The sequence below is a fragment of the Manis javanica genome, chromosome 1 (genome assembly GCF_040802235.1).
Source record: "Manis javanica isolate MJ-LG chromosome 1, MJ_LKY, whole genome shotgun sequence".
NCBI lineage: Eukaryota > Metazoa > Chordata > Mammalia > Pholidota > Manidae > Manis > Manis javanica.
Genome location: NC_133156.1, coordinates 24,444,766 through 24,516,854, shown reverse-complemented (window position 1 = coordinate 24,516,854; position 72,089 = coordinate 24,444,766). Strand labels below are relative to the sequence as shown.

At 40.1% G+C, this 72,089-nt stretch overlaps 5 pseudogenes; 4 read left to right on the top strand and 1 right to left on the bottom strand.

The window, feature by feature from the left end:
- Positions 1-5,108: 5,108 nt before the first annotated feature.
- LOC108408803 (olfactory receptor 7A10-like) lies at positions 5,109-6,009 on the bottom strand (annotated as a pseudogene).
- Positions 6,010-22,718: 16,709 nt separating this feature from the next.
- Positions 22,719-23,726, top strand: LOC140843204 (olfactory receptor 1571-like; annotated as a pseudogene).
- Positions 23,727-40,500: 16,774 nt separating this feature from the next.
- On the top strand, positions 40,501-41,443 carry LOC108402726 (olfactory receptor 7A10-like; annotated as a pseudogene).
- An 11,208-nt stretch (positions 41,444-52,651) lies between these two features.
- Positions 52,652-53,459, top strand: LOC140843190 (olfactory receptor-like protein OLF4; annotated as a pseudogene).
- Positions 53,460-61,218: 7,759 nt separating this feature from the next.
- On the top strand, positions 61,219-62,002 carry LOC140843179 (olfactory receptor 7A17-like; annotated as a pseudogene).
- Positions 62,003-72,089: the final 10,087 nt, after the last annotated feature.

The window sequence follows — 72,089 nt, the reverse complement described above, 5'->3', positions numbered from 1 at the left end:
GAACTGAACAGACAGTTCTCTAAAAAAGAAATACAGATGGCCAAGAGACACATGAAAAGATGCTCCACATCGCTAATTATCAGAGAAATGCAAATTAAAACTACAGTGAGGTATCACCTCACACCAGTAAGGATAGCTGCCATCCAAAAGACAAACAACAACAAATGTTGGCGAGGCTGTGGAGAAAGGGGAACCCTCCTACACTGCTGGTGGGAATGTAAATTAGTTCAACCATTGTGGAAAGCAGTATGGAGGTTCATCAAAATGCTCAAAACAGACCTACCATTTGACCCAGGAATTCTCCTCCTAGGAATTGACCCTAAGAATGCAGCAATCAAGTTTGAGAAAGACAGATGCACCCCTATGTTTATTGCAGCACTATTTACAATAGCCAAGATTTGGAAGAAACCTAAATGTCCATTGGTAGATGAATGGATAAAGAAGATGTGGTACATATACACAATGGAATACTACTCAGCCATAAGAAGTGGAAAAATCCAAGCATTTGCAGCAACATGGATGGAGCTGGAGAGTATTATGCTCAGTGAAATAAGCCAAGTGGAGAAAGAGAAATACCAAATGATTTCACTCATCTGAGGAGTATAAGAACAAAGGAAAAACTGAAGGGACAAAACAGCAGCGGAATTATAGAACCTAAAAATGGACTAACAGGTACCAAAGGGAAAGGAACTGGGGAGGATGGGTGGGCAGGGAGGGATAAGGGGGGGAAGAAGAAGGGAGGTATTAAGATTAGCATGCATGGGGGGGAGGGAGAAAGGGGAGGGTGGGCTGCACAACACAGAGAGGACAAGTAGGGACTCTACAACATTTTGCTAAGCTGATGGACAGTAACCATAATGTGGTTGTTAGGGGGGACCTGATATAGGGGAGAGTATAGTAAACATAGTATTCTTCATGTAAGTGTAGATTAAAAATTTAAAAAAAAAGAAAAAGAAAGAAAGAAAGAAAGAAAAGGGGGATTACTCCTTGATAGGATAAAACTATTGGTAAATCAAAGATCAACGCATGCTTTAAATATCCTTAATGTTGATCACTTAAAGGTTGTCAGATGATTAGCTATGGAGGTACTCTTTTCTGATAATATTCCTTTCTCTTAAAAAAAAAAAAAGAGAAGCAGTTACTGTGTGCTGACCTCCAATGAGTTCTGCACATTGGTATGGAGGGCATGTCAAAGTGTGGGCAAAGGGTCTGTTTGTTTCTATGCAGAAGATCAAGGCCTAGCTTGGATATCCAGAAAATGAACTAAGATATGATATGAGGAGGAGCTTCTGGCATCAGCACTCTCTGAAGGACTTGTGCCAGGGGATGATCATCAAAAAGCCCCCACAGGGATCTGGACAATGCTGTGGTTGTGACTGCATCCACCCCACCGTCTCCTGGACTTGCCATAGGAATGAGGAGGGAGATGTCTAGGCTGGCATGTGCATACAGTGAGACAACGAATTTGACCGGATCTGTACTGTTGGAACTCAACCAGGAGTTGGGAGGGGTGCAAGTTGTAGCACTCCAAAATCTTATGACTATAGACTATCTACGGTTAATAGAACATGTGGGATGTGAACAGATCCCAGAAATGGGCTGCTTTAATTTGTCTGATTTCTCTCAGACTGTTCAAGTACAGTTGGACAATATCCATCATATCATAGACAAATTTTCACAAAGGCCTAGGGTGCCTAACTGGTTTTCTTGGCTTCACTGGAGATGGATGGTAATTATAGATTTGCTTTGTTTATGTCACCGTATTCCTATTATGTTAATATGTGTGTGCAAATTAGTTAGTAGTTTAAAACCTATACATGCTTAAGGTACTCTACAAGAAGATATGTCAAAGAAATAATCAATCCTCCCATGTTTTCTTCCATATGCTACCTCTATAGCTTTTCTTCTTCCTTCCTAATTACCACCCTTAAATAGAATTCGTGCCTCATATAGAATTTACCAAGTATAATAATTCCTCCAGGTGGTAAAGATACCTCGAGACAAGTGCTGGGCATAGAAGCCACAGGGCATAAATCTGCAAAGAAGTAAAAAGCTAACCTTTTCAAACAATATGGCTTCTCTCTCACTTACCAACTTTACATTTCCCTGTATGGCCCCGGAAGATGACTGGTTAGCCAGAGGCAGGTAAGATTCGTCAAGGGAGGAACAACCTTAGACAAGCACAGTCGCAGGGGGGCCACCAGGTGAGAATTTGTGGATCAACAGAGGTGAGGCTCAGAACCTCACCCCACCCCCTGCTTTGAGAGAAATCTTCTGCATCCGTGGATGTTTTGCTGCCCTTGTCTAGCTTGGATTAATACTTAGTCCATAGGCACACACCTGATCATCTGATCATCTACATTTGCCCTCTTACAGCACTAAACTATGTTTTCTACCTTTATCTTGCATCTACCTACCACTTCAGCATTTTATTAAAAATAAAAATAATAATAAAAATAAAGGGAGAAATGTGGGATCAACATATAAATCAGGTACAAATATCAAACGAATATTCATATTTGACCTGAGTGTTTGTTTATAGGTCATAATGCGTGATCAAAACCGAAAGTTTCTGTAATGAATGCCCTTGTATTGTTCACCATGTAAGAATTTATTCACTATGTTAGAATTCGTTCACCATTGAAGAACTTGTTCATTATGCTTTAGAAGATTGGAGACTGACGAGAATTAGGCTTGAGATGGATTAATGATTGTACATTGAGCATTGACCTTCCTATACTGAATTTTATTGTTGTTAACAACCATTTGATCAATAAATATGAGAGATGCCCTCTCAAAAAAAAAGTTTCAATCAAAATTTCTACACTTTTTTTCATGTTAATTCAAACCTTCCTTCTTTAAATTTCTTTCTTTGCCAACATTCTCTCAAGGTTTCTTTCAAAATAATAACAGAATTAAAAATGAGTCACTGAGTTCATATGTATGTATGACTGTGCTTCTTTGAAAGACAAATGTGCACAAATGCACACACATATACATATGCATACCTGTTACTCGAACATTCTCTTGAGGGGGGAATTCATCAAAGTATTTCCACACATTTCATTTATACTTCGCAACATCCATGTGGGGATAAGTTTATTACCTATATTACCTTTAGATATATCGAAACAGGGTTTCAGAGTGATTGAATTTCTTATAATCCACAACAACGTAGCTAAGACTTATTATGCCCTTACTCAAATTACATAAAAATGAAAAATGCAGTATGTACACTCAGTTTTTTGTGTGGCTCCTTTAATTCATCAAATTGTACATTTAAAAATGTACTGTTTATTCTGTCATTACACTTTCACAAATTAGTTAAAAGGAGAAAACTCTGAACCTATGTGGCTCAAAGGTCTAGATCACAGGCAGCTGAGACATGAATGAGTCTGGGGGATTCTCTTCTAACTGAAAAGAAAGAAATGTTTCAAACATTTCAACAGGACATAGAAGCAGTGGAGTAAGACAAGTCATATTTAAGAAACTCATTTATTTTCTCTAAAATGGATTAACTGACATATATAAGTGGACCATATATTGGTTCTTAACAATATACAACAATAACTGACATATATCAGCTCAGACAGAAATACACCTCATCATAGGATGACTTTAGAAACCCAATGTAGAAACAGACATTTGACTGCAGGCACTTGAGGAGCCCTGTAGAGGTCAGAACAGCTTCCTTTCATATGGTCCATTTCTATAATGAAGGTATTCTGTAAAACAGTTTGATAAGATGACTTGTAATGCAGCAATACCTGACTGACTCAGTAATCTTAGCAAACAGAACTGAAGGAAAGCTTAATAATCTGCTCTCCTTATTTTGGATTTTACCCCCTGATATTTGAACATTCTTAAATACTTTGTACTTCAAGTTTATTTCAGGTAACTATTAAAAATGATTATCTGGATGGTCTTTGCAGGTACCTAGGAAAGGTGGAAGGACAAGTATGTTGTGTAGAAAAATGGTGACCTGAGTCACATGGCTAGACATGTGAACCAAGGCTTTTACATGAGTCATTATTTAACTGTAAATATTAAGGGGATTCCTGAGAAAAATGGAGATTAAAATTCATGATGCTGATATTGTTCATTCAATCACTGTCCCTTTAGTGGTTAAGACAAATTTAGAATGGGTGTGGATTTCACTTAGAAGAAGGAATCATATTTATAGGCATCATCAGAAGTTTTAAGACATAAACAAGAAGATGTCAATGAAAAAGCACACACATGCAAGTGATCCTTCACCCAGGGAGTATATCCTTTTACCACAGACACCACCATTCCATACATGAATGAGTAGATATACAGCTTGGAAAAGAAATATTTTGTGTAGCAATTAAAAGTATATCTTTAAATTTTACTTCAGCATATTTTAAATGTTCTCTTACTTTAAAGCCATAAAATCAACCTTTTCATTGAATTTGTGTATCCATGTAGACTCCAGTAGGCAACAAATATGATAATTTTTGGCAGTGACTATGATAGGTGCTGTGAACAGGCTGAAAAAGAACAGTTTCTACTGAAGAAAATAACCACAATGACCACGGATAAAGCATGTTAGTGTGCTAAAAGTCTAGATTTTCAGGAAAAGGAGTTACAATAGTGATATGGAAAAGAATGTCATGAATATAAGTGAAAACAGTGGTTTCAGATTTTCCTCTATGATAAAATTATATAAACTGCCTTGTTTATCATGTAATTTTTTTCCCATTGTGGCAACACAATGCATGAAAATCCTTTTAGAAAAACAAAAGAAACATTACTTGGTATGATATAAGTCATTTGAGAAAATATTTATTTAAAATATCTTTATTGTCTCATTAGATAAATGGAAATTACCAAATAATTCAGGTCTATAATTGGAAATAAATTTAGGAAAGTAAGAAAACAACAAAGGAAAAATCTGTTGGATAACAGAGAGAGCAGAAAGCTACTATCAGTTATGTAAATTGGATAGAGTAATGAGGGCAAAGAAATGGAAATTCCAGAAAATAAACAGAAAGAACAATGCTATATCCATTTGTCTGGTCAAATAATCACAATTTCAAACTCTGAGTCTGCCTCTGCAATCATGGGCCCTTGTTCAGTCCAGAGGGCTATTGGTCCTTAGTTTCATTCACATAGAATCTTTTCAGAGCACCCTTTATATATTTGTTCCTCAGACTGTAGATGAAGGGGTTCAGCATGGGTGTGACCACGGTGTACATCACTGAGGCTGCTGCACCTGAGCGCAAGCTGGGGGTAACAGCAGAGCTGAGGTACACCCCTCAGCCCATACAATAAAATAAGGAGACAGCAGAGAGGTGAGGTGCACAGGTAGGAAATGCTTTACACTTGCCCTGAGCTGGTGAGATTCCATGTATGGGCAAAACTATCTTAGAATATGAGTAAAGGATCCCAGTGAGGGGACCACCAGCCAGCAGTGTAGCTGCAAAATACATTATCAGGTTATTAAAGAAAGTGTCAGAACAGGCAAGTTGGACCATTTGATTAAGTTCACAGAAAAAGTGGGGGGATTTCATGTTGGAACAGATGGACAGACCCAACACCATTAAGCTGTGTAACAAGGAATTCAGGACACTCATAATCCAGGACACCACGACCAGCAGTCTACAGAGCTGGGGATTCATGATGGCTGTGCAGTGCAGGGGGTAGCAGATGGCCACATACCTGTCATAGGCCATCACAGTGAGGAGGAAATCATCCATCCCTACAAAGAGTAGGATGAAGTACATCTGGCTGATGCACCTTTATAGGTTTTGACTTGGCTCTGTGTCTGGATGCTCAGTAGCATCTTTGGGTTTATGGTGGTGGAGGTGAAGCATATGTCCACAAAGGACAGCGTGGAGAGGAAGAAGTACATGGGTGTGTGCAGGGGTGAATCTGAGCTGACAGCCAGGATGAGGAGCAGGTTCCCAAACCAGTGATCAGGTACATGGAGAGGAAAAGCCCAAATAGAAGAAATCCTGAAATTCTTGTATCATTCCCAGGATCCATGTGTTGAAGGTGACTACCAGAAAGTAGAGAAAAGAAATGACTAATTTTCCCATAAGGGAATATTGGTAACCTAGAATAAGTGCTATCTTTTATTTTATATCAAAGAAATTCATTTCTATATTTGATGCATGTATGGCCTGCTTTGGGCCTCCCTAGCTCCTCTGTTATAGGAATTCCTTTTTCACTGTTCACCTGTTCTTCAAACATAATGTGAGCTACTGTTTTATTGAGAGCATCTTTCATTTATGTGAGGAACAGATAATGAATACAGACCACATTTCAGGAAATGTCCAGAGTAGAGAATGCTGAAAAACAAACTTCCCTGGATCTAGTGCTGGAGGAGGAGTGATCAGGTACAAATAATAGTGCCCCTCTCAGAGGGTGCAGGGGCTATGAAGAAAGGAAAGCATGTATAAAGAATAGTGAAAAGGTGTTTTATTTTTGTATTGGGGGTTTGGGAAAAACCTGCAACAAGGTAACAGGTTAACAGATACCTCAAAGAAGAATGAGCAGGAGACACACATTATCTGGTGATTGTGTTCCTGGCAGAGGGAATGGACAGGGTGCAAGTGCCCTGGGGAAGGTAGTGGTTTTAGGAAATCAGGGCTCAGCATGGGCCAGCATGCCGAGGGGGATGGCAAGGCAGAGGGCTGTGAGAGATGTTGTCAGAGGATGGTGAGGGCAAGGCGGCCTCCTGCCTACTGAGTCTTCAAGGCCGGGGGAATCCTCTGTCACACAAAGTAAATCTGTTGCAAAGTCATCACAGCTTTCAAAAAGATTGCCTTCCTCATACCTTATACTGACTGAGTTCTGGCCCCTGAGTTATGGAAGTCACCTTGAATTTATAATCCCTGGCACCCCTGTTCTGAGGACTGTCCTCCATTACAAGGAACAACCACACATACACACACACACCCCACACTGGACCCCACTATGCACCCAGGTGTCCTACTGTGTTATTTCCACGTCCTCACTCTTGCCCACACCACTTAGTCTATAAGTGCTTATGCTGCTCAAATCAATTACCTGTTTCCTATAACATTGAGACATCAGACCAAGAAATTGTTGTCATAAGCCACCCGTGGAAAATTTAATCGGGGTTCCATGTTTATATGTATATTTCATGCCCTGTATTTAAAGAAACATAAACAATCAGTTCGGTAAGCCTAGAGGGAGAGGAAGGGAAAGGACACGAGGAAGAATGAAGGTCTAACAAGCCCAGGTGGCCCCTGAGAGACTGTGAGGAAGGAAACACCTCCTTGACTCTGGAGGCTTTCCAACCCTGACCACATCCCCTTGATGCCAAGCAAATAAAATATACCAATCACTCAAAAAAGGAAATATACAAAATACAGCAAAGCATCTATTTTAAATATCAAAGAGTACAAGTCTGCTTGTTTGTATTGGTGCTCATTCTATATTTATGTGACCAGTTGGTTTTTATATGGCTGGATAGTAGATGAGGTAAGTCTTTTTCTCCCTTTTGTTTGGCATTTTTTCTTTGTTTTCTTGTACTTTGGGATTTAATCTCAAATGTAATAAACACAGTGGACACACTGCAGTCCTGGTTTTTGTCTTCACCCAACCTGCAAGGACCTCTCCAGACCAAACTTTATACAGCCCTGTATGTCATGTGACTCCATCCTTTTTACCAAAAAAAAACATTCTTCATATAATTTTTCCCAAAGCATATTATGTCATGCAAGTACTTGTTACATTTTTAAAATTATTTTTAAACACAAATTATATTTAACATACAATATTATATTGGTATGAAGTGTACCACATAGTGATTTGACATTACTAAATGGTTATCATGATAAGTGTAGTTAACATCTGTCACTGCACATACTTATGTATTATATTGACTATATTCCTGATGCTCTACTTTTTATGTGAATTGATACAACCACTGTGGAAAGCATTATGGAGGTTTCTCAAAAAGCAAAAATTAGAAATATAGTAAGACCCAGAAATTCCACTTTAGAGGAATTTACATAAAAAGAACAAAAATCACTAATTCAAAAAGATATATGGAGGGAAGCCAAGATGGTGGCATGAGTAGAGCAGTGGAAATCTCCTCCCAAAACCATATATATTTTTGAAAATACAATACAACTATTCCTAAAAGAGAGACCAGAGGAAACAGTACAACAGCCAGGCTACATCTACATCTGCAAGAACTCAGCATCTCATGAATGGGGTGAGATACAAGCCATGGCCCTGTGGGACACGAATGCCCCCCTACCCCAGGTCCCTGGCAGGAGGAGAGGAGTCAGAGTGGGGAGGGAGAGGGAGTCCAGGACTTCTAAATACCCAGCCCTAGTCATCTGCACCAGGAGCTCAGACACACAGTGTGCGGTGTGCTGGATATTAGGGAAACAGAACAGTAAAACCTATGAGCGGGTCCCTGCAGCCTGCACCCCTGGGACAAAAGGAAAGAGAGTAATTTCTGAAAGCCTTAAAGGGACAGGGGCCTCCCAGCTGGATGGATGCATTCCAGCATACTCAACCCAGCAGCTGGGAATCCCAGGGAACTTTGGGCGCCTGAGACCCCTGGGCAGCAGCACAGCTCTGAAGTCCCTAACAGCGATAACAGCCTCCCATCCATTACTCCTCCAGCATGGCCCCACCATAGCAGGGGAGCAGCCTGGGAGTGGCTGCACTCACAGCAAGCACTCAGAGCCGCCTCCACAGCTGCCCAGACCAGACTCAGAGGCCCCACTGGAGTACACAGACAGAGGAAGCAGAGAAGAGGTGCTAAGGTCACCATCTCACAGAAGAGCATATCCAGTGTGCCTGCCACTCCCCACAGGCCTCCGGGCTACCCCAATGGCTGCTCTACCTGTGGCGGCTCAGGAAATAAAAACAGAAGTGCTCCCCTTGGGTGGGTAACTGGCAGAGGCAGTGAGGATGGCAAGGCAACCAGCAAGCACAAAGGACTTTGTTCTCCCAGCTAACACATGTGTCAACAGCCCATGACTACCTCTATCACCATGAAAAGGAAAAAGAATCTGATCCAGTCCAGAATCACAAAGACAATCCCTGAGAGGGAGCCTGGGGTGATAGATTTAACCAATATTCCTGAAAATTAACTCAAAATTAAGGTCATAACCATACTTATGGACCTGCAGAGAAATATGCAAGAGATAATGGAGGGAGAATACAGAAATAAAACAATCTCTGGAAGGACATACAGTAGACTGGATGAGGTGCAAGAGGCTGTTAGTGGAATAGAAATCAGAGAACAGGAACACAGAGAAGCTGAGGCAGAGAGAGTTAAAAGGATCTCCAGGAATGAAACAATATTGAGAACTGTGTGACCAACCAAAATGAAACAATATCTGCATTTCGGGGGCACCAGAAGAAGAAGAAGAAGAGAGAAAAAGGGGGTAGAAAGTGTATTTGGAGTAATAATTGATGTAAACTTCCCTAAACTGGGGGAGGAAATAGTCTCTCAAACCATGGAATCCCACAGAACTCCCAATACAAGGGTCCCAAAGAGGACAACACCAAGACACATAATAATTAAAATGGCAAAGATCAAGGACAAGGACAGCATATTAAAGGCAGCCAGAGAGAGAAAAAAGGTCACCCACAAAGGAAAACCCATCAGGCTATCATCAGACTTCTCAAAAGAAAATCTGATCCAGCCAGAATCACCAAGATGATCCCTGAGAGGGAGCCTGGGAGATATATTTAACCAATATTCCTGAAAATTAATTCAAAATTAAGGTCATTACCATACTGATGGACCTGCAGAGAAATATGCAAGAGCTAAAGGATCGAGTTAGGAAGGAGAATACAGAAGTGCAAGAGGCCTTTAATGGAGCTGCATAGAAGAGAATGGCATGATATATTTAATGCAATGAAACAGAAGGGACTTGAACCAATAATACTGTATCCAGCATGATTATCATTTAAATATGCAGGAGGGATTAAACAATTCCCAGAGAAGCAGAAGTTGAGGGGATTTGCCTCTCACAAATCACCTCTACTGGGTATTTTAAAGGGACTGCTCTAGATGGAAGCACTACTAAGACTAAAAAGATGTCACTAGAGAAAATAAAATCACAGCAAAGAAAGCAGACCAACCAAATACTAACTAAAGGCAAAAAAATGAAATCAACTACTCACAAAAGCAATCAAAAGAAATACAAAAGGGCACAGAATAAAGAAGCTAACATATAAGGAATGGAGGAGGAGGAAGAAGAACACAGAAAAATAAAGAATCATCAGACTCTGTTTATAATAGCATAATAAGTGAGATAAGGTATATGGTTAGATAGTAAAGAAGCTACCTTTGAACATTTGGTAACCAGGAGTCTAAAGCTGCAAACGGCACTAAGTGTATATATTTCAATAATACCCTAAATGTAAATGAACTGAATGCACAATTAAAAGACACAGAGTCACAGAATGGATAAAAAAGGAAGACCCATCTATATGCTGCTTACAAGAGACTCACCTCAAACCCAAAGACATACACAGACTAAAAGTGAAGGCATGGAAAAAAATATTTCATGCCAACAATAGGGAGAAAAAATCAGGTGTTGCAGTACTTGTATCAGATAAAATAGACTTCAAAACAAAGAAAGTAACAAGAGATAATGAAGGTCGTTACATAAAGGTTCAGTCCAACAAGAGGACAGAACCAATAATATATATATATATATGCACCCAACACAGGAGCACCAACATATGTGAAACAAATACTAACAGAATTAAAGGAGGAAATAGAATGCAATGCATTCATTTTGGGAGACTTTAACACACCACTCACTCCAAAGGGCAGATCCACCACACAGAAAATAAGTAAGGACACAGAGACACTGAACAACACACTGGAACAGACTGACCTAATAGACATATACTAGGCCACAAAAAGAGCCTCAGTAAATTCAAAAAGATTGAAATGCTACCAACCAACTTCACAGATCACAAAGGTATAAAACTAGAAATAAATTGAACATAGAAAAGAAAAAGACACACAAACACATGGAGGCTTAACAACATGCTCCTAAATAATCAATGGATAAATGACCAAATTAAAATAGAGATCAAGCAATATGTGCAGACAAATGACACAAATAGTACAGAGCCCCAACTTCTGTGGGACACAGCAAAGGCAGTTCTAAGAGGAAACTATATAGCAAACCAAGCCTATTAAAAGAAGGAAGACAGGAGGCAGAGCCAAAATGGCAGCATGAGTAGAGCAGTGGAAATCTCCTCCCCAAAACACATAGATCTATGAAAATATAACAAAGAAACTCTTCCTAAAATAGAGACCAGAGGACACAGGACAACATCCAGACCACATCCACACCTGCAAGAACCCAGCGCCTTGCGAAGGGGGAAAGATACAAACCCCGGCCTGGCGGGACCCGAGCGCCCCTCCCCCAGGCTCCCGGCGGGTGGAAAGAAACCTGAGTGGTTTTTCTTTTTGGCGAGTGCTTTTTGGAAGCCTTAAAGGGACAGGGACCCCGCTGCTAGGGAGGCAGGGCAGCAGGACCAGTGAGCGGGTGCCTGGGACTAGTGCCTGAGGACAAAGAATATCGCGGGTTTTCCCCTTTTTTTTTAATTTTTTATTTTGTTGAGTGCTTTTTAGAAGCCTTAAAGGGACAGGGACCCAGATGCCAGGGAGGCAGGGTGGCAGCACCACTGGGCGGGTGCCTGAGACTGTTGCCTGAGGACGGAGAAAATCGCGCGTTTCCCCCCCTTTTTTTTTCATTTTGGCGAGTGCTTTTTGGAAGCCTTAAAGGGACAGGGACCCCAATACCAGCAAAACAGGGCAGCAACACTGGTGAGCAGGTGCCTGAGACTGGCGCCTGGGGACAAAGAAAATCGTGCTTTTTTCCCAATACTAGGGAGGCAGGGTGGTGAGACCGGTGGGCGGAGGCATGGGGCCGGCGCCTGAGGACAAAGAAAATCGCACGTTTTTCCCTTTTTTTTTTTTTGGCGAGTGCTTTTTCGAAGCCTTGGAGGGACGGGGACCCCAATACCAGGGAGGAAGGGAAGCAAGACCGGTGGGCAGGTGCCTGGGACCAGCAACTGAGGACAAAGAAAATCGCGTGTTTCTCCCTTTCTTTTTATTTTTGGTGAGTGCTTTTTGGAGGCCTTAGGGGGACAGGGACTCCAGTGCCAGGGAGGCAGGGCGGTAGGGCCGGTGAGCGGGTGCCTGGGACCGGCGCCTGGGACGGAGAGGGTAGTGCGTTTTTCCGTTATATTTTTGGCGAGTGTTTTTTGGAGGCCTTGGAGGGACAGGGACCCCAGTGCTAGGGAGGCAGGGCAGCAGGACCAGTGAGTGGGTGCTGGGACCAGTGCCTGAGAACAAACAATATCGTGCGCTTTTCCCTTTTTTTTTTTTTTTGGCGGGTGCTTTTTGGAAGCCTTGAAGGGACAGGGACCCCGGTGCTAGGGAGGCAGGGCAGTAGGACCGGTGAGTGGGTGCCTGGGACTGGTGCCTGAGGACAACGAAAATCGAGCATTTTTTACTTTTTTTTTTCATTTTCCTCTTTCGTTGTTGCTGTTGTTGTTTTGGTTTGGAGAGTGCATTTTGGAAGTCTTAAAGGGGCAGGACAGGACACTTAGACCAGAGGCAGGGAATCTGGGGATCTCTGGGCACTCTAACCCCCTGGGCAACAGGGAGCACAGAGGCCCCTTACGGAGATAAATAGCCTCCCGGCCACTCCCCCTCCAAAGGGGCTCCACCACTTTGGAGGAGCAGCCCCAGCCAGGCCACGCCCACAGCAACAGCAGAGATAAACTCCATAGCAAACAGGCAGGTAGCAGAAACCCTGTCTGCACACAGCTGACAAGCATAAGCCACTAGAGATCGCTATTCTCCCAGGAGAGGAAGGCCACAAACCAACAAGAAGGGAAGCTCTTCCAGTGGTCACTCGTACCAGTTCTGCAAACTATCTCTATCACCATAAAAAGGCAAAACTACAGGCAGACAAAGATCACAGAGACAACACCTGAGGAGACAGACCAAACCAGTCCTCCTGAAAAAGAATTCAAAATAAAAATCATGAACATGCTGACAGAGATGCAGAGAAAAATGCAAGATCAATGGCATGAGATGCAGAGAAAAATGCAAGAGCAATGGGATGAAGTCCAGAGTGATATCACAGATGTCAGGAAGGAGATCACAGAAGTGAAACAATCCCTGGAAGGATTTATAAGCAGAATGGAAAAGATGCAAGAGGCCATTGAAGGAATAGAAGCCAGAGAACAGGAACGTATAGAAGCTGACATAGAGAGAGATAAAAGGATCTCCAGGAATGAAACAACACTAAGAGAACTATGTGACCAATCCAAAAGGAATAATATTCATATTATAGGGGTACCAGAAGAAGAAAGAGGAAAAGGGATAGAAAGTCTCTTTAAAGAAATAATTGCTGAAAACTTCCCCAAAATGGGGGAGGAAATAATCGAACAGACCACGGAATTACACAGAACTCCCAACAGAAAGGATCCAAGGAGGACAACACCGAGACACATAATAATTAAAATGGCAAGGATCAAGGACAAGGAAAGAGTTTTAAAGGCAGCTAGAGAGGAAAAGGTCACCTATAAAGGAAAACCCATCAGGCTAACATCAGACTTCTCGACAGAAACCCTACAGGCCAGAAGAGAATGGCATGACATATAAAATGCAATGAAACAGAAGGGCCTTGAACCAAGGATACTGTATCCAGCATGACTATCATTTAAATATGATGGCGGGATTAAACAATTCCCAGACATGCAAAAGCTGAGGGAATTTGCTTCCCACAAACCACCTCTACAGGGCATTTTACAGGGACTGGTCTAGATGGGAGCTCTCCGTAAAAGAGCACAGAAAAAAACACACAACACATGAAGTATGGAGGAGGAGGAATAAGAAGGGAGAGAAGAAAAGAATCACCAGACAGTGTATATAACAGCTCAGTAATTGAGCTAAGTTAGGCAGTAAGATACTAAAGAAGCTAACCTTGAACCTTTGGTAACCGCGAATCTAAAGCCTGCAATGGCAATAGGTACATATCTCTCAATAGTCATCCTAAATGTCAATGGACTTAATGCACCAATCAAAAGACACAGAGTAATAGAATGGATAAAAAAGCAAGACCCATCTATATGCTGCTTACAAGAAACACACGTCAAACCCAAAGACATCCACAGACTAATAGTCAAGGGATGGAAAAACATATTTCAGGCAAACAACAGTAAGAAGATAGCAGGGGTTGCAGTACTAATATCAGACAAAATAGACTTCAAAATAAAGAAAGTAACAAGAGATAAAGAATGACACTACATAATGATAAAGGGCTCAGTCCAACAAGAGGATACAACCGTTCCAAACATATATGCACCCAACACAGGAGCACCAGCGTTAGTGAAACAAATACTAACAGAAGTAAAGAGGGAAATAGACTGCAATGCATTCATTTTAGGAGACTGAACACACCACTCACCCCAAAGGATAGATCCACAGGGCAGAAAATAAGTAAGGACACACAGGCACTGAACAACACACTAGAACAGATGGACCTAAAAGACAACTATAGAATTCTACATCCAAAAGCAACAGGATATACATTCTTCTCAAGTGCACATGGAACATTATCCAGAATAGACCACATACTAGCTCACAAAAAGAGCCTCAGTAAATTCCAAAATATTGAAATTCTACCAACCAATATTTCAGACCACTAAGGTATAAAACTAGAAATAAATTCTACAAAGAAAACAAAAAGGCTCACAAACACATGGAGATTTAACAACATGCTTCTAAATAATCAATGGATCAATGAACAAATCAAAATAGAGATCAAGCACTATATAGAAACAAATGACAACAACAACACTAAGCCCCAACTTCTGTGGGATGCAGCAAAAGCAGTCATAAGAGGAAAGTAGATAGCGATCCAGGCACACCCGAAGAAGGAAGAACAATCCCAAATGAACAGTCTAACATCACAACTTTCGAAACTGGAAAAAGAAGAACAAATGAGGCCTAAATTCAGCAGAAGGAGGGACATAATAAAGATCAGAGAAGAAATAAACACAATTGAGAAGAATAAAACAATAGCAAAAATCAAAGAAACCAAGAGCTGGTTCTTTGAGAAAATAAACAAAATAGATAAGCCTCTAGCCCAACTTATTAAGAGAAAAAGAGAATCAACAAAAATCAACATAATCAGAAATGAGAATGGAAAAATCATGACAGACTCCACAGAAATACAAAGAATTATTAAAGACTACTATGAAAACCTATATGCCAACAAGCTGGAAAACCTAGAAGAAATGGACAACTTCCTAGAAAAATACAACCTCCCAAGACTGACCAAGGAAGAAACACAAAAGTTAAACAAACCAATTACGAGCAAAGAAATTGAAACGGTAATCAAAAAACTACCCAAGAACAAAACCCTAGGGCCGGACGGATTTACCTCGGAATTTTATCAGACACACAGAGAAGACATAATACCCATTCTCCTTAAAGTGTTCCACAAAATAGAAGAAGAGGGAATACTCCCAAACTCATTCTATGAAGCCAACATCACCCTAATACCAAAACCAGGCAAAGACCCCACCAAAAAAGAAAATTACAGACCAATATCCCTGATGAATGTAGATGCAAAAATACTCAATAAAATATTAGAAAACAGAATTCAACAGTATATCAAAAGGATCATACACCATGACCAAGTGGGATTCATCCCAGGGATGCAAGGATGGTACAACATTCGAAAATCCATCAACATCATCCACCACATCAACAAAAAGAAAGACAAAAACCACATGATCATCTCCATAGATGCTGAAAAAGCATTTGACAAAATTCAACATCCATTCATGATAAAAACTCTCAGCAAAATGGGAATAGAGGGCAAGTACCTCAACATAATAAAGGCCATATATGATAAACCCACAGCCAGCATTATACTGAACAGCGAGAGGCTGAAAGCATTTCCTCTGAGATCGGGAACCAGACAGGGATGCCCACTCTCCCCACTGTTATTTAACATAGTACTGGAGGTCCTAGCCACGGCAATCAGACAAAACAAAGAAATACAAGGAATCCAGATTGGCAAAGAAGAAGTTAAACTGTCACTATTTGCAGATGATATGATACTGTACATAAAAAACCCTAAAGACTCCACTCCAAAACTACTAGAACTGATATTGGAATACAGCAAAGTTGCAGGATACAAAATTAACACACAGAAATCTGTAGCTTTCCTATACACTAACAATGAATCAATAGAAAGAGAAATCAGGAAAACAATTCCATTCACCATTGCATCAAAAAGAATAAAATACCTAGGAATAAACCTAACCAATGAAGTGAAAGACTTATACTCTGAAAACTACAAGTCACTCTTAAGAGAAATTAAAGGGGACACTAACAAATGGAAACTCATCCCATGCTCATGGCTAGGAAGAATTAATATTGTCAAAATGGCCATCCTGCCCAAAGCAATATACACATTTGATGCAATCCCTCTCAAATTACCAGCAACATTCTTCAATGAATGGGAACAAGTAATTCAAAAATTCATATGGAAACACCAAAGACCCTGAACAGCCAAAGCAATCCTGAAAAATAAGAATAAAGTGGGGTGGGGGAACTCACTCCCCAACTTCAAGCTCTACTACAAAGCCATAGTAATCAAGACAATTTGGTACTGGCACAAGAACAGAGCCACAGACCAGTGGAACAGATTAGAGACTCCAGAAATTAACCCAAACATATATGGTCAATTAATATTTGATAAAGGAGCCATGGACATACAATGGCAAAATGACAGTCTCTTCAACAGATGGTGCTGGCAAAACTGGACAGCTACATGTAGGAGAATGAAACTGCACCATTGTCTAACCCCATATACAAAGATAAACTCAAAATGGATCAAAGACCTGAATGTAAGTCATGAAACCATTAAACTCTTGGAAAAAACAATACGCAAAAACCTCTTAGACATAAACATGAGTGACCTCTTCTTGAACATATCACCCCGGGCAAGGAAAACAACAACAAAAATGAGCAAGTGGACTACATTAAGCTGAAAGGCTTCTGTACAGTGAAAGACACCATCAATAGAACAAAAAGGAACCCTACAGTATGGGAGAATATATTTGAAAATGACAGATCCGATAAAGGCTTGACATCCAGAATATATAAAGAGCTCACACACCTCAACAAACAAAAAACAAATAACCCAATTAAAAAATGGACAGAGGAACTGAACAGACAATTCTCTAAAAAAGAAATACAGATGGCCAAGAGACACATGAAAAGATGCTCCACATCGCTAATTATCAGAGAAATGCAAATTAAAACTACAATGAAGTATCACCTCACACCAGTAAGGATGGCTGCCATCCAAAAGACAAACAACAACAAATGTTGGCGAGGCTGTGGAGAAAGGGGAACCCTCCTATATGTAATTAGGGAATGTAAATTAGTTCAACCATTGTGGAAAGCAGTATGGAGGTTCATCAAAATGCTCAAAACAGACCTACCATTTGACCCAGGAATTCCCCTCCTAAGAATTTACCCTACGAACGCAGCAATCAAGTTTGAGAAAGACAGATGCACCCCTATGTTTATCGCAGCACTATTTACAATACCCAAGAATTGGAAGCAACCTAAATGTCCATTGGTAGATGAATGGATAAAGAAGATGTGGTACATATACACAAGGGAATACTACTCAGCCATAAGCAGTGGAAAAATTCAACCATTTGCAGCAACATAGATGGAGCTGGAGAGTATTATGCTCAGTGAAATAAGCCAAGCGGAGAAAGAGAAATACCAAATGATTTCACTCATCTGAGGAGTATAAGAACAAAAGAAAAACTGAAGGAACAAAACAGCAGCAGAATTACAGAACCCGAAAATGGACTAACAGGTACCAAATGGAAAGGAAGTGGGGAGGATGGGTGGGCAGGGGGGAATAAGGAGCGGAAGAAGAAGGGGGGGTATTAAGATTAGCATGCAAGTGCTGTACAACACAGAGAGGACAAGTAGTGTTTCTACAACATTTTGCTAAGCTGATGGACAGTAACCGTAATGTGGTTTTTAGGGGGGACCTGATATAGGGGAGAGTGTAGTAAACATAGTATTCTTCATGTAAGTGTAGATTAAAGATTAAAAAAAAAGAAAGAAAGAAAGAAATAAAAGGGGGATTACTCCTTGATAGGATAAAACTATTGGTAAATTAAAGATCAACGCATGCTTTAAATATCCTTAATGTTGATCACTTAAAGGGTGTCAGATGATCAGCTATGGAGGTACTCTTTCTGATAATATTCCTTTCTCTGAATAAAAAAAAAAAGCAGTTCCTGTGTGCTCACCTCCAATGAGTTCTACACAGTGGTATAGAGAGCATGTCAAAGTGTGGGCAAAGGGTCTGTTTGTTCTTATGCAGAAGATCGAGGCCTAGCTTGGCTACCCAGAAAATGAACTAAGATACGGTATGAGGAGAAGCTTCTGGCATCAGCACTCTCTGGAGGACTCGTGCCGGAGGACGATCATCAAAAAGCCTCCACAGGGATCCGGGCACTGCTGTGGTTGTGGCTGCATCCATCGCACCAATTCCTGGACTTGTCATTGGAATGAGGAGGGAGATGTCTAGGCTGGCATGTGCATACAGTGAGACAATGAATTTGATCGGATATGTACTGTTGGAACTCAACCAGGAGTTGGGAGGGGTGCAAGTTGTAGCACTCCAAAATCTTACGACTATATACTATCTACGGATAAAAGAACATATGGGATGTGAACAGATCCAAGAAATGGGCTGCTTTAATTTGTCTGATTTCTCTCAGACTGTTCAAGTACAGTTGAACAATATCCATCATATCATAGACAAATTTTCACAAATGCCTAGGGTGCCTAACTGGTTTTCTTGGCTTCACTGGAGATGGATGGTAATTATAGATTTGCTTTGTTTATGTCACCGTATTCCTATTATGTTAATATGTGTGTGCAAGTTAGTTAGTAGTTTAAAACCTATACATGCTTAAGGTACTCTACAAAAGATATGTCAAAGAAATAATCAATCCTCCCATGTTTTCTTCCATATGCTACCTCTATAGCTTTTCTTCTTCCTTCCTAATTGCAACCCTTAAATAGAATTTATGCCTCATATCGAATTTACCGAGTATCATAATTCCTCCAGGTAGTAAAGATACCTCGAGACAAGTGCTAGGCACAGAAGCCACAGGGCATAAATCTGCAAAGAAGTAAAAAGCTAACCTTTTCAAACAGTAAGGCTTCTCTCTCACTTACCAACTTTACATTTTCCTGTGTGGCCCAGGAAGATGACTGGTTAGCCAGAGATGGGTAAGATTCCTCAAAGCAGGAACAACCTAAGACAGGCATAGTCACAGGGGGCCATCAGGTGAGAAATTGGGGACCAACAGAGGTGATCAAAACCGAACGCTTCTGTGATGAATGCCCTTGTACTGTTCACCATGTAGGAACTTATTCACTATGTTAGAATTCGTTCACCATGTAAGAACTTGTTCGTTATGCTTCAGAAGATTGGAGACTGACGAGAATTAGGCTTGAGATGGATTAATGATTGTGCATTGAACATTGACCCCCCTATACACAATTTTAATGTTGTTAACAATCATTTGATCAATAAATATGAGAGATGCCCTCTCAAAATAAAAAAATACAAATAGCATTTGACCCAGGATTTGCACTTCTAGGAATTTACCTTAAGAATGAAGCAGTCCAGGTTGAAAAACATAGATGCACTCCTATGTTTATCACTGTACTATTTAAGAAAGCCAAGATATGGAAGCAACCTTAATGTCCATCAGTAGATGAATGGATAAAGAAGATGTGGTACATATACACAATGGAATATTATTCAGCCATAAGAAAAAAACAAATCCTACCATTCGCAACAACATGGATGGAGCTAGAGGGTATTATGCTCAGTGAAATAAGCCAGGCGGAGAAAGACAAGTACCAAATGATTTCACTCATATGTGGAGTATAAGAACAAAAGAAAACTGAAGGAACAAAACAGCAGCAGAATCACAGAACCCAAGATGGACTCACAGTTACCAAAGGGAATGGGACTGGGGAGGATGGGTGTGAAGGGAGAGATAAGGGCGGGAAAAAAGAAAGGGTGCATTACAATTAATATGTATAGTGGGGAGGGGGAGCACAGGGAGGGCTGTGCAACACAGAGAAGACAAGTAGTGATTTTACAGCATCTTACTATGTTGATGGACAGTGACTGTGAATGGGTACGTGCAGGGGACTTGATGAGGAGGGGAGCCATATGGAACCACAAAAGACCCAGAATAACCAAAGCAATTCTGAGAAGGAAGAATAAAGCTGGGGGATTATGATACCCAACTTCAAGTTCTACTACAAAGCCACAGTAATCAAGACAATTTGGTACTGGCACAAGAACAGACCCATAGATCAATGGAACAGACTAGAGGGCCATGATATAAACCCAACCATATATGGCCGATTAATATATGATAAAGGGTCCATGGACATGGGAAATGACAGCCTCTTCAACAGCTGGTGCTGGCAAAATTAGACAGCTACATGCAAGATAATGAAACAGGATTATTGTTTAACCCCATACACAAAAGTAAACTCAAAATGGATTAAACACTTAAATGTAAGTCATTAAACCATAAAACTTTTAGAAGAAAACATAGGCAAAATCTCCTGAATATAGGTATGAGCAACTTCTTCCTGCACACATCTCCTCGAGCAAGGGAAACAAAAGCAAAAATGAACTCATGGGACTACATCTAACTAAAAAGTTTCTGTATGGCAAAGGACACCATCAACAGAGCAAAAGGTATCCTACAGTATGGGAGAACATATTTGTAAATGACACATCCACCTAAGGGTTAACATCCAAAATATATAAAGTACTTTCACGCCTCAACACCCAAGAATCAAATAACCTGATTAAAAATGGGCAGATGATATGAAGAGGCAGTTCTCCAAAGAAGTAATTCAGATGGCCAACAGACACATGTAAAGATGCTCCACATCACTAATCATCAGGGAAACGCAAATTAAAACCACAATGAGATATCACCTCACACCAGTAAGGATGGCTAGCATCGAAAAGACAACAACAAATGCTGGTGAGGATGCAGAGAAAGGGGAATCCTCCTACACTGCTGGTGGGAATGTAAGCTAGTTCAACCATTGTGGAAAGCAATATGGAGGTTCCTCAAAAAAATAAAAATAGAAATACCATTTGATCCAGGAATCCCACTCCTTGGAATTTACCCAAAGAATACAATTTCTCAGATTCAAAAAGACATATGCAGCCTTATGTTTATGGCAGCACTTTTCACAATAGCCAAGAAATGGAAGCAACCTAGGCGTCCATCAGTAGATGAATCTATAAACAAGATGTGGTACATATACATAATGGAATACTATCCAGCCATAAGAAAGAAACAAATCCTACCATTTGCAACAACATGAATGGAGCTGGAGGACATTATGCTCAGTGAAAGAAGCCAGGCAGAGAAAGACAAATACCAAATAATTTCCCTCATTTGTGGAGTATAACAATGAAGCAAAACTGAAGGAACAAAATAGCAGCACATTCAGAGACTCCAACAAGGGATTACCAAAGGAGAGAGGTGTGGGAGGGCGGGTGGGGAGGGAGGGAGAAGGGAATTGAGTGGTATTATGTTTATTACATATGATGTGGGGGATCACAGGGAGAACAGTGTAGCACAGAGAAGACACATAGTGGATCTGTGGCATCTTGATGCACTGATGGACAGTGACTGCATTGGGGTATGGGTGGGGACTTGATAATATGGGTAAATGTAGTAACCACATTGTTTTTCCATGTAAAACCTTTACAAGAATGTATATCAATAATATCTTAATAAAATTTTTAAAAATAAACATAAATAAATAAATAAATCTCCCTGAAAAGAAAAATGATAGTGCAATAATCAAAATTAAGTGCAAGATGAAGGGTTATTTTCTGTGGGAATGTTTAAAAAACAGATTCATGAGGGATATAAATTGTAACAGTCAGGAAGAGGAGATGGAGCTTTGAAGACTGAGAGGAGATGAAAATTTCCAAATAGACCCATGAGCAAGGCTCCACACAGAGGGAAGGCTCTGAGCCTTGGAGCTGGGGTGTCTGGTGACAGTGCAAGTCAGTTTCCATAACTGGGTGATCAATGCATAGGAGGTGCTAAGGTCAGGTTACACTACATAAAAATTTCTAAGTAAATATCTGAGATTTAGCAAACATTTTATAAAGGGAGATTAAATCCCAACTCAATTTATGATATAAGAAGGAAATTCCTCATTATCTTGACAAAAGTGTTATGAAGCCATGGATTGTGGCCTCCAAGATTTCAGGTCAAATGAACAGAGTTTCCCCAGATGTTGAAGAGGGGAATAGCAATTTTCAGGGATACCATGGGATGTATCCAAATGCCACACAGAATTTCTCATTTAAAGTGTAGAACACAGGACCTTTGGAAGAAAAGGCTGAGGGTGGATAGGAATTAATAATCAGAGATGATGAGGGGGACACCTTGAGGAGAATAATTTGCATACAAAATTATGATTATTGACTTAGTGACTGCAAAATATAGATTGTATAATTTCACTGCATTAGTAATGCCAATTATTGAATATTAATCATGTTGTTTTCCTGTTTCCTGGTAGTCATCTCTACCACATGGACCCAGGAAATACTACACAAGTTTCACTGTGTATCAGAACTGCAGCCCTTCATATTTGGAGTTTTCCTCTCCATGTGCCTGTGTTTGGGAACCTGCTCCTCATCCTGGCTGTCAGCTCAGACTCCCACCTGCACACACCCACATAATTCTTCCTCTCCGACCTGTCCTTTGCGGACATTGGCTTCACCTCCACCACCAGCCCAAAGAGGCTGCTGAACATCCAGGTGCCAAGCCAAGAAATAACCTATGCAGGATGCATCAGCCAAATGTATTTTTCATATTCTTTAGAGTTTTGTCCCCTGTCTCCTGAGTGTGATGGCCTGTGACTGGTATGTGACCATCTGCCACCCTCTGGACTACACGGTCATCATGAACTCTGGGGACTGCTGTAGTTGGTGTCCTGGATCATCAGTGCTCTTAATTCCTTTTTTAGAAAGCTTATTGGTGGTAAGACTGCCATTCTGTACAGATTTGGATATCCCCCATGTTATCTGTGAACTTAATTAAGTGGTCTGATTTGCCTGTTCTTACACTTTTATCTTTGACACAGTGATGGAAGTCACAGCTGTGCTCCTGGCTGGTGGTCCCCTCAATGGGATCCTTTACTCCTACTCTAAGATAGGTCCCTCCATACATGGAATCTCATCAGCTCAGGGCAATATCAAACATTTTCCACATGTGCATCTCACATCTCCATTATCTCCTTGTTTTATTGTAGAAGCCTAGGTGTGTACTCAGCTCTGCTGCTACCCCCAGCTCACACTCAAGTGCAGCAGCCTGTGATGTACACTGTGGCCACACCCTTGCTGAACCCCTCCATGTACAGTCTCAGGAATAAGGACATAAAGAGGGCTCTAAAAAGATTCCTGGGGATGACAGCTATAATGGGACCAATTGTCCTAGGAATGAAGAAGTGCCTGTCATGTCAGGGCTCAAAGCCTCAGAGCCAGAATTTGCTATTTTTTTATCAGATATTGGAAGTAGAACTTGTTCCTTCTATTTAATTCCTGAATTTTCATTTTTTTAGTTCAATTTATCCATTCAGTTTAAGTCACTCACCTTATAAAGCTTACTTCTGTGTCTGACATACAGGCAGTATTCCTTTTATTCACTTCATGGTTTCTCATAGTTTTGCCCAACCTTGATCCAAAATATTTGGAAATTCCCATTTATTTCATATGGTAGCATGGCTTTCTTTTCAAATGATACATATCATCACATTTTTTACTAAAAGTATAGTCGCAAATTCTATTATTTGTAAGGAAAAAACTACTTTTGACAAGCAAACTAAGTATATAGTTTGATAATAATGGAAAATCTGAGTCTACATTTTGTTTTGAGAGGGCATCTCTCATATTTATTGATCAAATGGTGGTTAACAACAATAAAATTCTGTATAGGGAACTCAATGCACAATCATTAATCAACCCCAAGCCTAACTCTCAACAGTCTCCAATCTTCTGAAGCATAATGAACAAGTTCTTACATGGTGAACAAGTTCTTACATGGTGAACAGTGCAAGGGCAGTCATATCACAGAAACTTTTGGTTTTGATCACGCGTCATTAGCTATAAACAATCAAGTCAGATATGATTATTCATTTGATTTTTATACTTTATTTATATGTGAATCCCACATTCCTCCCTTTTTTTAAATAAAATGCTGAAGTGTTAGGTAGATGCAAGATAAAGGTAGAAAACTTAATTTAGTGCTGTAAGAGGGCAAATGTCGATGATCAGATTTGTGCCTATAGACTAAGTATTAATCCAAGCTAGACAAGGGCAACAAAACATCCACGGATGCAGAAGATTTCTCTCAAAACAGGGGGGGTGAGGTTCTAAGCCTCACCTCTGTTGATCCCCAATTTCTCACCTGATGCCCCACCCGTTACTGTGCCTGTCTTAGGTTGTTCCTCCCTTGATGAATCTTACCCGTCTCTGACTAACCATTCGTCTTTCGTGATCATACAGGGAAATGTAAAGTTGGTAAGTGAGAGAGAAACAATATTCTTTGAAAAGGTTAGCTTTTTACTTCTTTGCAGATTTATGCCCTGTGGCTTCTATGCCCAGCATTTGTCCTGAAGTATCTTTGCCACTTAGAATAATTATGATACTCGGTAATTTTCTATATGAGGCACGAATTTTACTAAAGGGCTGTAATTAGGAAGGAAGAAGAAAAGCTATAGAAGTAGCAGACTGAGTCCACATTTTTTAAGTTTTGTGTACATCACTCTTTTACATACAACCACATTAACTGCTCTTCCTGATAATGTGGACTTTAACTGACAGTTTGTTTTATAGGTGGTCTTTGAGTTTTATTGTCATTAGGATCATATTCTCATGTTACATGCAATGCCTGCCAGAGTGATTGTCAAAATGATTAGCAAATGCATGTCTCCAAGTGGAATCTACATGGAAAAATGAACTTGAATAGACCTAATATGGACATTTGAGCAAGAAAGGTTAAGTATGATGAAGAAAAATGTAAATTATACTAAGGAAAATATTTCATTGTCATGCTGTACATCTGATACATTGAAGTATGGATTTTGGTGTCCATGTGCAAGGTTTTTATTTTTCCATTGAGATGAAGGATTGTTTGGCATGTTTATGCTTTTTTATTGAATTATCTTCCTGCTTATGCCAGGCATTAAAATCAGAACCACCTTTACATTTATGCAAGGGCAGCCCACTCTCCCCTTTCTCCAATTTAAAATTTCCAGTAATACATACAAATATGACTGCACTGCTCTACATGAAATATCTCCATTTTCTAGATTTTATCATAAACACAAAATGGCAAAATGGGCAATGATTAAATGACATCAACACCATGTATTTTACACCATATATATACACACACACACACACACACACACACACACAGATATATATATACATATATTCTCATGATCAAAGGATGACTCACTACAGACTTTAAATTCCTGTACATTCATGTAATTAAAGTTATAACTTTTGTGGAGAGGCATGGCACATCCTTCTAAACTCTCATTGCTTATCTGAAAGGAAACCTCAATGGATTCCATATTTTAATGATAGTTTTATTGTGATATATACAATACAATGCACAAATTTTAGTGTACAACTTGATGAATTTAACATATGTATACAGTTATGTCCACACTTTTTAATCACCCAGATCAAGATATCAAACACTCACACTGATTATCTTCCCCTTTCACCTATTTCACCCATCCTCCCACATCTTCTCCCCCATGGCAACCACCAGTCTGTTCTCTATGTCCATGAGTTTGTTTCTATTTTGTTTGTTCATTTGCTTTGTTTTTCATATACAACATATATGTGAAATTATATATTTGTCTTTATCTTAGCATAATACCCTCTAAGTCTGTCTATGTTATTGCAAAATATAAAATTGCATTATTTTTTATGGATGAGTAATATTCCATTTTATACAGTCCACATATTCTTTATCCATTCTTCTACAGATGGGCATGTGAGTTGCTCCCATATTTTAACTATTGTATATAATGCTTCAATAAACAGGCATTCATGTATCTTTTCAAATTAGTCAATTTTGTTTTTCTTAAATAAATTCCCAGAAGTGGAATTACTGGGTTATATAGAAGTCACATTTTAATACAGCTATCTAAAATAACAGAGTAATCACAAATGTCTCCAAATACCCAGAATGAGAAGCTTATTACAATTGCTCTCAGTTCTGCTTGCTCTCATTATTGAATCAGTTAGTGCCATATAACAAGGTATCCTGAAAGCACCTGTTTCAATATAATGCCTTCAAAATTGAATGAGATCACTTGGTGGGGAGTTGTTATGATTGCTTCTGGGTTACTCATGGGACTATCTATGTTCAGTCAAAATTGTCTACATTGTGTTTCTAAATCTCTTCCATGATGCTGTGTACATCTGTATTACACTTCTTTCTTCCACCAATATATCACATTTGTTTACTTCATTTATATATATGTAGGTTAATCTTCCTATATATTACCATATACATACATGACACTTCACTTTTCCCAGTTACAAGACATACTTCTCACCACTGTGTGGAGTGACCGAGCTACATGTACTCCAGATCTGACCTGAGTTATATACCACTAGAATTTTTAATTCTAATTTACTGGAGTATAATTATGTCCAATAAGCTTCACATGTTTAAAATGTACTATTGCCTGAGTTAAAGGAGTCATAGAGAAATTGAGTACATAATATATGGATACATTTGTATATAATAGAGAAGGTGCAGAATAAGTCTAACTACTTTTAATGTAATTGTTAAAGATATAATCTACCTGGGTATCAGTTTCCTAATTTCTGAAGGTAATGTGAGATGATGAACATTGTTTCAGGCGGATGTTGTAAGGAATGAATGAAATGCTAGGCATACTTTGTTGAGTGCAAGGAAAACATTCAATGAAAACATTCAAAGTAAGGAGTGGGTGTGTTTTTTATATATGCATGTATGCCTGTTTGCATAATTTTTCAAATAACCACACACACACACATACACACACACACACACATACATATATATACATATAATGTTAGGCAGGAAAATAGATATTAGCAGGGTGGAAAGAGAATAAGGCCAGGAAAGCCCAGAGTTGATCAGTTAAAGATCAAAATGCCAGAAGCAACTCGGCCTGGAATGTTTGAATATTCCCCAGATAAAGGAGAGTTCTTCAGCATAGCCCAGATCTTTATTGTGTTAATCATGCAGGCTCAGCTTATTTTTTAACTTTACCTATATGCTGTCTTTTTCTCCTTCAGCCCTAATCAAGTAGTTTGCAACCTAGGCAACTAATTTAGCATGTAGGCCCAGCCCTAAACAACATAGTAAAAGGCAGGAAGGATTTCATCTTAAAGATAAGTGCATTTTAACACCCAGGAAGTTAAGAAGTAAGCTTACTCTTTAGCAAGCAAACAATAACTCAGACCATCTTCAGGCTGGGCAGGTAGTCTTGTTAGATGTGCTCCCAGGTCAAGATGCCAGTTATCTCAGGGAGAAATCAGTGCAGTAAATTCCTTGTGTTAAGTTAATTCTAAATATTCAGAGACCAGTTAACAAGTCTGCACCACCAGCCCTTTGTCACATTCCTGAAAAATCCTTAAAAGGGGAAACTCTCAGCCTTTCAGTGTGTTCCTCTCTCTGAGGTTACCTGCACTTTATAAGTGTGTAACCTTTTAATCATAACCTTTTCCCAACCATTTAGCAGTGCCTCTTCTCTGGGGCAGCCCACACTCCCCTTTCTCCAAGTGCGCTCCTTTTTGCCTTAAATAAACTTCTCACTTAAATGCATTGTCTCTGTGCCTTTCCAGTGGTGTTTTGTTACTTCACTTTGTCATTCTAATCCTCTGGATTTCAGCTTAAACCTTCACTCTCTCTATCATCTCAAACAAGTAGGGAGGGGCTTCTGAGAGCTCAGACCTGGCCTTGCAAATTGCCATTGCCTAGGTGACTGGGAACAGCAACTCACAGTCATGATGCTCTTTAGTAACCTGTATGAAAGACTCCCTTCTTTACCCATAGGAAGTTTTCAGAACATGATCTCACTCCATCCAGTGCTCTGCGGCTCCCCCAAAGCCTGGGGTGTTGGGGACTCAGTTCCCATGCCATGCAGATCCAAGGGACACTGGATGCCAGATGACCCTTTCTTGAGGAGTTAGCAGGGGTTGTGCCCCATGCTGAGCAGCTGTTCAACTAACTTTCTTTATTATTCTATTCTGTCATTCATTAACACTCTCCTTTAATGAATTCCTTCCTCACATTGTACTCTGACTTCCAAAATGAACTCTGCATCTGAAATGAACTCTCCCAGATATATACATGTATGCATTACACAAACTCATCTATAGTTCCATCTATTTCATTGAAAGAAACCTTGAGAGAATTTTGGAGAGGATAAAAATAAAAGGAATGAACATCTGAATTAACATAAAATAGAATATAGAAATTTTGACCACAAAGATTTAAGTTGACTGAGTGACCTTAATTTTATAATGATTATTTTCCTATTTTAATGTCTCAGAAGCATTAAAATCAGAACCACCTTTACATTTATGCAATGAGAAATTCTTTGTGTCACCCATGGTACCAAATAGCTCCAAATTAACTGTAAGATTCTATTTAAATGGAATTTCAAACCATAATGTCTTGCCCCAGGTGCTAACTGAATGATTTGAGTGGTTTAAACTCAGTTACAGCAAACAATATTTTATAGAATAAGTGTATAATATTCCTATTACTGCTGAAACAAATTAGCACAGCAATGACTTAGATAACATTCTAGCTTATAAATCGGAAGTTCAGAAGCCTGAAATGGGTCTTAATGGCCTAAAATCAAGATGTATACAGGGCCTCTATCCTTCTGGAAGCCCCAGAGGAGAATGTGTTTGTGGATAAAATAAGAGTTACTGTGGCCAGGATTCTCACCTGGCCCTGGTTGACTAGCTCACTGCACACCTGTGGGCAATACATGGCTGTTGACTCAATAAAAAGAGCTCTGCCCAGTGCTCTGGGTTCAACACGGTGGCAGGGCTGCAAGGCTTCAGGAGAGCAGAGCAGAGGCTGGAGTGGTGGCAGTGCTGAGGAGAGAGGCCCAGAGGACAGCTGTGTGAGATGGCTGTGCACAGAAGCCCAGAGGATGGCTGTGCAGACAGAGGGGCCCAGAAGCAGAGACTGGCTTACTGCATACAGACTCGCTCTGAGTGAATGGAATTCTAGTGACCGACCTGTCACCTGGAAATAAAGTTGGATATAACCCTTTCACCCCAAAGAACATTTTGCTGTCAATTTTGGTCACACTGAATCCATAGCGAACTTGCCCAGGGCTGAAACCCTCTGGCAAGACAGCATTCCATCTCCTGCTCCAGTTTGCAGGAGCCACCAGCAGTCCTTGGCTCATGGACCTTCCTCTACTTTCAATGCCAGCCAGGACAGCATCTTCAATCATCCTCTCTCATGCACATTTAGAGCATCAGTGTAATTACGATAGTCCCACAGTGATAACCCAGACTAATCTCAATTAAGGGACTAGCAACTTTATCCCATCTCCTGTCTTAATTACCCTAGTAAGTTCACATATTCAAAATTTCTTGGGATTAGAACATAGACATCTTTTGGAAGCCCTAATTCTATTCATTGCACAGTGTTTTCCAAATATAAATTACTTGCTGTCACTCAAGTGCCATTGCATTTTAAAATAACTCAACACAGAATTTATCACCAACTATGAAAGAGTGAAAAACTTTCATTTCAAAATTACCTTCATGGAAGATCCTTGCTGAACAATACCTAAATCTACCTGCACCTGGCTGTAATGCAGGACACAACCTTACTCTCAAATTATGACCCACAAACCAGGATCTGCAGCATCTATACCACCTGGAGCTTGTTAGAAATGCAGAGCCCTGGGGTTATATAATGCTATTGATTATGAGTCTAGATATTGTTATTCAGAATAGCCTAGCTTAATATATTATAGCGATTGTCAAATATAATTTTATAGAAGTAAATTATGAGATAGTACCATTATGAGCTACATTCTCCTTTGTCGGAATGGTTCTCAGAGTTGTTTAATGTCCTGCTCAAAGATATAAACCAAAGGATAGAGTCTTGATTGTAATTTGTCAGAATGATCCCAGTTCCCAAACTCTGCCCCTGACGGCCTAAAGAATCAGATCTTGCATTTCAACTATAAACCCTTCTGATTTGTAGGAAGTGGTGGCCTAGAACAGGTTTTCTCATTCAATCACTGTTGATATTTGGAGTGGGATTATCATATGTGTTGGGTGCTGTCCTCTGCACAGTAGCTGCTTACAGGCATCCCTTCAGACATGTACAAATATCCCCAGGGGGAAAAATCCACCCTGGTTGAGGAACCTTGTGGCAGAGTTTGGGAACTGGGATCATTCTGACCAATTACAATCAAGACTCTATCCTTTGGTTTATATCTTTGAGCAGGACGTTAAACAACTCTGAGAACCATTCCCACAAAGGAGAATGTAGCTCATAATGGTACTATCTCATAATTTACTTCTATAAAAATTATATTTGACAATCGCTATAATATATTAAGCTAGGCTATTCTGCATAACAATATCTAGACTCATAATCGATAGCATTATATAATAAGGGACTAAATGACAGCTCTTAACTTCTAAGTATGAAATTCCTTATAATCTTGGAAATGCTATCATGAGGAAAAAAGTATAGTCCCTCTTCTTAAAAGGGGGATAGTAATTTTCAGAGTTATCAGGATCACATCCCCCCACAAATCAAATCATTGAAGACCCAATGGAAATTATCACAACAAATCCTCAATATTAGACTTTTAAGGAAATCTAACTCAGGATTGGTCTGGTGTGCTGGCAGGTTTAAAGCTCTGGAAGCAGGAGAGTTAATGGATAAGGAGTAATTAAAACTGAATTCACCTGGCATGTAATATGCTCTCCTAGGAACAGAGAATCAGCAGGAAAATTTTCCATTCTGTCCAGACCAGTGTCCACAAGGGAACTCATGCATTAGAGGTTACAGTAACAAGAGGGAAGCATGCCTCATGGGCAGGCACAGGAGCTGTAAGTATCTCCTCTGCTGCAGATGCTCAGTGGGCTGTATGGGCCCTGGTTGGCCCTTTCAGAATCTTAACTCTGCTGGGAGACCAATGTGTGACCCCTTCCGATTGTCTTGTTTGGGGAGATAGTTTTGGCTCCCTCATCCACCATCCACGGGGTAATATTCATTTCCACAGGGGAACTTTCCTGTCACAGTTCCCATCCAGGTAGGTCCAAGAGTTCACCAGATGCTGCAGGACAGTACCAGGGAGGATGGCAAAAAGAACTGGTGCCTGAGGTCACCTGAGAACCAGACCCGCATAGCCCAGATGCCAGAGATCATTGTGGGTTTGCTGGCTTTACTAATAAATTAATGTATTCCTTCATGACGCTAAAAAGAAAAGTGGACCTTGACCTCAGAAATGCAAGTGTTCACACTGACAATTAAATGATATTAATGGAATCCCAATTAGAAGAAATGGAGATCTAAAATACTTCCAGTAAAAATGGAGTATAAATGCAAGTATCTTTTTGATTAGTAGGAGTAAAAAGTGCATTAGGTCTGGACAGATATATAGTGAGGTGAGGGCATTTCTTTTTATTTTAAGATGGGGCATATTAGACTATTTTCCATATAGATGGGAAAGATCCAGATCAAGCAACAGTTGCAAATAAATCTTTGCAATAGCAGTGCATGATACATATGTATCACCATATCTTCACTCCCTTTGGTTACTAACATGAGGAGTTGATTGAATAGGTGGAATGGGGAATGCTTTCCTTTGCAATATTTCAATGGCTGAATGCATTTGTGGGTTTGATACCCATTTTTGTTTCTCTTTTCAAAATTGTGCACATCCTTTGCTTTTGGATGGTGGTGTCAGCGTGCTTTCATTACTCTTTTTCATTGGATTCTTTCCAAGACTTGGAATTTTTTATACAACATATATGCTGTTCTGTTCTTCTGATTATGTATAGATGTGATGTGGAGAATGTATAATAGTGTGTACATTCTGTGTGATCAGGTATATCAATCAGTCAAACTATGTCCTCTCCATTAACTTTTTATTTTTATTTTCCTTACTGAAAGAATTCAGCAGTCACTTTCATATTCCTCACACACTAATCCTTGCTATACACAAAAATGGAACTGCAAGTTCTTCATTATTCATGGTAAAAAATTACCCTTTATTTATACATGATTCAACTTTTTTCACATCTCTGATATTCCTTATTTTACCTTTTGACATTTTTTTACTACATCTATCTCTAGAAGTTGCATCACCTTTGGCCATCATTTAAAAGGCATTTTTACCATTTGACTAAAGATCACTTTTGTATTCTATGAGCATATTGGAATCCATTTATCTTACATAAGATGAAATTTTAAGGTAGATACTGCTTCCTCCTTGCACCTTAAAAGCCTTTTTGTTGTATTCTGTTATTTCAAGTCTTTGGCAATTTAATCTTGAATTAATTATCCATGTTGGTATCATTTAATTATTAAGGCTTGTAAGTCTTTGTAGAAGTTTGTTGTAGATTTCCATTTACTTTTGGGATGTACAGTTCTTAAAAGCAGCATCAGTAACCTAATTTCATTCTCATTAATAATCTTTATTCTATAAATTCTTACTTTCCTTTAAAGCTTCTCTTTCTACATGATGCACATATACATACATAGTCCCACACTTTAATACAAGTGTTTTATAATCTATATATGGTCAGATCTAAGAGTTAATCATATGCACAATGTAAATAGTTTATAGTGTAGTTTTTTTCTACTTTCTGTCCTCTTTTTCTTCCTTCTCAGTGAGATCTTATGGGCTTTCCTCCCATGAACTAGTCATGTAATGGTCCTTTATTTCAGTGGCTGCAAAATATCTCCAGAGGGGCTGTGCACTCACACTGGCTTGTCTTGCATATTCATTCTCCAAAAATTGACTTTATATCACTGCTATGAAAATGTTCTGGGATAACTAAGTTAAACCTGTACTTTTAAACCAGAAGTTATTATTTTCCCTTGGGGACATTGGGCAATTACAATTAGATTTTTGCTGTGACTTTTGGACAGGTAAGTGGCAGCAAGAATGTTCTGTACATCCTGCAATGTAGAGGACATATCCCACCACAGAGAAGGATCTGGGCCAGGATGTTAGTAGTGCAGAGACTGAGGGTCCCTGAGGGTTTCTAAATATTTATTGTTAATAGTCACATAATGGCAAAGGAAAAAACAGATACCAGAGAAAACAGAAAGAGGAACATAGTAAATCACTTTTATGTGTGTGTGTGTCTTTACATATCTGTATTTTTATTAAGGTATCATTGACATACACTCTTATGAAGGTTTCACAAGAAAAACAATGTGGTTGTTACATTCTCCTTTATTATCAAGTCCACCCCCCATATCCCATTGCAGTCACTGTCCATCAGCATAGTAAGATGCTACAGAGCCCTATTTGTCTTCTCTGAGCTACACTGTCTTTCCTGTGACCCCACACACCATGTGTACTAATCATAATACCCCTAATTCCCCTTTTCCCTCCCTCCCCACCTGCTCTCCCACACCCCACCCCTTTGGAAACCGCTGGTCCCTTCTTGGAGTCTATGAATTGCTGCTGTTTTGTTCCTTCATTTTTGCTTTGTTGTTTTACTCCACAAATAAGTGAAATCATTTTGCACTTGTCTTTCTCTGCCTGACTTATTTCATGAGCATAATACCCTCTAGCTCAATCCATATTGTTACAAATGGTAGGATTTGTTTCTTTCTTATGGCTGAATAGTATTCCATTGTGTATATGTACCACATCTTCTTTATCAATCCATATACTAATGGACATTTAGGTTGCTCTCATATCTTGCCATTTGTAGATAGTGTTTCAAAGAACATAGGGGTGCATATATCTTTTTGAATCTGAGATGCTATTTTTTTTGGGTAAATTCCAAGGAATAGAATTATTGGGTCCAATGGTATTTCTATTGCTAGTTTTTTGAGGAGCCTCCATATTGCTTTTCACAATGGTTGAACTAGCTTACATTCCCACCAGCAGTGTAGGAGGATTCCCCTTCCTCCATATTCTCGCCAGCATTTGTTGTTCCTAGTCTTTCTTATGTTGGCCATCCTAACTGGGATGAGGTGATATCTCATTGTGGTTTTAATTTGCAATTCCCTGATAATTAGAAATGTGAAGCATCTTTTCATGTGCCTGTTGGACATCCGATTTTCTTTGAAGAACTGTCTCTTCATATACTCTGCCCATTTTTAATCAGGTTATTTGCTTTCTGGCTATTGAAGCATGTGAATTCTTTATACATTTTGGATGATAGCCCCTTGTCAGATATGTCGTTTACAAATATATTCTCCCATACTGTTCTGCTGATGGTGTACTTTGCTGCACAGAAGCTTTTTAGCTTGTTGTAGTCTCATTTGTTCATTTTTTATTTTATTTCCCTTGCCCTAAGAGATGTATTCTGGAAAAGTTGCTCATGTTTATATTCAATATATTTTTGCCTATGTTTTCTTCTAATAGTTTTATGGTTTCATGACTTACATTCAGGTTCTTCATCCATTTTGAGTTTACTTTTGTGTATGTGGTTAGACAATAATCCTGTTTGATTATCTTGCATATAGATGTCTAATTTTGCCAACACCAGTTGTTGAAGAGGCTGTCATTTCCCCATTGTATATCCATGGTTCCTTTATTATATATGAATTGACCATATATTCTTGGGTTTCTGTCTGGGCTTACTAGTCTGTTCCCTTGTTCTATGGATCTATTCTTGCACCAGTACCAAATTGTCTTGATTACTTTGGCTTTGTAGTAGAGCTTGAAGTCAGGGATCATAATCTCCCCTACTTTATTCTCTCTCCTCAGGATTGCTTTGGTTATTTGGTGTCTTTTGTGGTTCGATAGGAATTTTAGAACTATTTGCTTTAGTTCATTGAAGAATGCTGTTGGTATTTTGGTAGGGATTGCTTTGAATCTGTAGATTGTTTTAGGCAGGATGGCCATTTTGACAATGTTAATTCTTCCTATCCATGAGCAATGAATGTGTTTCCATTTATTGGTATCCTCTATAATTTCTCTCATGAGTGTCTTGTAGTTTTCAGAGTATAGGTCTTTCAATTTCTTGGTAGGGTTTACTCCTAGGTATTTTATTCTTTTTGATGCAATTGTGAATGGAATTGTTTTCCTGATTTCTTTTTTTGCTAGTTCATCATTAGTCTATAGGAATGCAACAGATTTCTGTGTATTAATTTTGCATCCCACAACTTTGCTGAATTCCGATATTAGATCTAGTAGTTTGGGAGTGGATTCTTCAGGGGTTTTTTTATGTACAATATGGTCATCTGCAAACAAGGACAGTTAACTTCTTCATTGCCAATATGGATGCCTTCTTTTTCTGTGTTTTCTGATTGCCATGGCTAGGACCTCCAGAATTGTGTTGAATTAAAGTGGGGAGAGTGGGCATCCTTGTCTTGTTCCCAATCTTAAAGGAAAAGCTTTCAGCTTCTCATTGTTAAGTATGATGGTGGTTGTGGGTTTGTCATATATGGCCTTTATTATGTTGACATACTTGCACTCTATACCCATTTTCTTGAGAGTTTTTATGAAGAATGAATGTTGAATTTTGTCAAATGCTTTTTCAGCATCTATGGAGATGATCATGTGTTTTTTGTCCTTTTTTTGTTGATGTACTGGATGATGTTGATGGAATTTTGAATGTTGTACCATCATTGCATCCCTGGAATAAATCTTACTTGATCATGATAGATGATCTTTTAGATGTATTTTTGAATTCAGTTTGCTAATATTTTTTGAGTATTTTTGCATCTATGTTCAACAGGGATACTGGTCTGTAATTGTCTTTTTTGTGGTGTCTTTGTCTGGTTTTCATATTAGAGTGATGCTGGCCTTGTAGAATGAGTTTGGGAGTATTCCCTCCTCTTCTACTTTTTGGAAAAATTTAAAGAGAATGGGTATTAGGTCTTCAATAAATGCTTGATAATTTTTAGCAGTGAAACCATCTGGTCCAAGAGTCTTGTTCTTAGGTTGTTTTGTGATTACCAATTCAGTTTTGTTGCTGATAATTGGTCTTTTCAGATTTTCTGTTTCTTCCTTGGACAGCCTTGCTACATTGTATTTTTCTATAAATTTATCATTTCTTCTAGGTTACACAGTTTGTTAGCATATAACTTTTCATAGTGTCCTCTCATAATTCTTTGTATTTCTTTGGTGTCTGTAGTGATTTTCCTTTCTTATGTCTGATTCTGTTTATCTGTATTGCAATATGCTTTCCTCTTAGTATGGCTGTGCTGCATCCCACAGATTTTGCAGTGTTGCATTATTGTTTTCAGTTGTCTCCATATATTGCTTGTTCTCTGTTTTTATTTGGTCATTTATCCATTGGTTATTTAGGAGCATGTTATTAAGCCTCCATGTGTTTGTGGGCTTTTTTGTTTTCTTTGTGTAATTTATTTCTAGTTTCATACCTTTGTGGTCTGAGAAGCTGGTTGGTACAATTTCAATCTTTTTTAATTTACTGAGGTTCTTTTTATGCCCTAGTAAATGATCTATTCCTGAAAATGTTCCATGTGCACTTGAGAAGCATGTGTATCCTGTTGCTTTTGGATTGAGTGTTCTGTATATGCCCATTAGATCTATCTGTTCTAATATGTTGTTCAGTGCATCTGTCTCCTTACTTATTTTCTGTCTGGCTGATCTGTCCTTTGGAGTGAGTGGTGTGTTGAAGTCTCCGAAAATGAATGCATTGCACTCTATTTTCCCCTTTAATTCTGTTACTATTTGTTTCACACATGTAGGTGATCCTGTGTTGGGTGCATAGATATGTATCTCCTGGTGGACTGTCCCTTTTATCATTATGTAATGTCCTTCTTTGTCTCTTGTTACTTTCTTTGTTTTGAAGTCTATTTTGTCTGATACAAATTCTGCAACTCTTTTTTTCCCCCTATTAGTTGCATGAAATATCTTTTTCCACCCCTTCACTTTCAGTCTGTGTATATATTTGGGTTTGAAGTGAGTCACTTGTAGACAGCATATAGTTGTGTCTTATTATTTTATCTACAAAGTGACTCTATGTCTTTTGATTGGTGCATTCAGACCATTTAAATTTGGGGTGGTTATCGATAGGTATGTACTTATTGCCATTGCAGGCTTTAGATTCATGTATATCAAAGGTTCAAGGGTAATTCCCTTACTATCTAAAAGTCTAATTTAACTCAGTATGCTATTACAAACACAACCAAAAAATTCTTTTCTTCTTCCTTTTTTCTTCCTCCTCCATTTTTATATATTAGGTATCATATTCTGCACTCCTTATCTATCCCTGGATTGACTTTGGGGGTAGTTGATTTGATTTTGCATCTCCTTAGTAATTAATTGTTTTACTTTCCTGTGGTTTTGTTTCACCTAGTGATACCTATTTAGCCTTAGGAATACATCCATCTATAGCAGTCACTCCAAATGCACTGCAGAGGTGGTTCATGGGATGTAAATTCTCTCACCTTTTGCTTATCTGGAAATTGTTTAATCTCTCCTTCAAATTTAAATGATAATTTTGCCAAGTAGAGTATTCTTGGTTTGAGGCCCTTCGGTTTCATTGCATTAATTGTATAATGCCACTCTCTTCTGGCCTGTAAGGTTTCTGTTGAGAAATCTGATGATAGCCTGTTGGGTTTTTCTTGTATGTGATCTTTTTTCTCTCTCTGGCTGCTTTTATGTGTCTGTATTTATCCTTGATCTTTCGTACTTTAATTATTAAATGTCTTGGTGTTGTCTTCCTTGGGTCCCTTGTGTTGGGAGATCTGTGGATCTCCATGGCCTGAGAGACTATCTCCTTCCCCGGATTGTTGAAGTTTTCAGCAATTACCTCTTCAAATACACTTTCTATCCCTTTTTCTCTCTCTTCTTCTGGTACCCCTATAATGTGAATATTGTTCCATTTGGATTGGTCACACAGTTCTCTCAATATTCTTTCATTCTTATAGATCCTTTTTTCTCTCTGTGCCTCAGCTTCTTTGTATTCCTCTTCTCTAATTTCTATTCCATTTTCTGTCTCTTCTACTACATCTAATTTGCTTTTATATCCCTCCATTGTATGTTTAATTTCAGATATTGAATTTCTCAATGATTGAGTCTCTGACCTAAATTCATGCCTGAGTTCTTAAATATTTTTCTGTACTTCCATGAGCATGTTTATGATTTTTATTTTGAACTCTCTTTCAGGAAGATTGGTGAATTCATTTTCATTTGGCTGTTTTTCGGATGTTTGCGATATTTTTATTTGAACCAGGTTCCTTTTACATTTCATATTTCTATGTGGCACCCTCTGGTGAGCAGAAGCTCTAGTCTGTGGAGTCGCTCAACCCCTGGAGTGATTTCAGGGGTCACAGGGGTCAGTGCTGGTGTCTTGGGGGAAGAAAGAGCTGTTTCCTGCTTCCTGGCTGCAGTGCTTGTCTCCACTGTCAGAACCAGTGGGCCGAGCACACAGGTGTAAGTGTCTGTGCTTTGTGTTTCTAGCTGCCATAGGCAGGGCCTCCCTCTGGCTGGCCTGATGCCATAGCAGGGACTGCCAGTTTGCGAGCTGGTGCCAGCAGGCCATGAGGAAGGCAAAAGCAGGCTGCACATCACAGTGGGGATCCTCAGAGCTGAGTAGCCAGGCAGGGGGATAGATCGCCTGAAGCTCCTCAAAGTTCCCAACCTGCTGGGCAGAGTGCACCCAGACAACCTTGTCCACCTATCCCTTCTCCTGAGCAGCAAGCTCCAGGCAAACTCCACTCCTTCAGCAGCCCTCTTGCTGCTAGGAAGCCTCTCAGAATACCTGCCTTTCCTGTGTCACAGAGTGGCCGTGTGTGGATCCCTGTTGTCCACAAATGGCTGGAATCTCAGTCTCTCCAAGTATTCTGCCTGTTTTGGCTTCTCAACCCCACTAATCTCCAGAGCACCATGCAGTGTAGGTTTGTGCTCCCAAAGCAGATCTCCAGGGCTGGGTGTTGAGCAGTACTAGGCTTTCAGCCCCTCCCTGCTCTGTTTCTCTTTCTCCCTGCTGTGAGCTGGGGTGGGGGAAGGGCTTGGATGCCGCTGGACTATGACATAGTAGATTACTTTTTATAACTTCGTAATATTCCACATGTATATATTAATGCACTTCCTACTTGCACTCATCTATTAATGCACACTTTGGATGCATTGATATAATGGCTGTTTTAAATAATGATACAATAAATGTAGGTGTACATGTTTCTTTATGTATTTATGATTTCAATTTCCCTGGGTAAACTCCCAGAAGTGGAACTCCTGGGTCACATGGTATTACTATTTTTAACTTTGGAGGAACCTCCATAGTGGCTGCACCAATACACATTCCTCCTACAGAGCAAAAGGGCCCCCTTTCTCCACATCCTCATTAACACTTGTTAATTCTTGTCTTTTGGAGAGTGGCCATTCTGACTGGGTGAGGGGGCATCACCTTGTGGTTTGGATTTGTAGCTCGCAGGCTGGCCACTTTGTTCCTCAGCGTCCTCTGACACTACAACTTCATACTTTCCCTCTTGCTCGTCCCCCTTCACACACTGGCTGCCTTTTGAGCCTCAGTTTTCTGAAACAAGCACCTTCCTTGGGGCCTTGGCAATGGAAGGACCTCTGCTGGGCAGCCACTTCTCCAGATAACCCCCATATCCTGTCCTATCTTCCTTGAGGTTTCTGTTCATGTCACCTTCTTTGCAGTTATTGCCTGAACACCCAGCAAAAAAATAGCCCACCCACTCTGTCCTTTATACCTGCATTCTTTTTCTTCGTAGCTCTTATAATGAAGGGACATGTTATTTGATTATTTTTATTTGCTTTTTTCTTTCTCTATTATTGGATTATAGGGACTTTTGTGTTCAGCTCTCCATACTCATTGCCAAGACAGACCCTAGAACTTTATCTACATTCAATACGTACTTATCAAATAAATGAAAACTATTCCCAATCAAACAGTAGCATACATTCTGCTTGAGCAACAGGCCAAAAGTAGGAAAAGAAATCCCACTGAGAAATGGCACCAGGGATGTTCTCAATGGGACTAGACCTCAACATACATTGGAGTTATTTTCTTGACTCTAAAATAGAAATGGTAGTATTTATGCTACATCACTAATGCTTGATTGTGTGAAAATTTGTCATTTATATTTCTGTATCTTGGTAAGCACCTCCCACACATGGACCAAAGGAACCTTACAGGATTTTCAGAGTTTCTTCTTCTGGGATTTTCAAGTGAACTGCAACAGCAGCCCCTCCTATTTGGGTTTTTCCTGTCCATGTACCTGATCATTGTGTTTGGGAACCTGCTCCTCATCCTGGCTGTCAGCTCAGACTCCCACCTGCACACACCCGTGTACTTCTTCCTCTCCAACCTGTCCTTTGTGGACATGTGCTTCACCTCCACCACCATCCCCAAGATGTTGGTGAAAATACAGAACAAAAGAAAAGTCATAACCTATGAAGAATGCATCAGCCAGATGTGTTTTTCCATAATCTTTGGGATTTTGGACAACTTCCTTCTGGCTGTAATAATCTATGACCAGTATGTGGCCATCTGCTACCGCCTGCATTACATGTTCATCATGGACCCCCAGCTCTGCAGACTGCTGGTTCTGGTGTCCTGGATCATAAGTGTCCTGAATTCCTTGCTACTGAGTTTATTGATGTCATGACTGCCCTCTGCACAGTCTTGGAAATCTACCATTTTTTGTGTGTGAACTCAGTTAAGTGGTCCTACTTGCCTGTTCTGGCACCTCTCTTAATTACATGGTGGTGTATCTGATGGCTGGGCTCTTGGCTGGTGCTTCCCTCACTGGGATCCTTTACTCTTACTCTAAGCTAGTTTCCTCTATGTGGAATCTCATCAGCTTGGGAAAGCATAAAGCATATTCCACATGTGAATCTCACATATCTATTATCTCCTTATTTTATAATACAATCCTAGGCATGTTTGTTACTTCTGCTGATATGCACATCTCACACTCAAGTGCAGCAGCCTCGGTGATGTACACTGTGGTCACACCCATGCTGAACCCCATTAGCTACAGAGTCAGGAACAAATACATAAAGAGGGCTCTGAAAAGATCCTTTGTGGAGGAAACAAAGGGCCAGATGTCCTAGGACTGAAGAAGTGCCCGTGAATGCTGATGTCAATGCCTCGGAGTCAAAAAGTGTGATTATTTGATCTGTGAAATATAGTATTGTATTATCCTTTCTATTTATTTCATGAATTTCCATTTCTTTGACTTCAACTCATTTACTCTTTATGTAACTCAATTTATTAGCTTTCTGCTCTCTCTGATATCCTATAGCCTTTCCTGTGTTGTTTTCTTACTTTCTCACATTTCCTCCCAATCATATACCCAAAATATCTTGTAGTTCCCATTTATCTAATAAGACATGGAGTTTTTCAAATAATTTTTCACAGGTGAACATCATATGAAACAATTTTTCATTTGCTTTACTAAAAGAATCCTCATGAGTTGTACTACCCCAATTGAATAAACTACACATGATGACCAAGGCTTCCTTGATGACATTTTGCATTCTCCAGGTTAAAGGGATAGCTCCTGCTCAGCATGAATCTGCTACCTGTGCTCTAGAGCTCACATCAATTAATGCACCACTAGATATTTTCCCTTATAACTAATGTATTGGAGTATAATTGCATATTATAAACTGCATGTATTTCAAATGTACAGTATGTTGATTTAAGGAAGCCATACAAAAATTATAGTACATATGGCATATTCCTATTTGTGTATCAGACAACAAAGTGTAGAATTTGTCAGGGTTTTTTAGAATAATTGTTAAAAATTGAAGCTCCCTGTACCTCAAATTCCTTATTTTGAAGATAATATGGGAGAGTAAATATAACTTCAGGTAAATGTTGCAAGAAATAAATGAAATGGACATATTTTTTGAGGCCAAATATATCATTCAGAGGTGTATGTATGCACATGTGTATGTTTATTTGTATACATTTTTATTTCAAATGAACATATACACATATAGGTACACAAACATGAGACACATTTACAGTCTCATGTTTTATGCCAGAAGTAACAAGAGAAAGTTGAAAAGGATAGATATGAAAAGAATACTTGAAGGAACATGAAATTAAAAGAATGTAGACATTTAGATACAAATATTTGAATTAAATAGTAGACGTAACTTAAAAGATGAGTTACTTTTCCTCACTTAATACCTCAAAACATCAAACTCTGAAGGCATTTACATTTATGTAAAGAGAAGTTCTCTACGAGATAAATAATATCTCCTAATTGATTTTAATTTCTTCCTTTGATAAGGTGGTACGATGACATAAAATGCCTTTACCCAGGGGATGCTAAATGAATGAACTGGCAAGCATTATCTAAGTCTCCTGAACAAAATCACATTGGAAAAATGTTTGTATCCAATTTCTAATCTAATGTAAAATCACCACACTAGTGATTTAAAACAGGAACATTTATGCTTCTATAATTCTGGAGCTCAGAATCCCAAAGTAGGTTTCTCTGAGTGAAAAGCAAGGTATTAACAGGCCAGGCTCCTTCTGGACGCTCCAGGGAGGAATCTGTTTACTATATTTCAAGTTGAGGTTATAGTGAAAAAGAATTTTAAATATATTTCACATGGCTATTATTCTAAATACTTCAGAATGAGGGCCCAAATGACAACTATAATCAGGTGGTATAAGTAAATATCCCTCATAGTTTTAGCAAAGGTATCAAGCAGTCAGTGTAAGGCTCAAGATTTATAACAAAGGAATTTAGTTATCCCCCTTGTTGCAATGGAAAATAGCAATTTTCTGTAGATATCAGGGGCTGTGTCTCCACACATTAATATTTTGAAGATTAAAGGGAACAAATTCAGGCAGGGTGCTCAGTCTTAAAATTTCCAAAAAATTTAAATCAATTTTGGGATATGGTACCTGCAGCTTAGACCTCTGGAAGCCAGCAGAGATCATGAGGAAAAACGAATCAAAACTGGATTTACTTGATTTTAAACTGGTCTATTGAGAACCCAGAATCTCTAAGAAAACTTTCCTTTACGTCCAGACCAGTGTCCCACAGGGAAATCATGTGCTTAGAGGCTGGAGTAACATGAGGGAAATGTGCCTAATGAGCAGACAGGGAGCTGTGATCAGCATGTGCCACCTTGGGCCAGACAGGATCTAGTTGTTGCTTTTAAATTTTAAATTAGGCTCTGGGATGGATGCTTCATGCCTTCCTGCTATCTTACTGGGAGAGAGCTTCAGTTTCATCTTCTACCACCCAGAAGAAATTTGGAATTCCACCTGGAGCCCTTGTTCTCAGCATTCCCAACCAGGTGTGTCCAAGAGCCCAGTAGCTAATGAAGGAAAGGGTCAGAGAGGATCAAAAGCAAGCATGTATACCTGAGGACGATGACAGCCACCAGTGTGGCCCAGAGCCTGGAGATCTCTACAGGTGTTCACTTACATTAACTAACCAATTTATTTATGATGCTAAGAAGAAAGGTGAACACTGAATTCAGCAATGCATGGATAATTGTTGACAAGTGATGGAAGCCCACTTAGCAGAAGAAAGAGGAGGCATAAGGTGCTTTCAATAAAAATAGAACAAATCCGAGGTCTTTTACAGTTAGACTAGGAAAACAATGATGAAGTTTGGAGGGGTGTCAAGTGAAATGAGGGCATTTGTCTTTTTATTTTTAAAATGGATCATATTCAATAGGAGGAGCCAAGATGGCAGCATGAGTAGTGCAGTGGAAACCTCCTCCCAAAGCCATATATATTTTTCAAAATACAACATATACAACTATTCCTAAAAGAGAGACCAGAAAGTACAGTATAACAGCCAGGCTATATCTACACCTGCAAGAACTCAGTGCCTCACAAAGGGGATAAGATACAAGCCACAGCCTGGCGGGACCTGAGGACGCCCCCCACCCCAGCTTCCCGGTGGGAGGAGAGGAGTCAGAGCAGGGAGAGAGAGGGAGCCCAAGACTGCTAAATACCCAGCCCTAGTCATCCGCACCAGAGGCAAAGACAGTGCGTGGTGAGCTGGACACTAGGAAAATGGAACAGTAAAAAATGCAAGTGGGTTCCCACAGCCAGTGTCCCTGGGACAAAAGAAAAGTGAGTGCTTTTTGAAAGTATTAAAGATGCAGGAGCCTCACAGCTGGACAGAAGTGTCCTGGCACACTTAGCCCAGAAGCTGGCAATCCTGAGGAACTACAGGCACCCTAACCCCCGGGGTGACAGCACAGTTCTTAGGCCCCTCATGGTGATAAACAGCCTCCCACCCATTCCCCCTCCAGTGCGGCCCCACCATAGCAGAGTAGCAGCCTGAGATTGGCCAGGCCTGCAGCAGCCATGAGGAACCTCCTCCGCAGATTCCTGGGCCAGCTCAGAGGCCCCATCGGCGCACAGCTACAGAGCACAAGCCACTAGGGGTCACCATTCTCATAGGAAGGGAAGGCGACAGGCAAACAGAAAGGGATTTTGTTCTGCCAGCTGACACATGCGACAACTGCCTACGACTACCTCTACCACCATGAAAATGCAGAACAACTTGATACAGACAAGAATAACCCAGACATCACCTGAGAGGTAAAATGGGGAGATAGATTTAACCAATATTCCTGAAAAAGAATTCAAAATAAAGGTTATAACCATACTGAAGGAGATGCAGAGAAAAATGCAAGAGCTAATGGACAAAGTATGGAGAGAGATTACAGAAATAAAACAATCTCTGGAAGGACTTAAAAGCAGAATGGATGAGTTGCATGAGGCTGGTAATGACATAGAAAACCAAGAAGAGTAATGCAGAGAAGCTGATGTGGAGAGAGATAGAAAGATCTCCAGGAATGAAAGAATATTAAGAGAAATGTGTGACCAATCCAAACGGAACAATATCCACATTATAGGGGTACCAGAAGAAGAAGAGAGAGAAAAAGGGATAGAAAGTGTATTTGAATAAATAATTTCTGTAAACTTCCCTAAACTAGGGGAGGAAATAGTCGCTCTGACCATGGAAGCACACAGAACTCCCAAAACAAGGGACCCAAGGAGGATAACACCAAGACACATAATAATTAAAATGGCAAAGATCAAGGACAAAGACAGGGTATTAAAGGCAGTCAGAGAGAGAAAAGATCAACTACAAAGGAAAACCCATCAGGATATCAACAGACTTCTCAACAGAAACCTTACAGGCCAGAAGAGAATGGCATGATATATTTAATGCAATAAAACAGAAGGGCCTAGAACCAAGAATACTGAATCCAGCATGATTATCATTTAAATATGAAGGAGGGGGATCATGGGAAGATTGCGGCATGAGTAGTTCAGAGGAAATCTCCTCCCCAAAACATATATTTATGAAAATACAATAAATACAACTATTCCTAAAAGAGACACCAGTGGATGCAGTACAACAGCCAGGATACATCTACATCTGTGAGAACTCAACATCAGACGAAGGGGGTAAGATACAAGCCACAGCCAGGCGGGACCTGAACGCTCCCCCACCGCAGAACCTAGCAGGATAAAATATGAATTCTCAAGTGCACATGGAACATTCTCCAGAATAGACCACATACTAGACCACAAAAAGAACCTCAGTAAATTCCAAAAGACTGAAATCCTACCAACCAACTTTTCATACCACAAAGGAATAAAAGTAGAAATAAACTGTACAAAGAAATCAAAAAGGACCACAAACACATGGAGGCTTAACAACATGCTCCTAAATAATCAATGGATCAATGACCAAATTAAAATGGAGATCCAGCAATATATGGAAACAAAAGGCAACAACAACACAAAGCCCCAACTTCTGTAGGACACAGCAAAAGCAGTCTTAGGAGGAAAGTATATAGCAATCCAGGCATATTTAAGGATGGAAGAACAATCCCAAATGAATAGTCTAATGTCACAATTATCAAAATTGGAAAAAGAAGAACAAATGAGGCCTAAGGTCAGCAGAAGGAGGGACATAATAAAGATCAGAGAAGAAATAAATAAAATTGAGAAGAATAAAACAATAGCAAAAATCAATGAAAGCAAGAGCTGGTTCTTTGAGGAAATAAACAAAATAGATAAGCCTCTAGCCAGACCTATTAAGAGGTAAAGAGAGTCAACACACATCAACAGAATCAGAAACGAGAAAGGAAAAATCATAATGGAACCCACAGAAATACAAAGAATAATTAGAGAGTACTATGAAAACCTATATGCCAACAAGCTGGAAAACCTAGGAGAAATGGACAACTTCTTAGAAAAATAGAACCTTCCAAGACTGACCCATTAAGGAACAGAAAATCTAAACAGACCAATTACCAGCAACGAAATTGAATTGATAATCAAAAAACACCCCAAGAACAAAACCCCCGGGTCAGATGGATTTACTTCAGAATTTTATCAGACATACAGAGAAGACATAACACCCATTCTCCTTAAAGTTTTCCAAAAAATAGCAGAGGAGGGAATACTCCCAAACTCATTCTATGAAGCCAACATCACCCTAATACCAAAACCAGGCAAAGATCCCACCCAAATAGAAAAATACAGATCAATATCCCTGATGAACGTAGATGCAAAAATACTCAACAAAACATTAGCAAACAGAATCCAAAACTACATCAAGAGGATCATACACCATGACCAAGTGGGATTCATCCCAGGGATGCAAGGATGATACAACATTCGAAAATCCATCAACATCATCCACCACATCAACAAAAAGAAAGACAAAAACCATATGGTCATCTCCATAGATGCTGAAAAGGCATTTGACAAAATTCAACATCCATTCATGATAAAAACTCTCAACAAAATGGCCACAGAAGGCAACTACCTCAACATAATAAAGGCCATATATGATAAACCCACAGCTAACATCATACTGAACAGCGATAGTATGAAAGCTTTTCCTCTGTGACAGGAATGCCCACTCTCCCCACTGTTATTCAACATAGTACTGGAGGTCCTAGTCATAGCAATTGGACAAAACAAAGAAATACAAGGAGTCCAGATTGGTAAAGAAGTCAAACTGTCACTATTTGCAGATGACATGATATTGTACATAAAAAAACCCTAAAGCTTCCACTGCAAAACTACTAGAACTAATATCGGAATTCTGCATAGTTGCAGGATACAAAATTAACACACAGAAATCTGTAGCTTTCGTATACACTAACAATGAACCAATAGAAAGAGAAATCAGGAAAACAATTCCATTCACAATAGCATCAAAAAGAATAAAATACCTAGGAGTAAACCTAAACAAGGACGTGAAAGACCTATAACCTGAAAACTACAAGACACTCTTAAGAGAAATTAAAGAGGACACTAACAAATGGAAACTCATCCCATGCTCTTGGCTGGGAAGAATTAATAACGTCAAAATGGCCATCCTGCCCAAAGCAATATACAGATTCAATGCAATCCCTATCAAATTACCAACAGCATTCTTCAATGAACTGGAACAAATAGTTCAAAAATTCACATGGAACTGCCAAAGACCCCGAATAGCCAAAGCAATCCTGAGAAGGAAGAATAAAGTAGGGGGGTCTCACTCCCCAACTTCAAGCTCTACTACAAAGCCACAATGATCAAGACAATTTGGTATTGGCACAAGAACAGAGCCACAGACCAGTGGAACAGAATAGAGACTCCAGACATTAACCCAAACATATATAGCCAATTAATATATGATAAAGGAGCCAGAGACATACAATGGGGAAAGGACAGTCTCTTCAAAAGATGGTGCTAGCAAAACTGGACAGCTACATGTAAGAGAATGAAACTGGATCACTGTCTAACCCCATACACAAAAGTAAATTCAAAATGGATCAAAGACCTGAATGTAAATCATGAAACCATAAAACTCTTAGAAAAAAACATGGGCTAAAATCTCTTGGACATAAACATGAGTGACTTCTTCATTATCATATCTACCCAGGCAAGGGAAACAAAGGCAAAAATGAACAAGGGGACTATATCAAGCTAAAAAGCTTCTGTACAGCAAAGGACACCATCAATAGAACAAAAAGGTATTGTACAGTATGGGAGAACATATTCATAAATGACAGATCCGTTAAAGGGTTGACATCCAAAATATATAAAGAGCTCACATACCTCAACAAACAAAAAGCAAATAATCCAATAAAAAATGGGCAGAGGAGCTGAATAGACAGTTCTCCAAAGAAGAAATTCATATGGCCAACAGGCACATGAAAAGATGCTCCACATTGCTAGGTATCAGAGAAATGCAAATTAAAACCACAATGAGATAGCACCTCACACCAGTAAGGATCACCATCATCGAAAAGACAAACAACAACAAATGTTGGCGAGGTTTTGGAGAAAGGGGAACCCTCCTACACTGCTGGGTGGAAGGTAAATTAGTTCAACCATTTTGGAAAGCAGTATGGAGGTTCCTCAAAAAGCTCAAAATAGCAATACCATTTGACCCAGGAATTTCACTTCTAGGAATTTACCCTAAGAATGCAGCAGCCCAGTTTGTAAAAGCCAGATGTCCCCCTATGTTTATCACAGTACTATTTACAATAGCCAAGAAATGGAAGCACCTAAGTGTCCATCAGTAGATGAATGGATAAAGAAGATGTGGTACATATACACAATGGAATATTATTCAGCCATAAGAAGAAAACAGATCCTACCATTTACAACAACATGAATGGAGCTAGAGGGTATTATGCTCAGTGAAGTAAGTCAGGCGGAGAAAGACAAGTACCAAATGATTTCACTCATCTGTGGAGTATAAGAACAAAGAAAAAACTGAAGGAACAAAGCAGCAGCAGAATCACAGAATCCAAGAATGGACTAACAGTTACCAAAGGGAAAGGGACTGGGGAGGCTGAGTGCGAAGGGAGGGATAAGGGGGGGAAAAAAGACAGGGGGCATTATGATTAGCATTTATAATGTGGGGTGGGGGATATGGATGGCTGTGCAACACAGAGAAGGCAAGTAGTGACTCTACAGCATGTTACTACGCTAATGGACAGTGACTGTAATGGGGTTTGTTGGGGGGACTTGGTGAAGGGGGGAGCCTAGTAAACATAATTTTCCTAATGTAATTGTATATTAATGACACCAAAATTAAAAAATAAATAAATAAAATTAAATGGGGCATATTCAAGAATGTTCCTATATTGATTAGATAGATCCAGACCAGTGCATTGTTTGCAAATCCCAACTTGCAACATCAGTTCATGAGACATGCATTTTACAGCATCTTTTACTCTGGATATTCACTGGAGGAAATTCGATTTGATTTGTAAAAATGTGGCACGCTAGATTTACTTTGTAATGACTTCATTAGCTACGATGATGAATTCATTTGTGAGGTAGGTATTCATTTGTTTCTGCATTGTCAATTGTCTGTACAAGCTCTTTCCATGTGTATAGTGGTATCAGAGTGTTTTTATTCCTGTTTTGGCTGCCTTCTTCCAAACAAGGAAATGGATGTTTTTTCCCAACAACTTTGCATTTGCCACCGAGTTCTCTTAGGTATGAATATTTGTGTATGTAGGGAATTGTGAGTGTGTATTAGTTGTGTGGGGTCACATCTATCACTCAGTCATATATATTCTCTCCATTGATGTTTTATTTTTTATTTTTCTTACTGAAAAATTTAGTTGTCATTTTAATATTCTTCACTTGCAAATACTTCTTATAAAGAAAAATGAAAAGAAACGTTCTTTGGTATATTTAATGCTAATAAACAACATGTTTCTAACTTGATTTCACATCTCTGTTGATTTGTAAAAATATGGCACATTGTTCCTGATTATTCCTTTTGGAATTTTGTGATTAGAACTTTTTCTAATATTACATAATCTTTTCCCATCATCTAAAAGGCATTTTTACTGACATCTGAAGAAAGATCACCTTTGTCCTTTCTGAACATATTTGAATACCATATCTTCATGTAAGATGAAACTATAACTTAGACACTGCTTCCTCCAGCATTTTAAATATCTTTCTGTCACATTTTTTTATTTTCAAGTCTTGGTAAATTTAACCAGGCATTTTTTTATCCATCTTGATATAATTAAATTATTTTTATTTTAGTTTAATAATGTTTACTTAACACAGTTGTATGAAACCACCACTCTAATTAAGCAGTCTCATGTCTCTACCATTGTCTGATGTTGTAACTCCTCATCTTCTTAAAAGTGTTTCTTTTCAAGTGCACTTATATTTATATACCATTTTTAAAAAGTACAGTGAACATTGCATGTGAAAACCTTGTTCCTTTGGTGTTACATTTAATGGCAAATTCACAGCACAATGCAATAAGTGTGTGTATTAGATAATATCCTCAGGTATGAATCTTAAATTACTCTGGATTAACAAATGGAGTGCCATGGGGCATGCAGAATTTTATAGAGTATGTCCTTGAGAGGATTTTGCCTGTGGTGCAAACAGTGGCACCAGGATTAGTGTGCTTTTTGCATTTGTTAAAAAAGAGATCAAAACCTGATGGATAGTGACTGCAGTGAGGTGTGGGGGTGAGAGAACTTGATAATATGGGTGAATGTAAGAACCACAGTGCTGCTCGGGTGAAACCTTTAAAAGATTGTATATTAATGATATCTTAATTTTAAAAATCATGCCAAAAAAAGAGATCTAAACAAAACACCCAGTAAAAATAAGATACCTTATAAGAAAAGTGAGAAAGGGGCTTGTCTTACCCCCCATGAGAACATATAAAAGCCAATTGCTCAAATAAATATGGAATAGGCATAGAAAATTCAAGTCTTCCACTGTCTCATAAGTAACATGTCTAATTTGTTCCTTTGGTGAAGTGTTGGTTTATTCCCTCAGCAAGTTTTTGTCTTGGAAATTTCAATCTGTACGTGATTGTCACCATGAAGGTAGCACTACTTTGTCTAAATTGACCAAATTTATTTTTGCTTCTTTATTATTTTTTCTGACTATGTAGGAGATTGTAATAAGAGTTGGAATGCTGCCAGAACCAAGGATGCTCTCTCCCCCTGGCACTCTTTCGGAGACCCCTGACCCATCACACCTTTCCACCGACTCTTGTCCACTTCATTTTTCTCTCTCATTCTCTTCCTCCTTCTTCCTTTCTCTCTCCTCCTATATTGAACAAATTTTTAAATTTTCTTTTTATCTGGGGAATAAAATGCACATACCAACCTGGTTCCTCAATTTTATTTGGCCACAGGAAGCCTATTAATTGGCATTTTAGGTCCCTTTTCAACACTCTTTGTAGGAATTGTCACTGATCTGTCCAGCTTGAGTGATATCCACTCCTAGCTTAATCACTGGGGCTGGAGGTGAGAAAGGCATGGCAAGAGGCACGACTCAGGCTGCCACGGAGTGTGTGTGTGTGTGTGTGTGTGTGCATGTGTATCTGTATGTCTGTGCCTTGTGGAGTGAAAGTAGTCCTCAGAGCAGGGTACATGAGCTCATGTGTTCCAATGTGGCCTCTGTAACACAGAGGCCACAACTCAAATAACACATGGCATTAAGACCTACTTCAATTCACAAGATGCCTTTGCAACCAGATTTATAAGAACAAGAGGTATACAGTGTGGGTGAGTGACTCCCTTTGTCTTAAAGTTTCACCAGCAACAAAGCCACTTCTTCCTTTGATGCTGTCTAATGCCATCTCTAATCACCCTCTCTGATTACTATAACACTTGCTTCCCTTTTTGGACTGGAATAGCTGAAAGTAGTAAAATATTCAGTCTTTGCAGTGACCATTTTCCCTCTGCCAGGCACACACTTCCCCGTAAACTCGTTCTCCTACCATCTTGCCCTGAGGTCTCTGTTCGAATTTTCTTCAAAGCACTTGCCACCACTTTACATGTTACATAATAGTTTTATTTGTTTATATTTTTAACCATCATTGTCTTGTAGGGACTTCTGTTTCTCAGCACCCTGTAATCACAGCTTAGATGGTGGCTGGAACATATATGACCCGATATATCATCTTCAAATGCATGAAATATATTCTCAATAAAACTGTAGAAGATATGACCTCTTAGTGAAAATGCCAAGAATGGAATAAAATGCCTAATCAGAGATGAAATTGGAGAACACATAAGGGCATAGATCCATACACAGCATACTGAAATTAATTTCTTGCTTGCAAAATGTAAACTGTAGCTGTCCATCTATGTGAGTAATGCTGTGTATGTGACAATTAATGGTTTTTCCTCTCTTCTGGTATTCAGTCCAACCACATGGAACCAAGAAATGATACACAGATTTCAGTATTCATTCTTCTTGTATTTTCAGAGGAACCAGAATGTCAGCCAGTCATATTTGGGCTTTTCCTCTCCATGTACCTGATCACTGTGTTTGGGAACCTGCTCCTCATCCTGGCTGTCAGCTCAGACTCCCACCTGCACACACCCATGTACTTCTTCCTCTCTGACCTGTCCTTTGTGGACATCTGCTTCACCTCCACCACCATCTCAAACATTCTGGGGAGCATTCAGACTAAAAGCAAACAGGCATAAGCCAGATGTATTTTTACTACTTTTTGTAGAGTTGGGCAACTTCCTCCTGACTGTGATGGCCTGTGACTGGTATGTGGCCATCTGTCACCCCCTGCCCTCCACGGTCCTCATGAATCCCTGGCTCTGTGCCCTGGATCATGAGTGCCCTGCATTCCTTGTTACACAGCCTAATGATATCTAACTTTCCTTCTGTACATGTGTAGAAATTCCACACTTTTTCTGTGAACTCAACCAGGTGATTCAACTCGCCTGTTCTGACCGTTTCTTTAATAACCTTTTGATGTATTTCGCAGCTACACTGCGGGCTGGTGGTCCCCTCACTGGGACCCGTTGCTCTTACTCTAAGATAGTATCCTCTATACGTGGAATCTCATCAGCCCAGGGGAAGTATAAAGCATTTTCCACCTGTGCCTCTCACCTCTCCATTGTCTCCTTATTTTATTGTACAAGCCTAGGAGTGTACCTCACCTCTGCTGGATACACAAGTGCAGCAGCCTCAGTGATGCTCACCATGGTCATGCCCATGCTGAACCCCTTCATCTACAGTCCCAGGAACAAAGACATAAAAATGGCTCTGGAAAGACTTGTTAGGCCAGCAGGTATGAAGGAGCCAACTGCGCTGGACTGAGGAGACGCCCAGGAATGCAGGGCTCACAGCCTCCCACTCCAAAATTGTGATGCTTTAATGAGATTGCTTTCTGTGTACTTTCTGGTATTTCCTTTTGTTTGAATTTAACTCCTCTGTACAATTTAAGTGACCACTTTATTACTCTTTCTGCTCTGTTGCCTAGACAGTTTTCTCTTGGTGCTTTTTCCTACATTCACAAAGGTTTTCTCAAAACTGATCAGAAATATCTGGAAGTTGCTCTTTCATGGGCAACATGGGTTTCTTACTAATATCTTCTCCAATGACATACATCATTCATTGTAAGCAATTTGTTCTTGTTTTATGGATAAAATAGTTGAGTCACATTACTTACATAGAAAAAAATTTTGCTAGACTAATTCTATTTGCATAATTCATTCCAGAAGAAAGTCTGAAAGCACAGTTTCAACGCTGTGTCTATCATTCTCTCTATATGTATGTCTTCATTTCTTTCACTGGAAATGTGGTCTTTATCATTGTTTCATCTAAGTCCCAGCCTATTGAGAGTGATGCTATAGTCTAGGAACCCCTAGGGTCCTTGTCTGAATCGTAACTGCTGATTTTTCTTGCTGAAGACTGTGTTGCAGGCCCCACCCTTGTGATTCTTATTACTATTGCAACAACCATCAAGAAACTGGAAAAACTAGGTGTATTACACACACATACTGGAGGGTCTTCAGCACTCCTGAGGGCCACACAGGGAGAGCTTGGGTACAGAGACAGAGAGAGAGCATGACCACTGCTGGGGGCTCTGCATTTATTGGGGTCCAGTGGCAGGAGGTTAGGGCTTCAGGGATTTATTCTTTATGGGCACGTTTGAAACATAAGAGCAGGAAGTAGGGTCAGGGGAAGGGAAGAGCAGGGGCACTCACGCAGTCTGTTATCCACATATCTCGGGGCCTCCTTAAAAGAGGGGCAGCCTGGGTGCTTATTCACTAGCTGTGTCCTACAGCTGGCAATATGGCAATTTTAGATGGATGTCTGAAACACACGCCTTGGAAATTAAGACAAAACATTTAATATCAGGCATTTACTTTAAACACACTATGTTTTATACCTGGTTTTCTGGTTTCATACTCATAAACTCAGTGCTCAGAATATCTATGATAGGCACTAGCAAAATTGATTATCAAATATTGTCTCCCTGTAGGTTAAAAGAGGTAAATTGAAAAATAGATTAACATAATATGGGCTTAGAGTCAAAGATGACTTTTAATATGAGGAAATAATATTTTAATACTCAGTTTATTAGCATTCAAAATACTTCTTCATATTGTGCATCTGTTCATTAAAGTAGGGAAAATTGGTGTACTTGCAAAAGGGGCTTTATGCATTGTGGTGAATAAATACTCACGAATTTTTTTAATTAATTGCCTTTCTGTTTCTCCCTGAAAATTCCAGTGGTGCCTGCAGTTAGGATTCCTCTATTGTTCTAAATGAAGTAACTCTCCCTTTAGGATTTAGTCATCACCTCTACAGGAGCCGCGAGTGAACGGCGTCAGGTCAGCCAGTCCGCACCCCCACGTGCTCAGGGGTCGGCTCTTCATGATCAAAGGGTGATTCGCCAGAGCTTGAATCCTTGCCTGGCTGTGTGATTCAGGGGCGCCAACATTTCCCCACAAGCATGCACACCCTTCCTACTTCTTTAAGTTTCCCTGGAATGAAACCTCAGTTTGGTCCTTTGTTCAGACAGTTATCTAAAATAAATTTGAATGAGAGGAAAACTATGAATGAATGCTGTCCCCAAATACCAGGCATATACCAAAGGAAGGAAGGTGCTGGCGATTTTAATTTTCATTAGTGCTATTTTCTTTGATTATTATATCAGCTATTGCTCTATAAGAAGCTATCTTAAATCAAGTGGTTATTATGATGTCTTTATTGTCTAGTGGAGTTATATGATGGGGAGTTGTTCTGATCTCTGCTCACTTATGAGTCTGCAATCTTCTCTGAGTCTCCTCATTGTGTTTCTGTGGCTTGCTGTGAGAGGCTGTAGCACACCCCTGCCTTGAACAAATTTATGTAATATGTAGGTTAATATTGTTTTTAAAAATGAGTTTACCAAATGTGAATGGCCTTGATTTAAACCTATTATTTTTATATCCAGGCACTTTGCTTTCTACCCAGTTAGAAGACATATGATCAACCCCTGATGAATGTGACTGGGTTATCTTGTCTTCCAGTTTAATCAGCAGTGAAGGCACCTCTTTCTTTGAAACTATATGATGCCATCTCTAAATACCCTCTCTAATTACTCACTCCAACACTTGCTTCCATTTTTGGACTTGAATAGCTTAAAGTAGTAAAATCTTCCGTCTTTGCAGTGATCTAGATCTTACCTTGAGACATGCATCGCTAATCTTTTTAAAAATATAATTTATTGAGTTATAATGTGTACAAGAAGCTGCACATAGTTAAAATGTAGAATTGCTGATTTAAAAGACCATACAAAAATTAATAGTACATATTGCATGCATCCATTTATATATTATTCAAGAAAGAACACAAAATCTTTTTAATTGGTTATACAATGAAAGCAAATGTAATCACCCTGCCTCTGTTTTCTTATTGCTGATGGTTATGTGAGATATAAATTTAATTCATTTGAATGTTAGGAATAAGTGACATGTTAGGAAATACTTCTTAAATCCAAGAATTCTTTCATGGGAAAGGAGCATATGTGGATGCATTTGTACATGATTTTCTTTCAATAAACACATTCACACAAATATACACACACAAAGAGTCAATAATCCCATATTTTATGTTGAAACTAAATTTACGGGAAAGTTGGATATGATAGAAATTAAAAGAATGAATAATTAACATGAAATTAAAAGATGAAGCACTTAAACACAAAGACGCAATGTTAATTCACTGGGTCAGAGAATGTAGGACAATCTCCTAATTGACTTTAGGTTTTCTCTTTTACCTAGTAGACTAGATTTCAGCACAAAATTCCTCTGCCCAAAGGAAGCAAAATGAATTAATTGAGAGGCTAAGACTCAATTTCCTCAAAAACAAGAGGTTTTTTTGGAAAATGTGTGTATCACTTTCCTACTGCTGCTGTAAGAAATTAGTGCAGCAGAAGGTGTAAAAGAAATAAATTTGTGTTCCTACATTTTGGAGGCCAGAGCCTGAAATGAGTCTTAGTGGGCTAAAATCCAGATGTCTGCAGGGCGTGTTCCTTCTGGGGACTCAGGGAGAGAATCCCTTTCCTTTCTTATTGGAGTTTCTGGGACCCACAAGCTTTCCTTGGCTCCTGGCCTTTCTCCGTCTTCAGTGTCACGGGTATAATATCTTCAAATCAGCCTCTGTTTGCAAATCAGTTCTCCTTTCACTTCCACATTCAGAGGACTATGAATGGGAGAAAATATTTGTGAATGTTATATACAGTAAGGTATTAATATCAAAAATATATAAAGAATTCATATGATTGAACACCCAGAGAACAAATAATCCATTAAAAAATGGGCAGAGGACCTGAATAGACATTTTTCAAAGAAAAATGCAGACACATGGAAAGATGCTCAACATCACTAATCACAAGGGAGATGCAAATCAAAACTACAATGAGACATCACTTCACACCAGTTGGAAAGGCTGGTGTCAACAAGACAAGAAATAGCAAGAGCTGGCAAGGAGAAGGAGAAGGAACTCTCGTGTACTATTGGTAGGAATGTAAATTGGTGCAGCCACCAGGGAAAACAGTATGGATGTTTTGCAAATAACTAAAAATAGAATTACCATAGGACCCAGTAGTTCTATCTCTGGGTATTTATACAAAAATACAAACACTCCTTTGAAAACTCCATCTACAGCATACAGTAGCTAAATAGATCTCATAATTAAAATGACTTCATAATGTGGGACTAAATAGCAGTTCCTAGTTTCTGGTATAAATAGGAAAGTCCTCATTGATTTGGGAAGTGTGTCCTGAAGCCAACGAGTGTAGATCCCAAGTTTTTGCATCACAATAACAGAGTTCACACCACCGTTGAAGAGGGAAGTGGAAAATTTCTGGAAATATCAGAAGTTGTGGTCCACCCACCACATGTGAATGTTTTGAAACCCAAGAGACCTAATCCAGATGGTACCACAGTCTGTGCTTTGCAGAAACTAACTCACAGATGTGATCAGGTGCTGGAGGGCTAGGCCTCTGGAAGGCAGGTGAATTCATGGGAAAGGAGAAATAAAAACAGGATTCACCTGAATTCTCACATGGTCTGTGGGGAATAAAAGATGAAGACAATTTCCCATTGAGCCCAGACCCATGTCCAAGGGGGCACGATATGCTGAGAGGCGGGACTGACAGCGGAAGCAGGGCCTCATGAGCAGGCCACGGCCTGTAAATGCCTCCTCTGCTGCAGTCCCTCCGCATGTGCCACCTTGGGCTGCACAGGACCTGGTTGTGCTTTTGGAGAGTCCTCAGTCTGGCTGGGGCGCCAAAGCATGGCTCCTTCCTGCTGTCTTACCTGGGGACAAAGCTTCAGTCTCCATCATCAGCCATCCACGGAGGAATCCTGACTTCCACAGGAGACCTTCCTCAGAGAGCTCTTCCAGGTGAGTCTGAGAGCCCAGCAGACCTGGCAGGAAAGGGTCAGAGAGAAGCAAAGCCAAGAACAAATGCCATTTGTTGTCACCTGAGAGACAGTGCAGCCTAGTCCCAAGCCCAGAGATGATTGTGCTGGTTTTCTTGCTTGTTTAATAAAATAATGTAATTATTTAGGATGCCAAAAGAGACAGAAACATTGAGCTCACAAAGCAAGTGTCATTTGACAGTTAATTTGTAGTGGAACATAAGTCCAAGGGTCCTTTTAATGCAAGGTGTCAAGTGGATAGTCAGCTGTGAGGAGATACACAGTGAAGTGAGGATATTTCTTTTAATTTTCAAGATGGAGCATACTTGACTGTCACCATCTTGATGAGAAAGATCCAGACCAAGGAATGCTTGCGAATATATTCCTTGCAACAGTAGTGAGACATAAATTCCACAGTATCTTGTTTCATTCTTGGTATTCACATGGTAAAATATATTTGATAGGTTAAAAGGGGTATGTCAATGAACATTAATTTATAATTATTTCATTGGGTGTGAAGATATATACTTCTTAAAATTAAAGTATCATTGATATACAATCTTGTATTGGTTGCAAATGTACAACATGTGGTTCAGCAGTTACCTGTATTATCAAACCCTCACCCACTGACTATATTGTCCATGCTGTACTACTGCCCCTGTCACTGACTTATGCTGTGATTTGAATTATTGTGTTCCTTTATCCTCCTCACCTCTCCCTGACCTGCATATACTTTTGTGAGGTAGTTAGCCATTTAATTCATTTGAAGTATAGTTGATATACATTGTTCTATTGTTTCAGATGTATAAAATTGTGATTCAACAATTATATACATTGTGAAATTTTTGCTGCCATAAGCATTGTTATCATCTGTCAACAGAGAAATTAAAACATTGTTGACTATATTCCCTGTGTTGTAGCTCTACCCCAGTGATGAATTTTTTATAAGTTTGTGCCTCTTTGTCTCCTTCACCTGTGTCACCCAACCTCCCAAACCCTTCCCTATGTAACCATCAGTCTGTTCTCCGTGTTTATTAGTCTTTCTTTTTTCCTTGTTTTGTTTTTAACATTCCACATATTAATGAAATTACATGGTGTTTGCCTTTCTCTTTCTGACTTATTTCACTTAGCATAACACCCTCTAGGTTCATTCATGTTATCACCAATGGCAAAATTTCTTTCTTTTCTATAACTGAGCAATATTTCATTGCATATATGTACCACATCTTCTTCATCCATTATTTTATCTATAGGCACTTAGCTTGTTTCCATTTCTTGGTTATTATAAATAATGCTTCAATTAACATAGGGGTGCATATATCTTTTTCAAGTAGCGATTTTGTTTCCTTTATATAAATTCCCAGAAGTGGAACTTCTGGATCATATGATATGTCTAATTTTAATTTTTGGAGGAACCTCCATACTATTTTCCATAGCAGCTATACCAGTTTACTTGAGAAGTACAGCATAAGGAATATAGTCATAATGTAAATATTTGTTGTGGTGACAAATGTTAACTACACTTACTGTGGTGAGCATATAGTAAAGTATATGAGTGTTGAATGACTACGCTGTATGCCTCAAATCAATCTAATATTCCATGTTTACTATACTTTAACAAAAAATTTTTAAGTATTTTTTTTAAATGAGACAAATATTTGCATGACATAAAGCACTCAGGAATAAATCATATGAAGAAACTTATTCAGTTGAAATGATGAAATCTCATGGCATGTGCCACAGTGTGCCCACTCTGTTGGTCACAAATGAGATCAAATCCCAAATTACAACACAAATGAAGAAAAGATTCACTGTAAGGGAAGTGAGAAAGTGACTCACCTCATCAGCTATCCAACCATAGAAAGACCAACTGGTCAAATAAATATAGAATGGGCACCAAAACAAATAAATCTTCTACTGTTTGATATTTAAAATAGCCAGCTTTTGTTGTTCTTTGTGAATGTCCTTTTGTTAATGAGTGGTTTATTTCCTTTGCTCAGTTTTCACTTGGAGTGGTCAATATGTAAAGTGTTTCACACTAAAAAATTATGACTTTCATCATTTGGATGAATTCATATTTTATCCTTTTTTTATTTGTGTGGCATGAATGGAATGTGATCAGGGTTGAGATACTGCCAGAACTAAGGATGCATTTCCTTCCTCACAGTCTCTCAGGGACCACCTGAGCTTATTAGTTTTTTCTTCCCCAGGTTCATTTCATTCCTCTGTTTCCCTCTATATGTATAGAATACATTGTTTAGGTGTCCTTAAATGCAGGGCAGAAAATGGATATACCAACTGGAACTCCAAGTTTATTTGTCCATGGAAGTTTATGATAGCAATTTCTGGGTACCGTTTCTAAATTCTTTAGGGGGTGCATACTAGATTGGAGCAGATTAAGTAGTATCCACCACTTAGAGCCTAAATTGTGTGAGAGGGAGGGAGACCATGGAAATACACACCAGGAGACTGTTTCTAAGACAACCACCTTCCTCAGGACCTTTGCACTGTCTATTCCTTCTCCCAGGCACACACTTACCAAGATAATATTGTCTCCTGCTCATTCTTCTTTGAGGTGTCTGTTAACCTGTCACCTCTCTGCAGTTCCTTGTTCAACTCCCCACGAAAAAATACCCCATCCACTCTCCTTTATACATGCATTATTTTTCCTTCATAGCATGTGCACCATCTAATATGTTATATTATTGTTTTTATTTCTTTTCTCCTTCAGCATTACATCGTAGGAACTTCTGTTTTTCAGAATTTTATACTCTTCACAGTGCCTGGAACATGGTCTGTATTTAATATCTATTTCACAAATTCATGAAAAGTGTTCTCAATAAAACATTAGCACACATTATGTTTGAGGAATAGGTTAACAGTGGAAAAGGAATTCCTATAGAAATGGTACTGGGGGGCCCAGAGGGCAACAGAGAATACATCAATTATGGAGATTAATTTCTTAAGTCTAAAATAGCAATCAGCACTTATTCTAGGTTAATAATGCTTCCTTATTTGACAATTAGTCATTTCTTTTTTCTACTTCCTGAGTCATCTCTAACACGTAGACTCAGGGAATGACACAGAATTTTAGGATTTCTTATTTTGAGAATTTTGGAGGAAACAGAACTGAAGTTCCTCATATTGGGGTTTTGCTCTCCATGTCCCTGGTCACTGTGTTTGGGAACCTGCTCTTTATCTTGGCTGTCAGCTCAGACTCCCATCTGCACACACCCATGTACTTCTTCCTCTCTGGCCTGTCCTTTGTGGACACCTGCTTCTTCTCCACCACCATCCCCAAGATGCTGCTGAGCATCCAGTCCCAGAACAAAGTCATGACCTATGCAGGGTGCACAAGCCAGATGTATGTTTCATACTCTTTGCAAGTCTGTGTGATTTCTTCCTGACAGTAATGGACTATGACCAGTATGTGGCCATCTGTCACCTTCTGCACTACACTGTCATCATGAATGTCCAGCTCTGCAGATTGCTGGTTCTGGTGTCCTGGATCATAAGGTTCCTGAATTCATTTTTAAAAGCTTAATGGTAACACGGGGAAGGCAGTATAACACAGAGAAGACAAGTACTGATTCTAAAGCATCTTACTACATGGATGGACAGTGACTGTATGTGGTGGAGACTTGATAATAGGGGAAGTCTAGTAACTATAATGTTGTTCATGTAATTGTACACTAATAATACAAAAAAAACCAGCGTAATGGTGTTGGGTCTCTCCTTCTGTACTGACTTGGAAATACCCCACTTTTTCTGTGAACTCAATCAGATGCTCCAACTGGTCTGTCCTGACAACTTTCTTAATGACATGGTGATATACATTCATCAGCGCTGCTGGCTGGGGGTCCCCTTGCTGGAATCCTGTGCTCGTACTATAAGATATTTTCCTCCATTCATAGAATCTCATCAGTTCCAGGCCAAAAGCCATAAAACTGGAGAAGTACCCATGGTTGCTGGGGTCAAAACCTCAGAGTCAGAAATTGTGATTGTTTGATTGACTGAATGTAGTAGTGTTTCTTCTATGTATGTCCTGGAATTTCCATTTATTTAACTTCTTTACTCAACTTATGTAAGTGACTTTATTAGCTTTTTGCTCTCTCTGATATCCATTTTTCCCTTCATTGTTTTCTTACTTTCACAAATTTATTTCTAACTATGGATCTGAAATATTTGGTGATTTCCATTTATCTAATGAGACAACATGGATTTTTCTTGAATAATTTTCTCTCAAATGACTTATACCAAATTTTTCTTTTGCTTTTTTTATGAGAATCATTCATTGTTATGCAGTGTACCACTGTAGTAAAAAACAATTCACATGATGACCAAGCAAATTATGTAATTTTATCATAGAGGAAATTCTGAGACCACTGTCCTCAGGTTCTGTGCTGGCATTCTTTTGCAGGTCACTATCTTAACTTCTCTTCCTAATCATCAGACTTTAACACACTCACGTGCTTCATCCCAGCCGCTGTGGTTTTTCCTTAGTAGGACTTGCTCTCTTTCAGCTTGTCCACAGTGTCAAGTGATTATCATCCTTGTCTGTTACTGATGTCTGCATGAATACACAAATTCAATAAAAATTTGATTATTTGGCCTTATAGCCAGAGTTTTAAAATATGATGAAGCATAATGGGAAGTTATACTTTTAATTGCTACTCAAAATACCTCTTTTCTACACTACGTATGTACTCATTCATGTATGGAATACTGGTGTCTACGTGTAAAAGGATATATTCATTAGGTGAAGGATCACTTGCATACTTCTCTTTTTCATTGATTTCTCTTCCTGTTTCTGCTCTGAAACTTTTGATGATGCCTTCCAATATGATTCCTCCCTCTAAATAAAATCCAACTCCCCTCTAAATGTTATCTTAACATTAAAGGGACAGTAAGTGTACAATATCAACATTATGGATTTCATCTCCATTTTTCTTGGGAATTTTCAATATTTATTGTTGAAGAATGACTCGCATAAGAACCTGAGTCCACATGTCCAGTCATGTGACACCATTTTTGTACACAAACGTGTGTTCTTCTACCTTTCCTAGGTATCTGCAAAGAACTTTCAGGTAGTCATTTTTAATATATTCACCTGAAATAGACTTGAATAACATGCTCAAGAATGTTGAAATATCAGGAAAAAATCTCAAAGTAAGGAGGAGCTGAGTATTACAATTGCCCTTCATTCTGTTTACTAAGAACACTCAACAGTCAGCTATTGTTCCATGAATCCTTATCCCGACATCAAATGGGTTTACAGAATGCCTTTATCATAAAGATGGACCGTACGGCAGGAAGGCGCTCTGGCCTCTACTGGGCTCCTCGTGGGTCTTCAGTCACATGCTGTTTCTACAGTGTGTTTCTAAAGCCATTCCATGGTGGCCTTTGTGGCTAGAGTGCATTTCTGTCTGAATATATGAATATATGGTCAGTCACTGTTCATGTATTTTTATACATAGCCATGATCCAATATATGGCCCACTTATATATGTAAGTTAATCTATCTTACAGAAAAAAAAATGAGTTTATCAAATGTGAATGGACTTACTTCCATTATTCCTATATCCATATTTGAAACTTTGCTTTCTTCCCTGTAAGAAGAGAATTCACCATATGTGTTTATGGATCAGCTACTTGTGCTCTAGATCCTACTCTGAGCCACACACCTTTAGATTTTTCTCATTTTAACTAATTTGTAAGAGTGTAATGCATACAATAAGCAGTACATTTTTAAATGCACAATTTGATGAAACAAAAGAGCCACTGAAAAATTGAGCTTATATTTTTAGGTAATTTGAGAAAGTACACAAACTTTTGCAGCTCTGTTATGGATTGTAAGTAATTTAACCTCCCTGAACTTCAATTCCCATATATATAAAGGCAATATAGGTAATCAACTCTTCCTTCAATGATATTATGAGGTGTAAATGGAATGTGTGAAAATACTTTGCTGATTCCCTTTCAAAAAAATGTTCAAATGTAACAGGTGTGTATATGTATATGTGCATACATTTGTATGTATTTTTCTTTCAAATAAGGACATTCACACAAATATCCCCACACACAGGCTCATTTATAATCTCATTAATATGTTGAAAACCCCTTGAGAGAATGTTGGAAAGAAATGAAAAGAAGGAAGGTTCGAATTAACATGAAAAGGAGTGTAGAAATTTTGACACGAAGTCTTAGAATGGGTGACCTAAATTTCCATGATTTACTTTTCCTGTCTTAATGCCTTAAAGGTCTTAAATTCAGAACCACATATGTTTTTGTCATGGGAAATTCTCAGTAACAACTATTAGTGCCAAATATGACCAAACTGACTTTGGATTTCTTTTTTTACTTTAAGTGGAACTTCAACACAAAATATCCTGCACAATGAGAGCTAAATGGATGAATGGAGGGACTTAAATTCAGTTCCTTAAAACAAAATTGTATTGGATGAATGTACTAGAATCCTATTGTAGCTCTAAAAAATCACCATGCTAGTGGCTTAAAATAAGCAAATGTATATTCTTACAGTTCTGGAGTTCAGGGCCTGAAAGGGGTCTTGTTTGTTTATGATCAGGAAGTCTGCAGATCTGGGTTACTTCTTGAGGCTCAGGGCAGTCTCTGTTCCCTTCCTATTACAGCTTCTCTAGGCCGCTTGCATTCCCTGGCTCGTGGCCCTTCTTTCATCCCGAAAGCCAGCAGTCTGACATTTCCAAATCTCTGCTTGACAGTGACTCTTCTGCTTTCCTCTTCAGTGTCTACAAACAATTGTCCTTACCTTCCACCCACCAGCATGATCACACTTCTGTAAAGACAGCTGATTAGCAACCTTATTCCATCTGATACCTTAATCCTCCCTCACTATATAAAAATAAGATATTCAATGGTTCTGGAGATTAGGATGTGAACACCTTTTGGAGGCTCTTATTCTGTCTATTACAGTCTATTCAGGAGCATATTATTTGGTGTTACTCAAGAGCCTTGTATGAAGGAATCAAGCACATAATTTATCACAGCCTCTGGGATGAGTGAATACCGTTTTCCTTAACAATCACATGTAGAGATTAATTTTGGTGGAGAAGACTTAACACTACCTACACCTGACTCAGGGCCACAGCCTTGATGTTCAAGGAGCCAAAGACCAGGACCCAGAGCACTGACATCACTCAGGAGCTCATGTAAATGCAGGGTCTTTGGACCTACTGGGACTTACGGAATCAGGATCAGAGTTTGAATTAACTTCTGGGGTGACCCACAAGCACATTAAAATTGGACAAGTGCTGGTCTAGAATCAGTTTCTCATCTTGTGTTGGCATTTACAGGAGGATGATCGTTTGAGTTGGGCACTGTCCTGTGCCTGTAGGTGTTTAGTACATCCCTTCACACAAGGCCAAACATCCCCAGGGGCAAAATCCTCTCTGGCTGGAGACCATGTGCCCAGAGGTAAAACTGAATACATCCTGACAGAATTACCATGAAGGAACCATCCCTTATTCATGTTATAACTTCTCACAGATCTCTAAACCCATTTTTGCAAAGAGCATGGAGTTCATAATAGCACTAGTTCACAGAATACATTTTTATGAGCTTAAATCAGGCAATCAACACAAGGTGTTAAAATCTCTAGATAATATATAAAAAATCTAAATAGGGGGCGGAGCCAGGATGGCAGCGTGAGTAGAGCAGTGGAAATCTCCTCCCAATAACACATAGATCTATGAAAATATAACAAAGAAAACTCTTCCTAAAATAGAGACCAGAGGACACAGGACAACATATAGACCACATCCACACCTGCGAGAACCCAGCGCCTCGCGAAGGGGGAGAGGAAGGCCACAAACCAACAAGAAGGAAAGCTCTTCCAGCCGTCACTCGTACCAGCTCTGCAAACTATCTCTATCACCATGAAAAGGCAAAACTACAGGCAGAGAAAGATCTCAGGCAATCAACACCTGAGAAGGAGACAGACCTAACCAGTCTTCCTGAAAAAGAATTCAAAATAAAAATCATGAACATGCTGATGGAGATGCAGAGAAAAATCCAAGAGCAATGGGATGAAGTCCGGAGGGAGATCACAGATGTCAGGAAGGAGAAAACAGAAGTGAAACAAACCCTGGAAGGATTTATAAGCACAATGAATAAGATGCAAGAGGCCATTGAAGGAATAGAAACCAGAGAACAGAAATGTATAGAAGCATTAAAATGGCAAGGATCAAGGACAAGGAAAGAGTTTTAAAGGCAGCTAGAGAGAAAAAGGTCACCTACAAAGGAAAACCCATCAGGCTATGATCAGACTTCTCAACAGAAACCTTACAGGCCAGGAGAGAATGGCATGATATATTTAATGCAATGAAATAGAAGGGCCTTGAACCAAGGATACTGCATCCAGCATGATTATCATTGAAATATGAAGGAGGGATTAAACAATTCCCAGACAAGCAAAACTTGAGGGAATTTGCCTCCCAAAAAGCAACTCTACAGGGCATCTTACAGGGAGTGCTCTAGATGGGAGCACTCCTAAAAAGAGCACAGAATAAAACACCCAACATATGAAGAAGGGAGGAGGAGGAATAAGAAGGGAGAGAAATAAAGAATCATCAGACCGTGTTTATAATAGCTCAACAAGTGAGTTAAGTTAGACAATAAGATTGTAAAGAAGCTAATCTTGAACCTTTGGTAACCACAAACTTAAAGTCTGCAATGGCAATAAGTACATACCTTTCAATAATCACCCTAAATGTAAATGGACTGAATGCACCAATCAAAAGACACAGAGTAATAGAATGGATAAAAAAGCAAGACCCATCCATATGCTGCGTACAAGAGACTCACCTGAAACCCAAAAATATGCACAGACTTAAAGTCAAGGGATGGAAAAAGATATTTCATGCAAACAACAGAGAGAAAAAAGCAGGTGTTGCAATACTAGTATCACACAAAATAGACTTCAAAATAAAGAAAGTAACAAAAGATAAAGAAGGACATTACATAATGGTTAAGGGCTAAGTCCAACAAGAGGATATAAACATTATAAATATATATTCACCCAATACAGGAGCACCAACATATGTAAAAAAAACACTAACAGAATGAAATGAGGAAATAGAATGCAATGATTTCGTTCTAGGCGACTTCAACACAGCACTCACTCCAAAGGACAGATCTACCAGACAGAAAATAAGTAATGACACAGAGGCACTGAACAACACACTAGAACAGATGGACCTAATAGACATCTACAGAACTCTACATCCAAAAGCAACAGGTTACACATTCTTCTCAGGTGCACATGGAACATTCTCCAGAATAGACCACATACTAGGCCACAAAAAGAGCCTCAGTAAATTCAAAAAGATTGAAATCCTACCAACCAACTTTTCAGACCACAAGGTATAAAACTAGAAAAAAACTATACAAAGAAACCAAAAAGGCTCACAAACACATTGAGGCTTAACAACATGCTCCTAATTAAAATGGAGATCCAGCAGTATATGGAAACAAACGACAACAACAACACAAAGCCCCAACTACTGTGGGATACAGCAAAAGCAGTCTTAAGAGGAACGTATATAGCAATCCAGGCATATTTAAAGAAGGAAGAACAATCCCAAATGAATGGTCTAATGTCACAATTATCGAAATTGGAAAAATAAGAACAAATGAGGCCTAAGGTCAGCAGAAGGAGGGACATAATAAAGATCAGAGAAGAAATAAGTAAAATTGAGAAGAATAAAACAAAGCAAAAATCAATGAAAGCAAGAGCTGTTTCTTCGAGAAAATAAACAAAATAGATAAGCCTCTAGCCAGACTTATTAAGAGGAAAGGAGAGTCAACACACATCCACAGAATCAGAAACGAGAAAGGAAAAATCATGACGGATCCCACAGAAATACAAAGGATTATTAGAGAGTACTATGAAAACCTATATGCTAACAAGCTGGGAAACGTAGGAGAAATGGACAACTTCCTAGAAAAATACAACCTTCCAAGACTGACCCAAAAAGAAACAGAAAATCAAAACAGACCAATTACCAGCAACGAAATTGAATCAGTAATCAAAAAACTACCAAAAAACAAAACCCCTGGGCCAGATGGATTTACCTCAGAATTTTATCAGACATACAGAGAAAACATAATAGCCATTCTCCTTAAAGTTTTCCAAAAAATAGAAGAGGAGGGAATACTCCCAAACTCATTCTGTGAAGCCAACATCACCCTAATACAAAAACCAGGCAAACACCCCACCAAAAAGAAAACTACAGACCAATATCCCTGATGAACGTAGATGCAAAAATACTCAACAAAATATTAGCAAACCGAATTCAAAAATACATCAAAAGGATCGTACACCATGACCAAGTGGGATTCATCCCAGGGATGCAAGGATGGTACAACATTCGAAAATCCATCAACATCATCCACCACATCAACAAAAAGAAAGACAAAAACCAAATGATCATCTCCATAGATGCTGAAAATGTATTTGCTGTTAATCTGAAATTCAAATGTAACTGGGTTTCCTGTACTTTTATGTGCTCAATCTGGCCACACACACAGGATAGCCCTGGAAACTGGTGCAGAGCATCTCAATGCAATATGCTTTCTCACCCTCCCTTCTTTGGGTCAGAGGCAGGGCCAAGGCACATGAAGATCCCAGCTGGGAATCGAAGCAGAGGGTACAGTACCCAGTACTTGTTTTGGGGCCCTGCTGTTGGGCCTGACTTCTTGGGAAGCTGAGGAGGTTGACTCCTGTCTGGAGAGCCCAGAGGCTGGAACACAGGGGGCCTCAGACTAACAGGAGCAAGTGAGGTCCTCACAGCTGCCCTGGGACAGGGGAGGGCACATACAGATGCCCTGGGCCAGCGTAGCTGGGGGGAACTGGCAGGGCAGGCACAGCCCCTGCGGCAGAGCTGGGGGACCCCAGTCTGGGGGCTCGCAGGAGGAGCCGGCCCAAAGGGGAAGCGCAGCTGCAGCACCTAATGGAAACAGGAGTAGACCCAGGTGTCACAGACCCATCCAAAGACTAGGGGCCCTGGAGGCCAGAAGATGGCTTGCTAAGCAAGCAGGTGCCAGGCCAGGCCTGTGTGATGGGCTCCCTGCTCAGCAAGGGCCTCCTGTCATGAGCACATGGCCTAAACCTCAGGGGAGACAGTGCGGGGGATAGGGAAGGGGTGGAAAGGAAAGGAAGGCCAGCAACCTCACCTGCAGGGGGCTGGAATCCAGCTCTGCAGGGGACTGAAAGCATTTGCAGGGCCCCTCAGCTCAGCCTCTGGGCAGTAGGGGCCAGGATGGCCGAGCTCACAGCCTTCCAGAGATGAAACCCTTGGTTTTTTCTGAAAGGTGCCAGGTGGGCAGATAAAGGCACCCTGATCACCTGGACATCAGCTGCCTGGCAGACACAGGTGGGCTTTGAAGAAGAGCGACCTGGAGGCAAAAGCAACAGGCAGAGAAGGGGGGGGCCGGCCTTCATTTCAGACAGTTCCCCTGTGACCCACACTGTCAAACTGTTCTGACATCCGGCCTGGGAGAATGTGTGAAATGCCTACATATATGGTAGGAACGATCTGTAGGACATTCAGGTAGCATTTGGGGGCGCTAAGATCTGTTCTCTGATCTTTTTGTTTATACATGTCATTTATTATCTTCCAGCCCAACAAAATCATATTCATGTTGCAGAAAATTCAGACATAGAGGTCTAAGGCAGAACTGCCCATCTTCCTCCCAGAGTGTGTGCACAACACTGGTATCACCAAGGGGTCCTAAGAATTTTGCTATAAGGGACTTTCCCCTGTTTGTAGTAGGGACAAATCTATTTTCATTTCATACTGATCCTTCCTCAGTTTTAAAGTATTTTAGTTACTTATTTTTAAATTGAGGTCTCCTTCCCTGATTTGCAGACTCACCTCCCCCACCCCCCTGCCTGGGCATGTGTGGCCAGGTCTTATAACAGAGACTGTGGCCTTATAGCGGCCCTGGCCCTTCACACCTTGGCTCTCCAGCCATGGGGGAAACTTGGGGCAGGCCAGGGTCCCACTGCACCCTCTGCACCCAGGAAATGCCCTTTGGATGCAGGAGGTGAATGACTCAGGCCATTACTCACCTGCAGTAGTGACCCGGGGGACAGACAGAGCAGTCACACTCTTCCCGAAGGCCTGACACATCCTTGGGTGTGCAGGTCCCCTGGAGGGCATGGAAGAGGGCACCAGGTTCCTGGAGGAAGGGGGAGCTAGTGAAGGTGGGTGGCTGAGGGCTCAGGTCAGTGGGTGCCTGCAGAGCTCTACAACGCCTGGACTAACTCCCCATAGGCGTTTCTGTTCTGACCCCCACCTCCCCAAAGCATCCTGCTATCCCGAGGATGTGTTTTATGTTGCTTTCTCAGAGTTTCTGTGAGTGTGGGCTCATGCAGAGGGTTCAGGGCGTGGACTTGGACTGGAGAGCAGACTTGTAGCGGCTGTGGCAGTGCCTTCTAATCAGTAGGGTCCTGCTTCCCCAGGGTGCTGACACCACCCAGAGCCCTTCTCCGTGCTGCACTCAGAGAGCCACTCTCAGGTGTCTCACCCAGAGCAGCACAGGTGCTGATGCCTGTTTGCCCACATCTCTGGCCCAGGTGCTCACCCTGTACCGCAGCTGGAAAAAGGCAGGGCATTAACCAAAGCAAGTCAATGGCTGAAGAGAAGAAAAGCAAGTGTCAGGGAGAGGAGGGAGGCCTGGGGCAGGGGCAAGGGGAACGCTCTGTGCATGGGTGGTCCCAGGGCAAGTGCAGTGCCTGGCATGCAGTGAGCCTTCCAGGGAGTTTGTCTGAATGAATGAGTGAAAGGGAGATGGGGTACTGGGGAGAAAGAACTGCTCCTGGGAGGCATGGGAGCTGGAAGCTCCTGGGCATACCGCCTGGGCAGAAGGCATGCACTGGGCAAAGCCTGGGCAGCCTGGTGCTGGGATATGGACAGTGAAAGCCAGTCGGACACAGGAGGAAGGTGTCTGAGGCCAGGGAGGGCTGGTATTCCCCTCGGTGGCATGGGGCATGCCAGGCAGCCCCTGCTTGGCAGAAGTGATCCTGGGCATTGGACACAAGGTGGCACCTTTGAGAGCCAGGCTGGGTGTGGTTGAGCATTGAGAGGCTTGGGAGGGCCAGGGCATTGTCCATCCTTCCAGCAGTTTCCAGCCATGGTGATAGGAGTGCAGGAGTGCAGGAGGCTGGCTGGGGCAGTTGGGGAAAGGACTGGGGCCCAGGAGATGGAAGTATTGAGGTCCCTCCCATGAGGCACCAAGAGCCGGCCTGAGACCCCTGAGTCCTGGTGGGGATCCCTGGCTTCCCCAGACCTTGAGGGCTGGGCTCCCTCCTGCAGCTCCTGGGCCGGTACTTGAGGGCAGGAGAGAGCCTCAGGGCTGCAGGCCCTGGAGTCCCAGGGGCATTCAGAGCCAGTCACACAGGAGCCAGTGGGAGAGCTAAGGGCCAGGCGGGGGCAGAAGGAACCAGCTGGTCAGGGCCCACAGCTCTCCTCTGGGGTGCCATCTGGATAGGGACAGCGAAGTGCATGGGCTGTGTGCACACACTGGAAATCAAGCCCTGAGGCTTCTGGCCACACTCAGTGCTAGAACGGCACAGCGTGTGCCGAGTGAGGCAGCCATCGGCCCGGACCTCACTAGAGGGCATCACTGCCTCAGGGTGGCCAGCATCAAGCCTGGCATTCTGTGGGCTGAGTCCCGCAGCGGGCAAGGACCATGGAGCGGAAGAGTGGGCCCTGTCCTGGGGGCTGGGAGCACTCACATCCGCACATGGGCACAGGCCTGCTGCCTGGACTCAGGTTCCGCTGTGGAGCTCCAGAGACCCTGGCCAACAGGAGTCCCATCCTGCTGTTGCCAGGGCACTGGAATGAGGATTTTAAGGGCAAGAGCCTACAGCTGGGAGGGGAAGGGGAAGCACAGGGCAGATGCACGCCTGGACTTCTCCTCATTGTCCCCATGGGGCAGGGCACGGGGACAGAGTCCCCTGTGGGCAGTAGTGGCTTTGGGGGTGGGGTCC